This window comes from Littorina saxatilis, unplaced genomic scaffold (genome assembly GCF_037325665.1).
Source record: "Littorina saxatilis isolate snail1 unplaced genomic scaffold, US_GU_Lsax_2.0 scaffold_608, whole genome shotgun sequence".
Taxonomy (NCBI): domain Eukaryota; kingdom Metazoa; phylum Mollusca; class Gastropoda; order Littorinimorpha; family Littorinidae; genus Littorina; species Littorina saxatilis.
Window position 1 is genome coordinate 2,843 of NW_027127641.1, and position 72,089 is coordinate 74,931.

At 42.8% G+C, this 72,089-nt stretch overlaps 2 protein-coding genes, 1 long non-coding RNA gene and 1 other non-coding gene across 4 annotated transcripts; all 4 read left to right on the plus strand.

Moving 5' to 3' along the window:
- Positions 1–639: 639 nt before the first annotated feature.
- LOC138956049 (uncharacterized) lies at positions 640–2,212 on the plus strand (the record flags this gene model as incomplete). Its single annotated transcript, XM_070327510.1, has 1 exon — positions 640–2,212. A coding segment is annotated over one exon (491 nt), but the record flags the coding sequence as incomplete, so codon positions are not given.
- A 5,903-nt stretch (positions 2,213–8,115) lies between these two features.
- Trnaq-uug (transfer RNA glutamine (anticodon UUG)) lies at positions 8,116–8,187 on the plus strand. The gene has a single exon. It is a non-coding gene; the product is annotated as a tRNA-Gln (tRNA).
- A 9,404-nt stretch (positions 8,188–17,591) lies between these two features.
- LOC138956048 (cysteine-rich venom protein Mr30-like) lies at positions 17,592–60,265 on the plus strand. Its single transcript, XM_070327509.1, has 10 exons — positions 17,592–17,683; positions 18,421–18,461; positions 38,914–39,084; positions 41,163–41,247; positions 42,185–42,327; positions 47,076–47,167; positions 52,499–52,584; positions 55,632–55,730; positions 56,367–56,501; positions 60,102–60,265. Exons 1-10 carry the CDS (start codon positions 17,641–17,643, stop codon positions 60,116–60,118), a joined length of 912 nt encoding a protein of 303 aa, XP_070183610.1. The 5' UTR covers positions 17,592–17,640; the 3' UTR covers positions 60,119–60,265.
- On the plus strand, positions 20,327–23,240 carry LOC138956047 (uncharacterized). The gene is made up of 2 exons (XR_011452478.1): positions 20,327–21,053; positions 21,636–23,240. It is a non-coding gene; the product is annotated as an uncharacterized lncRNA (long non-coding RNA).
- Positions 60,266–72,089: the final 11,824 nt, after the last annotated feature.

The window sequence follows — 72,089 nt, forward strand, 5'->3', positions numbered from 1 at the left end:
ACAGAATTTAATGGCAAACTTGGAGCTCAGATGACACCAGATTGCACCATCTGGGTTCTTTGGAGAATTTTTTTCCGGGGGGGCATGCCCCCGGACCCCCCTAGTAAGGCTAGGCGCTTCGCGCCGTCGACTTGACGCTTCGCGTCTTCAGTTATACATTTTCCGCCTTTTTTACAATTTTCAATTCCCATGCCTGGTGTGTGTGTGTGTGCACATATGTGTGAGTGTGTGTGTGTGTGTGTGTGTGTGTGTGTGTGTGTGTGTGTAAGAGAGAGAGAGGGAGAGAGAGAGGGAGTGAGAGAGAGAGTGTGTGTGTGTGTGTGTGTGTGTGTGTGTGTGTGTGTGTGTGTGTGAATGTGTGTGTGCATTTTCACTGTGATCAAATAAAAGAGAAAGGCCAGTCACCACGCACATCCTCGGCTCGCATGCAATGTATTTATATAGCAAAGGGAATGCCTGTAATTAACACAGATCAATCACTTGGTCTTAAACGTGCACAAGACAAAAACTTTTATGCTGGGGGAGCGAGCCAGTCTGAAGAGTACTCGGGTCCAGCGCGAGCGTTTTTTATTCCAGCAACAGAGAGCTCAGTTGTAAGAAATACAGCAGGGAAGACTGAATGAAAAAAGAACCGCACAGTGTATAGTTATGTGAATGTTTGGGTGTCTTTTGTGAATTCAGGGGTTGCTGGCGGGAAACTACACAGTCATAAAGGGAGCGGAACCAACCCCCTGTGTCTGACCTTGACCCCACAGTTTGACGACGCGAAGGTACCGTCGCACTACGGCTACCTGTACGGCGCGGAGTATGAAACCATCCCTGGTCACCACGACCACGACGTGCCCTGCTCTGTGTACCTGGCATCTCAGTCCACCACCATCATGGTGCCCGGCACCCTCTCGTGTCCCTCGGGCTGGACCTCTCAGTACACCGGACATCTGGTTTCACAGTTGGCAGATCACTTCGCTACCGAGTACGTGTGCCTGGATGGCAGTCCTGAACACAGCCTCAATGACGAGAGCAACGAGAACGGCCTGCTGTTCTATTACGTGATCACTGTGTGCGGAAGTCTCCCTTGCGCTCCCTACATCAACAACAGAGTCGTCACCTGTGTCGTCTGCTCAAAGTAGAGACTCGTATCGAGCAGGAAAACAACATGAAACAGGGTCTGGTTTTGTCTGAGCAATATCCTTAACAGCTAACTCAAAATCCTCTTGATAAGAGATAACAAAAGAAAACAAGTCGCGTAAGGCGAAATTACTACATTTACTGCATTTTTTCACAGTGACCGTAGTCCGCCGCTCGTGCAAAAGGCAGTGAAATTAACGAGCCTGTTTAGCGCGGTAGTGGTTTCGCTGTGCTGCATAGCACGCTTTTCTGTACCTCTCTTCGTTTTAACTTTCTAAGCGTGTTTTTAATCCAAACATATCATATCTATATGGTTTTGGAATCAGGAACCAACAAGGAAAAAGATTGAATTGTTTTTAAATCGATTTCGGAAATTTTATTTTAATCATAATTTTTATATTTTTAATTTTCAGAGCTTGTTTTTAATCCAAATATAACATATTTATATGTTTTTGGAATCAGAAAATGATGAAAAATAAGATGCATGTAATTTTAGATCATTTTATAAAATAATAATTTTAATTACAATTTTCAGATTTTTAATGGCCAAAGTCTTCAATTAATTGTTAAGCCTCCAAGCTGAAATGCAATACCGAAGTCCGGCCTTTGTCGAAGATTGCTTGGCCAAAATTTCAATCAATTTGATTGAAAAATGAGGGTGTGACAGTGCCGCCTCAACCTTTTTACAAAAAGCCGGATATGACGTCATCAAAGACATTTATCGAAAAAAAGAAAACAATGTCCGGGGATATTATACCCAGAAACTCTCATGTAAAATTTCATAAAGATCGGTCCAGTAGTTTACTCTGAATCGCTCTACACACACACACACACACGCACAGACATACACACACACACACACACACACATACACCACGACCCTCGTCTCGATTCCCCCTCTATGTTAAAACATTTAGTCATAACTTGACTAAATGGAAAAAAATGGAAAAAAATAAAGATTTATCGATCTCTATGTGTATTTTCTTTTCTTGATAGCGCTTTTTGTGCCGAACTTGGAAAGTGAAAACCGTGACTCGATCATGTCTGATCTTCTGTTCTATGAGCCAATAAACAAATGCAGTCAGTGTCAGTGTTGTTCTGTTTGGAGCTTTTTTTGTAGAATTAGTCTTTTGTTGCTTGTCTGTTTGTAGAATTAGTCTTTTGTTGTTTCTTTTTTGTAGAATTTTTGTTTAAACTTGGGACAGATGAACTTTTCAACACTTTTCAAAATGTATTTGTGGTGTGTATTTCAAACTCTTGGAGAAATAGTATCAGCAATCGTTAGATGTGGCTGTGCTATCCACGGTTATCAGTCACAATGTCAAGAAATTAAGGAGGAATCATATTAGATCGAGGCTTAAGCCGATAACTGATTTGTTTTCGCCTTTTGTGTCAGTTGTGTGTGTATGCTCGCTAGCTGTTCCATGCAACCCCCGTCAGTAATAATTCAAAAGTATTTTCTGGGACACATTACTGGATGTAATTATGAAGCTTCGGCATGCTTTAACCTTATCTCATCGTTTGCCTTTTCGATATTATTTGCTAAGCTTTTCACTAAATTGTGTTTGGGGGAAAAACACTAAGCCAACAAGAGGTGAAGCCTTCAAGGCTCCCGTAAGAAATCAACAAACAGTAACATAACACAAACTCACTCACTCCGTAACACACACACACACAAACACACACACACACACACACACACACACACACACACACACACACACACACGCACATACACACACACAGTTAAAACTAACGCATCATATCAACTCCATGTATAATTTTCAAAAGAAGGCAAACAGATAAAATGACTAGGGTAATAGGTTAGGTACCTGCCATGTGGGCACTTTTTCCACTGCTGTCCTCAGTCCTATACTTTTCATCAAGACTTGTCACCATGCCGAGTAGATCTAAATTCGGAAGTCTTCATACATGTGGCTGAGGCATATATCTGACATAGCGTCGATCTTGTTGTAGGTTAACCTCCTTTCTGAAACAAATGGCAAAATGCGATTAGTTATGATGACTACAACCTACACAAATATAAACAGTGTTTTGAAACAGAATAGTCAGGTTATACAAGCCACTTTACCTATGCAGCATGGTATTAAACCCTACAATATGCGAAACATGTCGACTGCAGCAGCCTGGTTCTTAAAATAATTTTGACGGTCAACACAGCCAGAAATGCCAACAAAGACAAGAAAGCTGTTGCAAGGTAAGCTTACCAAACGTTGCATAGCGAATCATATGATAGTGCGTAAACAGCAAACAGTAGATCTACAATCAAAGAGAGGATCGAGTCTGGAATGAAACGCGATACAGATCTAGCATTCAAAAACTGTCTTTCGCGTTCAAGGAAGTTATTGCAAAGTACTTAAGACTTACTAAATTGTACAGACAAAACCATGACAGTGCATGTTTTGAATCTGAGGAAAAAAATCGTGATCATTTTGACTTTGAGAACAGATTCATTCCGTTTCCTTATATCTGCATGTTCAAGTAAATGGTGGACAGTTTTTTTCGGGCAGAGTAAACTTAACTTGAGACTCTACTGCAAGTCTTGAAATTCACATAAATCGAACCACGAGCAAAGACATCCAAACATTACAGGCACTTTAGATCAACTCATTTCACTAGAGGTGACTGCCTAGCACTGTGTTTGACATCCGTGTCTGCTGAAATAAAAAGAAATTAAAACAAAACGGATTAACAGTAGGTGACACGTTATCATAGTGGGAGACACTAGATCTGTCTCTGAACTTACCGGGATACGGCTGCAAGATCGACACTGACTGCTCTTTCGACAGCTCTTCCTCGCGTGGACATTGGAAACACGCTGTGCAGATCAAATTGTAGGAAATCTCCCTTTGGTATCTTCTTTATTTACTTTTCTGGAGCTTAGAAACCGAACAACATGAAATCGTCTTCCCCGGCGAATCGGCGAGGTGAGAACTGGACCACAATCCTTCGCGCGACCCCTGACCTGATCTTGACACCTGACCTGCCGTCTACATACCAAACACGACACAAACCAGTCAACTGCTTGTACCCCTTCAAAACCCCCCACCACCCGTTTTCTTTGGATACACGCTTTAGCTACACACATGCCGACACAATGTTGATCATTGCTTCAATAATTTGAAGATGGTGCTTGAAAATTAACCACGTGAAATGAGTATTTCGGTGTTTAGCCAAAAATGTTAAAGTTTCTACCACAGACATACACACATACATACGCACGCACGCACGCACAGACAGACACAGTTTACCATCGCATAGGCTACACTTACGTGAGCCAAAAACTGAATGCGACACCGACTTAAAACATTAATTCCCGTGTTATTTCATTCAAACTGTCTATGCTAGTACGGGCCGTTCACTTGAATCTCTAGATCAGCTTTCTTTGGCTGTTTCTTTTTCTCTGTTTCTCACTCTCTGTTTCTATAGATCTGTATCTCTCTTTGTCTTTTTCTCTCTGTCTATCACCCTCTGTCTCTCCATCTTTCTCTCTTTATGTCTGTCTGTATCTCTCGCTGTCTATTTCTCTCTGTCTCTCTCCTCTCTGTCTCTCCAGCTTTCTCTCTTTGTGTCTCTCTGTATCTCTCTCTCTCTCTCTCTCTCTCTCTCTCTGTCTCTCTCTCTCTCTCTCTCTTTCTCTCTGTCTCTCACTCTCTGCAGCTTTCTCTCTTTGTGTCTCTCTGTATCTCTTTCTGTCTGTATATCTCTGTCTCTTTCTCTCTGTCACTCATTCTGTCTTTCCAACCTTTTCTCTTTGTGTCTGTATGTATCACTCTCTGTCTGTATCTCTCTGTCTCACTCTGTCTCTCCAACTTTTTGTTTTTTTAATGAATCTCTCTCTCTCTCTCTCTGCCTCTCACTCTGTCTCTCCAACTTTCTCTCTTTGTGTCTGTCTGTCTGTATCTATCTCAGTCTCTCACTCTCTCTCCAACCTTCTATTTGTGTGTCTCTCTGTCTCTTTCTCTATGTCACTCACTATGTCTCTACAACTTTTTCTATTTGTGTGTCACTGTCTCTCTATCTCTGTCTCTCATTCTGTCTCCCAACCTGTCTCTCTTGGCGTCTCTCTGTGTCTCACTCTGTCTCTCAAACTTTCTCTCACTGTGTCTGTCTGTATCTCTCTCTGTCTATCCAACTGTTTCTGTTTGTGTCTGTCTGTATAGATCTCTCTCTCCCTCTGTCTCTTTGTCTCTGTCTATCACTCTATGTCTGTCTCTGTCTATCACTCTATGTCTGTCTCTGTCTATCACTCTATGTCTCTCCAGCTTTCTATCTTTGTGTTTGTCTGAGTATCTCTCTGTGTCTTTGTCTGTCTGTCTGTCTGTCTCGCTTGCTGGGATTGCCAACATCGAACACTGAGACAGAAGACGGACACAGGGAGCCGATTCTATTGGTTACGCGCAACATCACGGATAATGCACGTGAAGTGTTCTTGTAAATTTTAAGGGGCTTATTGTCCGTCAGGTCTTAATTGCCTATATTGGACATGAATTGGTTTATACGATTCGAGTTGTACGCCCTCACGGCTTTTTGATGTTTGCGTGGTATCAGCCATCTGCACTGATGGTAGAATGACCAAGATCTTTAACGTGCCATTGTGGTGACACGGGGGTGGGAGATGGATACCGTCTCTGGGTCGGCACATAAAGTTGACGCGTGTCCGTCCCGGCCCGGATTCGAACCAGCGACCTCTCGATCACAAGTCCAGTGCTCTACCACCTGAGCTACAGTGTGTGCCAGGGAACTCTCTCCGAAAAGCGCGCTGGGCGAGAACCACAGAATTGGTAGCAAAGTAACGTTCAACGATTTTGGTCCTTTCCTGTACTGGAATGCGATCCATTCCGGCTTTAAAAGAATTCTAAGATGCTTGTCTCAAATTCTATCTGAAACAGAAAAGAAAATATCACTTTACAGGAAAAATATTAACAAATTAAATGTGGACACTTTATATGGCCCACCCTGTAGATAGTGTTAAGCATGGATGTTACCATGGGAACTGATTGTAGATAGTGTTAAGCATGGATGTTACCATGGGAACTGATTGTAGATAGTGTTAAGCATGGATGTTACCATGGGAACTGATTGTAGATAGTGTTAAGCATGGATGTTACCATGGGAACTGATTGTAGATAGTGTTAAGCATGGTTGTTACCATGCGAACTGAAAGAGGAAACAGACTCGCATCAGTCTCGAATAGCGCTAAGTGCAGAAGAGATGATGAGCAATAATAACCAATCAAAGAGATGAAAAGCAATAATAACCAATCAAAGAGATGATAAGCAATAATAACCAATAAAAGAGATGATAAGCAATAATAACCAATCAAAGAGATAATAAGCAATAATAACCAATCAAAGAGATGATAAGCAATAATAACCAATCAAAGAGATTATAAGCAATAATAACCAATCAAAGAGATGATAAGCAATAATAACCAATCAAAGAGATGATGAGCAATAATAACCAATCAAAGAGATGATAAGCAATAATAACCAATCAAAGAGATGATAAGCAATAATAACCAATCAAAGAGATGATAAGCAATAATAACCAATCAAAGAGATGATAAGCAATAATAACCAATCAAAGAGATGATGAGCAATAATAACCAATCAAAGAGATGATAAGCAATAATAACCAATCAAAGAGATGATAAGCAATAATAACCAATCAAAGAGATGATGAGCAATAATAACCAATCAAAGAGATGATAAGCAATAATAACCAATCAAAGAGATGATAAGCAATAATAACCAATCAAAGAGATGATGAGCAATAATAACCAATCAAAGAGATGATAAGCAATAATAACCAATCAAAGAGATGATAAGCAATAATAACCAATCAAAGAGATGATAAGCAATAATAACCAATCAAAGAGATGATAAGCAATAATAACCAATCAAAGAGATGATAAGCAATAATAACCAATCAAAGAGATGATAAGCAATAATAACCAATCAAAGAGATGATAAGCAATAATAACCAATCAAAGAGATGATGAGCAATAATAACCAATCAAAGAGATGATAAGCAATAATAACCAATCAACAAACCCTGAGGGTTGTAAGGACTGATGAAAACAAAGCACCACCGGTCTTCAATGATGGCGAGTACTTTTCTGAATGAAGAATAATGTCATAGCCTTGAGACTTGTAACAGTTCTTTGAGCCCCTGGGGTTGGTTGAAGGTCTTGAACCTGAATACTCTCAGGCTGGCTTCCTCTTTGCAATTCAAGAGATGAAGGATTTGCACACGTTTCTAAATGGCAAAAGAAAGGAGCTGGTCCCACAAGACAACACATCGGTCCCCAAGCCCTTGTTTTCCAATGCTAAACATCAAGCTCAGCTTTTCTCCTTTTCATGCAGCCTTTAAAGTCTCAATTGTTTGTGCGAGGCGCTTGTTTTCAACTTCAAGCTCAGCTATTTTTCTTTTCAACTTGTCTTGGGGTGAGTGTGACACAGGGAGAAGGGGGTTCAGCTTCTTCTTCTTCTCTTCCGTATTGTACGTCTTCATCAAGGCCTTGCTTTTGCCTTTCTGCTGTAAAAAACAACAACAGCACAATCACACAAACAACCCTGCCAGCCTCTGTCTAACGGGTCTCTTTTTATGACTGTGACACTTGCGCCTGTGATATTGTTCATTCCAACGCCAAACAACTTTCTCGTTTTTGTAAATAATTTGTTAAAACATGGGTTTTTGTTTTTTGCTTCTGCATATAATGATCGTATTGTTTAATCCCCCCCAAAAAACAATGTGGCTTTGACATGAAATGTCAAAACGGTCCCAAGCCCGTGTAAACACAGAAGGAAGGTAAACACCTATATGCGACTCTTTAGACAGTCCAGTGAAATTGTTTTAATTTTCTGGCTGCCTATTGGGGTGTAAAGGTGAACAAAAACCCACTTGTTCTCATTGTGAGGTGTGTGACCAAATTCTGTTGGTTGGCGTGTAAATATAGTTGAAGGCTCCATGGTGTAAGGGTTAGCACTCTGGACTTTGAATCCAGCGATCCGAGTTCGAGTCTCGGTGGAATCTATTTTTTTTTTTTAATTTTTATACACGTGGGTTACCCAGATCTTAAAACCCCTACAATGTAACACAAGGCTACGTTTCCCCTTACAATGGGAGGTTCTGGTGAGGTTATGCCCCCTCTTTCTTTCGGCTGGTAACTGGCGCCATCTTGCGGCAAGATCACACGAGAAAGAAAAAAAACTTGCATTGGTCCCAAATAGCATATCGGTTTGGTAACAGTTCGTGTATAAGTCGTGCATTTTATACGGTAAACAGACAATGGTCAGTTCTAGTGAGGTTATGCCCCTTCTTTCTTTCGGCTGGTAACTGGCGTCACCTTGCGGCAAGATCACACGAGAAAGGAAAAAAACTTGCATTGGTCCCAAATAGCATATCGGTTTGGTAACAGTTCGTGTATAAGTCGTGCATTTTATACGGTAAACAGACAAAGGTCGATTCTGGTGAGGTTATGCCCCTTTTTTCTTTCGGCTGGTAACTGGCGCCACCTCGCGGCAAGATCACAGAAGTTGTCTCGCGTTATCACCGCAGAAGCGCTCATTACCTCTACATTAAACCCTCAAGACAAAACTGTAAGTGCATGAACACGGTGTCTTGGCGAACAGGGGAGCTAATCCTTACAAAACCGGGTGGGTTTTTGGGTCTAACCAATCAACAATAGAAAGGTGGAGGTAATCATCACACTAATGCTGGGGAGGGGCTTAGCGCTTAGCGAACAGGCACAGGCGCATGAAATAACATTATCCGAATGACGCGAATAAAACACACTCCCTCTTTATTACTACTAAACCACAGGCACCTAAACCCTACGACCTAATATTACATACACCTGCGCTTTTTTTCACGGAAAAGGGGAGAGGGGCCGTTTACTCCTACTACTAACAAGTCAAGTCAAGTCAATATTTATTTTTTTTAAACCTAGGGTTACATGAATAAAAAAAATAAAAATTGCAATAAACACGACAAAAAAGATATGTAATAATGAGACAACACTTCTAATTAACTGAAAATAAATCAAGCTTAATTCATAACAAAATAATTGTAATCATACATTTTTTTTACAGGAATGTAGGCCTATATGTTTCTGTGTTCGTTTTTGTTTAAATAAAAAAAACGTGATCAAATACATACACTGAAACCCTCCTTCTCAGACCTAGGAAAAGCAAGTCTGTGAACGGAGGGTGTCTTAAAATGGGGGTAAGTTGACACAGATGATGAACACAACAATCTGAGAAGACAGGGTCTGGAAAAGTGAAGGAGTCCTCTATGGGGCGTGGTGAGGGGGGGGGGGGGTGGTGGTGGTCCACCGTAATGGACATGATGAGGGGAGGGGGGGGTGTTCCACTGTAATGGACATGACGATGTAATGCTCTATTTATAGTGGTGAAACCCGTTTTAGAAAAGAACGAACACTGTTTGAGTTATAAGCCTGTGACTAAGGTGACCCTCACACTGTTACCAGACACCCCCCGGACTTATATTAAGCCTAGCCATAGACCATTTCATCCTGGACCGCCAACTAGCTCTCTCTCCGCTCTTTCTCTCTATTACGAGGTAGCGCCTCTCGCATTTAGGAACCTACGCTTACATGGCCTTTCAGAAATCAGGGGAATGTCATATCCGGTGTCGATTGTAAACATGGACGAAGTTGCCGAGGGAAGTTCTGAAAATGCTAAAATAAACTCAGCAAAAGTGCATATGGAACATGTTTTTCGATGAGTTTTGTTAAGTTTATTTTGGAGTTTTGGAAAATCCAGTTCATTGTCACCTCCCATTGGCACAAATAACTGGAGCGTGCTGTCTTCGAATCGCTGGCCTTTCAAACCGGACGTCACGCGCCCCTGAAAGTCGAGAGTCGTAACCTCGAAGGGTCACGTGACGAGTTGGCGGTCCAGGCTATTTGGTCTATGGCCTAGCGCAGAACCGCGCGAGGTGACATGCGACTCATTTTGTGGTGGAGGGTCACATTTAAAGCCACAGTCTTTCCCGTGAAAAGAGTTGTGCTCACTACCTCAGATCTACCAAGGCTTTTACGTAGGACAAGGCCACCTATCTGCCTGGACACGTACCAAAAATCAACATCCTCACTACTAACGGAGTTGAATATACGTTATTTGTATTTTTGACCAAAATTAATATGACATTTTACACAGATCGAGACAGTCAGTGTTCATCCGAGACTCCACTAGCGGTCGAGGTGAACAATGACTGTCAAGGTCTGTGTAAAATGTCTTATTCCCCCCTCTGCTTCTTTACCTCTGTAAACTTGTAGGGGTAGTTATTTTTCGATAATGACCCAGCAACCAAACAAATAACGACCCAGCAACAGCCTGAATCCTCGATAGTGCAATGGGTTGAGAGGTTGTTCTGTTTCGGTACTACTTTTTGCGACTGAAAAGTTCCGAACGCTCTAATGTACGAAGTATACATCTCTGGAGCAAACAATACAAACATACCGCATTTAAATTAACAACTACAGGCCTGAACACATGAATCTCCATATAAAATCCATGAGTTCGGTTGTTTTCTGAATCTAGATCAGACGTTCATCACAAGCAATTTCCCAAGGCAAGTAACTCATACTTTGTCTAGCGACAAGAGTAGTTCCCCTTCTTTTCACTCAGTTTCTTCGACAACAGACTGCAATCCGACGGTCAGTTTTCAACAATATTTCATTTAATAAACAGATCACACGCAACCAAATGCACACATCTCATCAATTTAAACAACATAAAGCGGTTTCATACACTATTTTCCCCAGAAAACTTAACTTCATACAGTTTTTAACGTTGGAACACGGGTGCAAAAGTTCGTCTGCTAGTCCCATTTGACGAAAGAACATTATCCGCATTAATCGATCGCCTGCGCAGGTTGACTGGTTGAGTGAATAGGATTCGATCAAACTTTCGCAAAAAACCTCCTCTTTTCTTTGAATAACTGAAGAAAGGAGGAATAAAGAGGTTACACACCTCGTCTCAGTGATTATCAAAAATAATGGTCTCAGTTCGCGGTCATGAAAAAGCTCGCTAAAGCTCGCATTTTTCATGATCCGCTAACTTCGACCATTATTTTTGATAATCACTGAGACTCGGCATGTAACCTCTACATATATTTTGGTCAAAAATACAAATAACATTTATGTATCAATTGATTCTGGTTAGAATTTAGTTTAGTTTTTATGACTGAACGCACACAAACATGCACTATTTTGAAGTCTCGGCTGGCCGCCTACATATGAAGTTCTGTCGGACTCTGACGTCACATGGCTCAAAGAGGGGAAATACAGTGTTCAATCGATACATTTAAAAAAAAAATTCGCAGATGTGTAGGTTACTATTGATTGCACTACCACAACGACCTTGACGATGTTCTCCACGAATCCCAAATCGCTCCACACACACACACACACACACACACACACACACACACACACACACACACACACACACACACACACACACACCACGACCCTCATCTCGATTCCCCCTCTACGTTAAAACAGTTAGTAAAAACTTGACGAAATGTCAAAACAATTAACAGTTTTGTCGACTGCTACAACGAAACGACATCCGTTACAGCTCTTGTTTAATAGGTCTCGCACCACCGTCGTCAGGGGAATAAATGAACTGGAGATCCGAATTTGTGTTTCCATTCAGACAACCGACGCAATTCATGCGATAAAAAAAATGTATAAAACTTTTTTTTCTCCATTCTGGTGGGAAATGATAATCAAATGAGCCAGAGCGTTACAAATAGATCCGTTTTTCCTCTCTGTCGCGTTTCATAGCTTCCCGGCTTGTGGGTTTATTGGTAGAAAGTTGTAGATTGGCGTTCGCGCTTGGAAAAAAGCCCTTTGACAAATTCTAATAGAAATTCCGTAGGCCTATTCTTTATTTCGTACACTTCTAAGTTCTTTCTTATCCCCACCCCTGCCCGTCTGTCCATTGTCGTGTTATTGCGTTTGGTATGTTCATCTGTAAAAATCCTCCCGAAAAAAAGAAGAAAAAAACCTCACCTGACTGATGGAGAGAGAAGGAGGCCGCGGGGGGAACGGTCACCAACAACAGACAGGTGAGAATTGCAGTCAACAGCACAGAACGTCCCGAAGTTTCCATCGTCTTGATAGGACACACACACTTGTCACTTGAGCGAACAGCCAAGCCCGGTGACTTTATCACAACGCGTTTCACGTGCCTCCGCTGTCACCTCTTCGCCTTCTCACAGAAAGTGCTATACCTCTCTTTTTAGCGGAATGGCAAAACTTGTTTTTGCTGTTGAAGTTTGCTGTGTTTTAAAAGGTGAGGTTTTGAAGATTAATTCAGTTTATTTCTAAAGTTTTCTAAGGCACTCGGCTGCCTTTTCGGATTTGATTTGATTTTCTCTCTCTCTCTCTCTCTCTCTCTCTCTCTCTCTCTCTCTCTCTCTCTCTCTCTCTCTCTCTCTCTCTCTCTCTCTCTCTCTCTCTCTGTAAATAGAAAGCTCCATGCATTCTGTTTGAAATTATTGTCTATATGCATAATTTGAATGTATACTCTCCCAAAAAGGAAACTTGACACAGGTAAACATTGATTTATTTTTCAAATATGTCGGAGGAAAGCACCAAAATTCAGGTTGAAGTTTGTCAGTTACTTGTTGCTAACCATTAAACCTCAAAAAGAACATTCTTAAACCAAGACTTTACTGGGTGGTCGCCCGTTTATTGAATTGCAAAAATATTGTCTGCACAAAAACCATGTGCATGGCGTCATGATGTTTCTTTTTTCAAGTTTCGCTTTTGGGAGAGGCACTCCCGGAATCTGCGTAGAGGTATTGTGAAACGTTCACGGAGCTGTCGCACCCTGATAAGCGATCCTGAGCCCGTGTGGTGACTCTAGGTCGGACTGACCTTGGTCTGTCCTGTACACTTTAAGTGGCATTTAAGCGGTTCCATAGTGCACATTCAGTTTGTTGAGACACACCAAAATGCCTTGCAACATCTTCATTAGCATTATGGCATTGGGCTTCAGTCAGTCGTGGCATTTTCCGCACCTAAATTGCAGGCGCACAGAGTGTCACAGAATTGCGGTTGATATGGCTTTCTCATCTCTACCACTTGAGGCTCAGACAGAGACAAAAACATCACGACGTGATTTTCGTGTAGACAAGATTTTTGCAATTCAATAAAAGGGCGACCACTCAGTAAAGTCTCGGTTCAATGATGTTCTTTTTATGGTTTAGTGGTTAGCAACAATGTAACTGACAAACTTCAAACTGAATGTTGGTGCTTTCCTCTAAATATTTGAAAAAAATCAATGTTCACTTGTGTCATGTTTCTTTTTTGGGAGAGTATATATTTGAGCGCATGACGAAGCGAGGACTGGTTCCTGCTGCTGTATGTCATTGCTTTAGCGGGAGGGACCTTTAACGCAGCCATCCCGACGTCTCAAGTTGAAAATGTTACTTAAACGTTCTGAAAACACTTGAAAAAATGCAAACACTTTTTTTTTGTCTAATGCATTTTGGTGAGACATATATGAACGCCGTAGTTTTTTCAGTTTAAACTGTGGATGTGACAATTAGCCGTGGGAAGTAAGTGGTTTCTCGCTGGGTTTCCATGACAACTTCAAAGGGAGGTATCTTACAAATGACCATGACGACATTTTAGACAAATAATGAAAGAAAAAAAATCACGTTAGAGATTTGCTTATCGTTTATTTTCATGCCATTAACTTGCCGCTGCTTTTCAGCGGGTTGGACTGAGACGTGTAGAGCTGTCAAATACACGCGGCTGTTACTATTTCTGGTAGTTCCTTATGTCATGACAATCATGTATCCATAGAACATGGGATTCTCCCTTCTTTGAGCCATGTGACGTCAGAGTCTGACATAAATTCATGTTAAGGCGATAGCCGACACTACGGAAGAGTGCATGTTTATAGTGTGCGTTCAATCTTTACAACAAATAATTGTACCTAAATCGATCAATACATAAATGTTACTTTTATTTTTGACCAAAACATTCTCCACATATTTTAACAGTCATTGTCGACCGCGGTCTCGGAGGAACACTGGCTGTCACAATCTGTGTAATATGTCATAGGGTTAAAATACAAATTAACAAACAAAGTACAAAAATAAAAATAAAAACCATTATATTTAAAGACACAAACCTTTTGAAGCGATCATACAACATTTAGTCAATTTGTCGTCATACAAATTTTTAACTGACCAAATTGGACAATTCTCCCAAGCCAAATGTGCATAGAATAAGACTTGCTTTGTTGACAAAGTTTCAATTAAGTAAAAGTGCAACGTCTTTGGCACAGTCGGCCACCAGCAAAGGTACTGCATACCACCAGCAAAGATACTGCATACCCCCAGCAAAGGTACTGCATACCACCAGCAAAGGTACTGCATACCACCAGCAAAGGGACTGCATACCACCAGCAAAGATACTGCATACCACCAGCAAAGGTACTGCATACCACCAGCAAAGGTACTGCATACCACCAGCAAAGGTACTGCATACCACCAGCAAAGGTACTGCATACCACCAGCAAAGGTACTGCATACCACCAGCAAAGGTACTGCATACCACCAGCAAAGGTACTGCATACCCCCAGCAAAGGGACTGCATACCACCAGCAAAGGTACTGCATACCACCAGCAAAGATACTGCATACCACCAGCAAAGATACTGCATACCACCAGCAAAGGTACTGCATACCACCAGCAAAGGTACTGCATACCACCAGCAAAGATACTGCATACCACCAGCAAAGATACTGCATACCACCAGCAAAGGTACTGCATACCACCAGCAAAGGTACTGCATACCACCAGCAAAGATACTGCATACCACCAGCAAAGGTACTGCATACCCCCAGCAAAGGTACTGCATACCCCCAGCAAAGGTACTGCATACCACCAGCAAAGATACTGCATACCCCTAGCAAAGGGACTGCATACCACCAGCAAAGGTACTGCATACCACCAGCAAAGGTACTGCATACCACCAGCAAAGGTACTGCATACCACCAGCAAAGGTACTGCATACCCCCAGCAAAGGTACTGCATACCACCAGCAAAGATACTGCATACCCCTAGCAAAGGGACTGCATACCACCAGCAAAGGTACTGCATACCACCAGCAAAGGTACTGCATACCACCAGCAAAGGTACTGCATACCACCAGCAAAGGTACTGCATACCACCAGCAAAGGGACTGCATACCACCAGCAAAGGTACTGCATACCACCAGCAAAGGTACTGCATACCACCAGCAAAGGTACTGCATACCACCAGCAAAGGTACTGCATACCACCAGCAAAGGTACTGCATACCACCAGCAAAGGGACTGCATACCACCAGCAAAGGTACTGCATACCACCAGCAAAGATACTGCATACCCCTAGCAAAGGGACTGCATACCACCAGCAAAGGTACTGCATACCACCAGCAAAGGTACTGCATACCACCAGCAAAGGTACTGCATACCACCAGCAAAGGTACTGCATACCACCAGCAAAGGGACTGCATACCACCAGCAAAGGTACTGCATACCACCAGCAAAGATACTGCATACCCCCAGCAAAGGGACTGCATACCACCAGCAAAGGTACTGCATACCACCAGCAAAGATACTGCATACCACCAGCAAAGGTACTGCATACCACCAGCAAAGGTACTGCATACCACCAGCAAAGGTACTGCATACCACCAGCAAAGGTACTGCATACCACCAGCAAAGATACTGCATACCCCCAGCAAAGGGACTGCATACCACCAGCAAAGGGACTGCATACCACCAGCAAAGGTACTGCATACCACCAGCAAAGGCCAAATCGACAATCTCCATTGACACACACACACACACAACCACACACACTAACGCACAAACGCACGCACGTATGCACGCGAACTCTCACACACACACACACACACACACACACGTAGACACACACACACACACACACACACACATAGACACACACACACACACACACACACACACACACACACACACACACGTACACACACACTTGCGTATGCAGTGCGTGGATGTATGTAGACTTTGCGTCAGATGAACCAGCTGTATACACTTGAACCATTGAGTAACGTCCATGTTCATGGCATCCTCCGGATTCCGAGCCCGACACAACCGTCGTACGAAGGCGAAGAAGAAGAACCATTGAGTCTGGGTACTCAACCTGGTTATAACAGCGTTAGATCAAAAATCGAAGAAATGGTCGACACACTTCATGTTAAAATTATTTTGTTCCGAATTGGTGGTGAACTTCCATCCCAAAATGTAGCTATAGGTTGGCGACAAAAAGTGTTCCTTGGTGTGTATCTGGACAAGAACACACCCAGGCGTGCAGCCATTGTTTTACTTGTACAATGTCGGCTGTCTCGAGCTGTGCACAATGTGACATTTTGGACAACAAAGCAAACCAGAGCGAAACCTAACTGGCCGGGCTATACATTGCCGGCGGCTACAATAACGTATACTATGTATATCAAAACGGAAAATAACAAGAAATTCCTCCGAGGTAGGAAAAACACCCCCGTTGGTCAAAGGGAAATAACCATTCTCACTGCCACCAACTGAGAAGGTTATTTCCCTTTGACCATTAATATGTCCCTCTATAAGTCCTTGTAGAATCTTAATCCACCAATAACTCCCTAACCGTGTGTTTGACTGGTCCCAATTTTTGTACGGACCGTCTCAGGAATGTATAGAACATGTTGACCAAGTTTGGTGACGATCGGTCCGTTCATTCTTGAGATCTATATGCGAACATACACACCCCTATACCGGGGGTGTAACAAAAACAAGAACAACAACAAGAACAACAACAACAACAACAACAACAACAACAACAACAACAACATAAAGGACAACAACGACACAGACAAAAAACCATGCTGAAACTTACCTTTCTCGTATTTCTTCAAAGCCCCAGTCCGTCTCAAATGGTTTACAGAACGATTTAAATCTCCACGCAAAAATAAATTCTTTGAAAATTGCTCGCTGTTTACCTAGGACACCCAGGATGTTCTCAAGCGGTGAGTGTTTAAACGGAAGGGTGTTTGAACTGTGTGTAAAAGCCGGACAGTGTCTGTGATGGTTTACGGGAGGCTGACTGTGCCTTTAATCAACTGCTATACTTTTTTGTAATCGCTGTATATGTTACAATTGTACAGCGCTTTGAGCAGGGTTCAACCCTGGATACATGCGCTAAATAAACATTATGCATTATCATTATTATTATTGTCATTTATATTCCTCATCCCCATGCACAAAGTGGCCCCCCTTGTGGTGAATTGCAATAAAAACCTGGAGAGCATGACAGCTGTCTGTGGGCGGCTTTCAACTTGCCGTGCATAAAAGGCCTTACCACGGTAGCATACAGCAGGATCGCGTCCCGACCCAGTGCCGACCGTTTGCCGAGGTGCCTGTTTCACTCAACCAGCAAGATGCAACCTGTTTCACATCTGGCGCTTTTGGTTCTCCTGCTTGGTGAGTGTCGACGATTTGCTGTAGTGCAGTTGTTCTATGACCGCTGAAAAGTCCTGCACGCTTGGATGGTTCATATTCTTGGCCATAAGGTTTGTTTTCCAGATTTATTAAAAAAAAAACATAGCAGAGAATGTTGTACAAATATGTTGGTAGCATGGTGAAACTTGTCTTTTGTTTTTCCAAGAACGAAGCAAGGTGGTGCGGATTTTACACAGTTTTTCGTTTCATGAAGTTTTTTCAAAAGTTGGCTCAGCACAGAGGTCGCTGTTCAGCCACGTCCCTCGCTCAGAAAACTTCATCGTCGTTGAAATCTCATCAGAACAGTTCGTTGAAGTTGTCGTTTTGTTGCAAAAGTTGTTCCACATGTATAGCCAATCACATTGCCTTACCTGTTGTCCTCATTTACATGATCTACACACGGGTGAGTGTCTGGTTTAGTTATGTTATGGGCGGTCTCTCCCAAGTATGGAGGATAAACACCGTTAGGAAACACACACCTTCATCCAGTCTTGATTTCATTCCTATCGATAAACATTTCGAAGGCGCAATACTCAACAGTATTTTTCTTTCAGCAAAAGAATATGACAATCGGATGATTGGTTTCTGTATGATATCAGCGAATTCATAACTGATTTGAGCTGTGCTTTTAATGCATGGACAGACTCACATGTCAAGAAAGGTGGTGTTTTCGTGTTCACTGGAACTTGATGTTGCTGTTTTTCTATTCCATCTTTCAGTTGCTGCCGGGGAGGTGATAGAGTCGGCTAACCCGTCAACGGTAAGTTTGCAAATGCGGTTTGAGATTTGCTAATGACGAATTGCAGTAAGGTATGGGACTTAGCGCATGGTGGCCGCAATTATTAGTCTCGGCTTTCCTCTTTGTTGGGGGACAACACACTTCTGCTTATAATGCTGCGTCGCCCAAAACAAATAACGGTTTTGGGTGTGACGAAAAAAAGAACAGGGCCGGAGTGCTATGTTAATTATGAGCAGTTTTTCCACACCCATTTAAAAAATATGACACTACCAGCATGTTCCCGCATATTGAGCCTTAATTTTTGTTTTGGCAAATCAACGTTGCAGTTCCGGAGCAAATGATCAAAATTACTTTGCGAATTTGCGTTCAAACGTGTTTTTCCCATAATATAACGAAAAGCAGACATCTTCATTTACTTCCAAGGGAGAAATCGTTGGTCATAAAGTCTTGCAGGACCCAAACATACTTCTGCACGCTTTCTCTTCTTTTCATATTCGCAAAAATAAAGTGTCATTGGTTGTCTTAACCTGTCAAGTCAGTCAAAACGACCGCAGAACACAGAACTGGAAAATGACACTGATTGAAATACGAAAGATCTCCGATGACGAAAGTATAAATGACGTCATCTGGTCACACCTATCTCGAGAACTAAGCGTCGACAAACACTGTACAAAAGGAAGACGTGGAACTTGCGAAGAAAATGCGAAAAAGTGTTTGTGGGTTATCGTCCCTAGTCACATGCTGGCGGCGAAAACAAAATGGCGGATCGCGTAGGTACCGATCGCGTGCGTGGTGGTGGTAAATTGTGCTCGGCTTTTTGTTGCAAGAACGCCCGTTGCAAACAGAGCTGCTTCGGGAAAACTTTCCACAAGTTCCCTAAAGAAGAAAAAAGGTGGGTTGTGCAGTGATTATTTCATCAGGTTTACCTTCTTCAGAATGAGAATGAATGCAATGGCTCGAGTCAACTCACTCAGTAGACTACAGCGTCAGCGAGTACTTACGACTGTGAGTGTGAGTCAGCAGTCAGTACAAAACAACAGTTTACACTTGATGACAAACTACCCGTGGGCATATTTGCCGAAACCTTTATCAAACCTTGCTTACGGGAAAACTACAGTACAAAGGTACATCACTCATCCGTTTTGCGTTCAGGCAGAGCGTTTAGATTTAGACTGAAGATCTGATTTAGCTTTTTTTGTCTTTCCTTTTTGCTTAGTTTAACAATAACATTGTTGTTTTTATTGTCAAACTAGGTGCAGAATATGGATGCAATTCACAAGGCGAGAGGACTTTGAAAAGCTGCAGCCAGCTGATGTTCAAGGTCTCAAGCTTTGTACTGATCACTTTGAGGCCAACCAGTAAAACAATCCTGCAGAGAGGATCACTTGTGTGGAATGCTGTCCCGACATTGTTTGCAGTGCCCAATCCACCACCGAAGGTTATTTATTTATTGGTTTTAGGTTTTTGCAAATCAAAGAAGCACACTAATAAATGCAGGTTGAGTAAGGCCAAAAAAAAATAGGTGTGGTTACGGTAACATAGCCAAAAAAAATAGGGTAGGTAGGTAGGCAATCACTTTTTTTTTTAAACTTTTTTTTCTAATGTGTACAAATTAAACCTACTTGACAGGGAAATAAGTGTGCGACACGGGCGCTTTCGCTTTCATTGCGTTTTTTGCACTCCTTTTTTATTTATTTTTTTTTGTTTTTGGACAAATGTAATAAAAAGTTATAGGATCGGCCCCTAAAAATAGGGTAGGTCGGGTTACCGTAACCACACCTATTTTTTTTTTTTAGGCCTAATGACAAGTTTGAGGCTGATGTAAGAATTGAAAAAAAACAGCATTGTTCCCATCAAATAATGCCTGTTTGCATTTATCGCAAAATAATGATAAGGCCAACAAAAAAAAGTTACTTATTTTGGATTGACGTCTTGATTATGATGATATGATGAACTTATTTTGCCAAAAAACAGCCCCAAATGGCAAAAAAAGTATAGGGTCGGCGTCAACAACAAAAAAGTTGTATGTTTCTGGTCACCTGACCCTACCTATGTTTTCCCGATGACCCTAGACTTTTGTTTTTGCATTTTCAAAAATAAAAGGGGTATTCGAAAATCACTTGTTTTCCTGTTTTTCAACAAAATAAGTTAAAAAGATGGTTTAAAAAAAAAAGTTTAGAAAAAAAATCTCCACCTTTAGTCATGTTAGGCCACAAAAAAAGTCTGTTAAAGGTAACATAGGCCCCCCCAAAATAGCGTCGGTAGGTCGGCTTTTTATTTTTGTATTTTAGCCATCTGAATATTTTAATTTTATTTTTTAATGCCCCAAAAAAGTCTAGGGCCGGTGGGAAAAAAATAGGGTCGGTCCGGATATCGTAAACAGATTATTTTTTGTTTTGCCTTACCAGAAACATACACTTTTTTGTGTGGCCTAAGACCAATGCCATGAAATTGGGAGAATTGTTTCATTGGGACTGGGTGTTGGTTGTGAGTTTGTCAGTTAAAGAGCTGTGCATTTGCAGGTTGCTAGTGGGAGGAAGCCACCATCGCAAAGGGTAGCTACAAATGAAGCCAGCACCGACCTGTCGCCTGATGCTCAAATTGTTCAACCAGGTAAGAGATTTTTAACCATGAAGAACACCCTGACATCAAAAAATGTTTAAACCCATCCATTACATAGTTGATAATTGCTGTATAGGATGACGGGCGCTGTGGCGGGGTGGTAAGACGTCGGTCTATTAACTCGGAAGGTCGAGGGTTCGAATCCCGGTCGCGGCCGCCTGGTGGGTTAAGTGTGGAGATGTTTCCGATCTCCCAGGTCAACTTATGTGCAGACCTGCTAGTGACTTATCCCCCTTCATGTGTACACGCAAGCACAAGACCAAGTACGCACGAAAAAGATCCTGTAATCCATGTCAGAGTTCGGTGGGTTTTAGAAACACAAAAATACCCCGCATGCTTCCTCCGAAAGCGGCGTATGGCTGCCTAAATGGCGGGGTAAAAACGGTCATACACGTAAAATTCCACTTGTGCAAAAAAATGAGTGCGTGTTAAAGTTTCAGCCCACGAACGCAGAAGAAGAAGAAGAAGAAGAAGCTGTATAGGGCGGATGCATGGATGGATGAAATTGTACCTGTAGTTCCCACACGTAAAGATGTTATTTTATGTGTTTTGTGTGTGTGTTTTCTTTTTTAGATGACATTCAGGCGATCCTGGAGGACATAGGATGTAAAGCATCAAAGTCGTCATCCTCCCCATCCCCTCGTGAAGCGGAACTTTGGCAGAAGGTCAACAAACTGAGGAGCAAGGTTTTCCGATTAGAAAAGAAAACGATGGAACCCCGTGTAAAACGAGCGAGTAAATTAGCCAAGCCTCCCAAGAAAGACTTTGTAATAGAACAGTTGTCTCATATATTATCAGGCGAGGCGAGCTATTTTGCCATTTATGCCTGTTACATATTTACCGGTTATCTGCTGCTGTGTCCAATCCTGGCAGAGACGGGAACGCATGTTACCAAGGAGCCGAAGGAGAGTCAATGAGATGAGAGAATGTGATTAACAATTGCCAACTCTCTCCGTACAAAGAGGGTCCAAAGTTGTATCAAAATATAGATGGTCGGCAATTCAAAATAAAAAAAGACAATAGACAAAACATGTACTTCGGCTCATAGAGCCTTCTTTAATTTTTGACTCATTAAGTCCATGCTCCGAGAGTCCTTTTTTTAATTTTGAATTGCCTACCATCTATATTTTTATACATTTTCAAAAAGATTCAACAGTCACCTTCCGTTATTCTTGAACTTGGCTATCCCAGCCTTACCTCAACATTCGATATTCCTGTGATATTTTTGACGTAAAATCAATTTTTACTGTAAAACTCTTCGGCAAGAGGATTGGTCCAAGCAGACAAATAATAAACTTGTTAAGATTTTTCCTGATATTTCCGATCAATTGCCTATGGTTTTATTTAGCTAAAAGATTCAAACGTCACACCTATGACTCATGGCTATTTTTAAGGGGGGAGTAGCATCCCTGGTGTGTTGTTTGTGATGTACCTTTTAGTCTGTTTACAGTAACATAGGCACACAAAAAGAGGGTCGGTAGGTCGGCTTTTCTTAATTTTTTTTTTATAACCATCTTTTTAAATTATTTTGCAAAAAAACAGGAACAAAATTGATTTTTTTTCTTTTTCTTTTTCTCCAAATGCCAAAAAAAAGTCTAGGTTTGGCGGGGGAAAAATAGGGTTGGTCGGGATACCGTAAACAGACTATTTTGCTTTGTTTTGCCTAAGCAATGACTAACAAACTTTCTTTAGGGTCTGACATTGTATATACTATACAATTTTTGGGGTATTAACTAAATACATGTATACAGTTTTTGATTCCTTTTATACTTTTTCACAAATTAGCTCCCCTCCCCCCCCTTTTCTTTTTGTAGTCTGCCCTGGGGGCGGGAGGTCTCCCAATTTCGGTTTCTAGGGTCACCTTATGCTTCCATATGAGCTGAGAACTTAATTTAAAATGGGCCTCGATTTTTTTTATTTGTATTTTGTAATTGTGCCTTTGTCCAGTCACATGATTTCACTTTGTACTTAAAAACTTGGCACTGTCATCATTTATTGCTATTTATTGTTCAGTTGTTCAGTATTTATTGCTATTGGGCATCAGTTGTTCAGTTGCCCTGTTTCGAATGAGCCATGCATGCATTATGGATGTGTTTAGCGAATTGGGATACCTAAAGCAATGTAAAAGAAACAATGTGAAGCAAACATATAGCACCAAATAAAATAACCGAATCAGAATGGAAACTTCTTCGGTGTGTGTGTGTGTGTGTGTGTGTGTGTGTGTGTGTGTGTGTGTGTGTGTGTGTTTGCTGTTTTAAATACCGAAAATGTGAAAATAAAGCAAGTCACAGCATGAGAAAGATCGACTGTACTAGTCATGACAAAGCAGGAGACAGCCTGGGCCCGTATGCATGAACTAGAAGTAAGAAACACTGGAAGTAGAGGCCTCTTTTCGAAGTGGGAACTCCCGAAGTCAACTTTCTAACTGTTCACAATGCATGAACTGACTTGAACGCCAAAGTAGTGACAGCGAGAGTATTAAGGTCAAGGTCGGGGAAATTGGGGGAATCCCTACTAATACGCATGCGCACGTTTCTATCAACATTTCAGTCAACGAAAATGGCAAGGCACGTGTGCCGCTCAAAAAGAAAGTAGACACAGAGGGGCGTTCTGCGCCTTTTTCAGATGGTGAAATTGCTGTACTCTTGACAGAAGTGTTTTACGAAAGAACGGTTATTCTGTCCAAATTTCAGAACAGTCTAACTGTTAAACATAAAGATACTGACACTATGACACAAGTGACACTGACGGCACACATAAACACACACACACACCACACACTGCACACACACGCGCGCGCTCGCGCGCACACATATACACATACACACGCACCCATACACGCACGCACACAGTCACAAACAAATAACCACACACTCACTCTCTCTCACTTTCTCTCATTCTCTCTCAATCTACACTCATACACACACTGAAACTATGATGACACAAGTGACACGTCACACACACACACACACACACACACACACACACACACACACACACACATACACACACACACACACTCACGCACACACACACACACACACATACTCACCGTAGTGACACACATATACACACGCGCGTACAGTTGAAAGTCAAGACATGATATGATTTTTTCAAAGCATAAGAAGGTTTCTTTTGCAAATGAATAAAATTAACACAGGCAAAACCCGGTTTTTGCAGCCGGAATGCAATTGCGGAGGCTTAAAAAGGAAAAGATTAATAAAAAATATATAGCTCCCGGCGGAACTTGAACCCGGAGCAAATGAACGAGAGTCCGGAACCGTTACCACTGCACTATGTTACTCGTGTAGAATAGAGGCACGATGAAAAAAGGCATTCTGAGTTATTCAGTCGTGCTGGTTTGAAAGCTCGCCACCTTCGCCGAATGACTCGAGCACGTTTTTTTCGGTCAGTAACTGATCGAACTGTCGCTTTTGAGTCACTCTGTTTTAAGCATTTCACCTAAATTAAACAAGAATGTCACAGTCCGTGTCTATGGTGCAAGGTAGGAGACCGTCTCATTGTAGCCAAGTTACGACAGTTGCTCGATTGACACATTTCACGTCTTCGATATTGTGTCTGAGATAATTTCCCAATGAGCTGCCTTTAAAAACGGAATGTCCTGCAATTGTAGTATGCGCTGGAGGTTTCTTTTGGATGGGTAAGGACCCTTGAGATGCGATATCGTCGTATAATTATGTCAAGCGAGAGGCCCTTGACATTGGAAGTGGGAACTTCGAAAGCAAAGTTGCCAGCTACTCGGGATGCACGAGCTAAATTGAACGCCGAAGTAGTGGCTTCGAGAGTTCTGAGGTCAAGGTCGAGAAAATTGGGGGAATCCCAATTAGTGCGCATGCGTTTGTAAACGGTAGGCTTGGTGACCAGAAGAAACAAATCTCATCGCGAGTTCGTAAATGGGCAAACGTTGATCGCGCTGTAGCTTTTACTATAATTGTTGTTTTTAACTGGTTGAACGAAAGCTGTGATAATTGTCCTTAAATAGAATGACTGTCTATAATAATGATTTCGTTGACCAGAATGTTGGGGACAATAAAAAAAGGTTGTTTATGTGGTAGCGAAGTCGGTTAACTTAAAACTCTTTTTGTAGTGTTTTTTGAATGATTGTGTATCGGTAAAACTGCTGGACAAAAATAGTTTGGTCAGAGCGAATGTTTGTGTTACTGGTAAATTTAAAAAGGCAGAACTCCATTTTTTGGGAATCAAGATATAAGGTGTAGTGAAAAGAAGATAAGTTCAGCGAATTTCATATTATTTGAGAAAATGTGTGTCCGAATTTTTAAAACAGAAAAATTGTTGTACTTAGGTGTTTGTAAATTACGTTTGTCCTCGTTAATTGTGAAGAGGATGTATGTTTATATAAAGTTCAAAGTCAACATTGGATTTTTGTAGCCTACGTGCGTGTGTGCATGTGTATTAGACATAATACATAGACATAGAACACTTTATTATCTCAATTACGATAAACTCGGGTGTGGTGAATCACAATAAACAGCATAAAACGTAAGAACATGAATAAAATATCAAGGCGCAAATATAGTCAGCTCATCATAGTGTGGGGAGTGGGTACACACACACACACACACACACACACACACACACACACACACACACACACACACACACACACACACACACACACACCGTTGAATACACACATAACGTCGAACACACACACACACACACACACACACACACACTCACACACCGTCGAACACACACACACCGTCGAACACACACATAACATCGAAAAAACACACATACACATACACACACACAAACACACACACAAACACACACAAACACACACACACAAACACACACACACAAACACACACACACAAACACACACACACACACACACACACACGGCACGCGCGAACACGCAAACAAACGTATGAAGGAACAGACGCACAATTATACCCGCACGCACGCACACACAGGCAGACAGGCACTCGCACAAATACATACACACACACACACACACACACTCACACATGCACACAAATAACACACACACACACACACACACACACACACACTCACACATGCACACAACGACGCCCATTTTCATAGAAACACAGTAACCCCCTCGTATAAGCGGGAATGAAAGAGTGGTGGCCAATGACCCAGAACAAACAAAAGTCAAAGCTGGCAACTCAGGTTTGTATTCAGGGAAATTTGCACGAAATGCATGCAGAAGATACGACTTTTCCCTCTATTTTCTCTCTTTGGGAGCGTCAGCTCGGTTTGACATGAAAAACTGAAAAAAAGCCCTGCCTTTTTGCACTGAGAAACTGTGGAAGTAGCGTGTTTACTACTGGGTCTGGCTGTAGTACATTTACCCTCATTTACTTCCTCGTTAGCTTCCAAAGTAAACTCTTTTTTCGTCCCATGCATGCGAAAGTGAGGATGTACTTCCGATGTCACTCAAAACTTTAGAAGTAGTCGCAAAATACCCTGAGTTACTTCCTCGCTTTGCTTCGAGGTAAACCCTTTTTCCGGCCCATGCATACGAAAGTGAGGCAAGTACTTCCGATGTCACTCAAAACTTCGGGAGTTGTCGCGAACTTCCCCCATAAGCATACGGGCCCTGGTCAGCATGTAGAAAAGGGGAATAACTCGTATTTAGCCATTCTCATTTCTAAGCATGCCCAATGAGGAAGTTATCCTTCTTCCCATTGTAGTTTCTTTGGCGTCGATCAGAACCAGCGCCCTTCTATTATTAGAAAATACGAGGAATAAAATAAAACACTTTTAGACAAGAATAGAGAAAAGTGTCGTCACAGTCGCGCCAAATGTATCATTACGTCATGTTTTTAAACAAAGAGACGAAATCGCTCTTGATTGTACCACAGCTGAAAGTGATTGTAAATCTGTCACTGTCTCTGCTGGGAAAAAATAGGAAAAGGTAAAATTTAAGAGACAGTGTTGCTGTCTGGCATCTGCCTCGCGAGCCCGAGAAAAATGTCCCTCTTTCTTTTTGCTGCCAACCCCTTTGCGCGGAGGTGCTCTCAGACACCTTGTTCGTAGGCTGAACATTTGTTTCCTACGCGGTGTGGCATGTCAGAATTGTGTGTGAGAACGTTTTACCGAGGATTAACTTTCGCAAAGTGAGTAGCTGCAGCTAGGTTACGGCGAACACGGTTTCTGTGTGCTGATCAGTCCTGCGAAGCATTTCATAGTAGTAGGTCACAGATTCCATATGTTTTGTCCACGTGTTTTTAACCGGAAGTTCACTGTCCCCCAACAAACCTTCACCTTCAGGGGCGGATCAGTTCATTTTATGGGGGGGGGGGGGGGGGTCCAAAAGTATATTGTGAAGATATGGGTGTGAAGGCGCAAAGCGCCGATCCGACGGCGCAAAGCGCCTAGCTTGCTAGGGGGGTCCGGGGGCATGCCCCCCAGGAAAATTTTGAATAAAAGCATGCAAAATGGTGCAATCTGGTGCATTCTGAGTCTTTGCTGTCACTCAGCACTAAGCACCCCCCCAAAAAAAAAAAATTAAGGGCTGGGGAGGGGGGTCCGGAAACCCCAGAACCCCCCCCCCCTCGTCCGCCCCTGCCCTTGGGTCTGTTAATTATGCTGGGTCATGGGGTCCTGCAAGGGACTGGGTGGCCGAGTGGTAACGCACTTGCGCTCGGAAGCGAGAGGTTGCGTGTTCAGGCCTGGGTCAGGCCGCAATTTTCTCCCCCCTTTCCTAACCTAGGTGGTGGGTTCAAGTGCTAGTCTTTCGGATGAGACGAAAAACCGAGGTCCCTTCGTGTACACTACATTGGGGTGTGCACGTTAAAGATCCCACGATTGACAAAAGGGTCTTTCCTGGCAAAATTGTATAGGCATAGATAAAAATGTCCATCAAATACCCGTGGGACTTGGAATAAAGTAAAAAAAAAATTCCATCTCACACGGCATTAAGTCTCAGGAAACATGAATACACGCATGCAGGAAAAAAAATATGGGTAGCGCCGTATGTATGGCAGCTCGCTTTCCCCGGGGAGAAAGCAGCCCGAATTTCCATGAGGGTAACCTCACTGGACTGTAAATCTTATCCATCCAATCCAATCCAAGTCGTCAATTTACAAACAAAAGGAGTCTCTCAGGATTACCACTGTGAGTTAAATTAGAACACGGGAATAATGTTTGTGTAAATCATCATGTAAACCACCACATGCCTGTCGAGGCTTTTACGTGAGAAAAGAGCATCATTCCATTTACACACACACTTACCGATATCTGCGAACATGATTTCGGAAATAATTCCTATTGCACTCAATCAGTTTTCTTTTCTTTATTTGGTGTTTAACGTCGTTTTCAACCGTTCAAGGTTATATCGCGACGGGGAAAGGGGGGAGATGGGATAGAGCCACTTGTTAATTGTTTCTTGTTCACAAAAGCACTAATCAAAAAATTGCTCCAGGGGCTTGCAACGTAGTATGACCTTACTGGGAGATTATGCAAGTTTCCAGTACAAAGGACTTAACATTTCTTACATACTGCTTGACTAAAATCTTTACAAACATTGACTATATTCTATACAAGAAACACTTAACAAGGGTAAAAGGAGAAACAAAATCCGTTAGTCGCCTCTTACGACATGCTGGGGAGCATCGGGTAAATTCTTCCCCCTAACCCGCGGGGGGTACTCAATCAGTGCAGTGGAACCCCCTTTCAAGACCTCAAATAATGGGTCTGAAAATTGAGATAGGTTTACAGAGGTTATGAACAGAGAGAAAGGAGGGAGTATTCAATTGGGATGGGGGGGGGGGGGGGTGTCTTAAAAGGGGGGTATCACTGTAGCCAGATTTGACTTTTAATCTGTGTTCAAGTCGAGGATGCTCATCACGTGTGCAAATGTCTGGACAGACGTATTGTGTTGATCATGGTCGTTTAGTTTGTCGTCACGCTCATAAGAAAAATACCTATCTCAGTGTAAGGCATTTCTGTAGTGAAACTACAGGGGAAGCTACTGGAAGGGTATCTGTCATGTGTTAGAGAGTAAAAACTCTAAGACCATCGCATATCGGAAACCATCCGTCGGGATATAACCTTCGTGGTTGAAAACGACGTTAAACACCAAATAAAGAAAGATGGGAAACCATTGCCACGGTAACGTAAGCAAAACTGACGATCTCGTTTCGTGAGTTATAGGAACTTTTTCTTTGTGATACATGCAGGAAGACTTGTCTTGAGAATGTGAAGGTATGCAAAAGCTCCTTGTGGGATGTTTTGCAGTTTGTTTTGATGATTGAAACTGTTGCTTTCAGCTCTTTATCTTACGTTTATCCAGCTGTCACCGCTCGACATAGGCAGTTTGCAACTTATTACTAAAATAAGATAGGCAGATTGTTTAGAAACCAAAGAAATGTTTTTGCGTTTTTCTCCAAACATCAAAAAATGATAAACAAGTATAAGTTACAGCTCTCGACGGGGTGAAAGAATATAATGACGTCACTCTCGGCAGAGCCTCGAGTGACGTCATCATATTCATTGACCCAGTCTCGACAAAAAATATCACGCGATACCATGGATGGACGGAGCTGTAAAGTTTATTATATATGGCATGACCAAAGTAAGGAGAATTTGTCATGGGATGTGGAAACAAAGCATGGGAAATTTACCATGGGCAGAATAATCAACGCAAGCCTAGAAGTTGTAGAACTATATTTTGTTTCAGTCTTGGCAAGGCCAGTTTTGGCCGGAAAAGACATCATGAATTCATTCACCCTGCCGAGACAAAATACCGATTCCATGGATGAAAACGTATATATCCCGTGACGCATCAAAGCTAAATTTTGTTTTGAAATGTTTTCACAACGTACAGATAATTCATAACGGCATAATCGTCATCATAAGAAAGGAAAAATTGTCGCTCATACTGTCACAAAAAGACGTCATGACAAAGTTACACGCATAAAAAAAAGAGACTTTGACGTCATTTACTTTTGTTCGGACTTTTCCGTCTGTTCCTAGCTTGTCAGTGAAGACTTGACGTGAGTAAGCTTACCCAAAAACGTCTTTTAGTTCTCTGTTTACATTGCAGCTGTGAAATAATCAGTCTTGTGTCTCGGTCGTGTAGGTACAGAGTTTGCTACTGCAATCGTTGTGTTCGTGTACTGTTGATGACGGCTTCGTAAGACAGATCAGCGAATCTATGATTCTATCGTGTGGAAGACATTTCTGTACAAAGCACCGAACCCAACAGGAGGCTGTATTGATGCGTTTGCAATTTTCTGAAGAAATAAACTGCATGTAGTTAATTTCATCCGTATAATGCTTGTCGAAACGAGCCATAAGGCTTTAGAATAAAAGATTTTACGCATTGCTTAGCAATCTGTTCACAGATGAGGTAGCAGTTTGTAGGTTGAATCTATGAATCGGCCAGAGATAGATCTGCATTTCTGGTACGACCTTCCAGATTATCAACAGCGGGTTCATGGTCGGAATCAAGAGGTCAAATTTGCGTGGCTCCCAATCATTTCATAAAAGATTTCATTTTTCTTGTTTCTGCGGCTGCGCAAGTTATTTTGCCTAGGTCATGGCCGAACTTTAGACCTGCGGAGAAATATCGCCGGATATTTTCTCACTATAAAAACAGAGACAAAGAAGGGAAGTCATGCTATATAGGCAATTATCGTATGAGCGTGACGTTGTGTTATTATGTGGACAGTGCACGGAAGAGTACCAGGTTTTGTGTAAGGCCAAAAAAAAAATAGGTGTGGTTACGGTAACATAGCCAAAAAATATAGGGTAGGAAGGTAGGCAATCACTTTTTTTTTTAAACTTTTCTTTCTAATGTGTACAAATTAAACCTACTTGACAGGGAAATAAGTGTGCGACTCGGGCGATTTCGCTTTCATTGCGTTTTCTGCACTCGTTTTTTTTTTTGTTTTTTTTGTTGACAAATGTAATAAAAAGTTATAGGGTCGGCCCCTAAAAATAGGGTAGGTCGGGTTACCGTAACCACACCTAATTTTTTTTTAGGCCTAAGTTATAATTGCGACAGTGCACGGGACAGTACCAGGGTTAGTTTGTGTTATAATGTGGACAGTGCACGGGACAGTACCAGGGTTAGTTTGTGTTGTAATGTGGACAGTACACGGAAGAGTACCAGGGTTAGTTTGTGTTATAATGTGGACAGTGCACGGAAGAGTACCAGGGTTAGTTTGTGTTATAATGTCAACAGTGCACGGAAGAGTACCAGGGTTAGTTTGTGTTATAATGTAGACAGTGCACGGAAGAGTACCAGGGTTAGTTTGTGTTGTAATGTGGACAGTGAACGGGATAGTACCAGGGTTAGTTTGTGTTATAATGTGGACAGTACACGGAAGAGTACCAGGGTTAGTTTGTGTTATAATGTGGACAGTGCACGGAAGAGTACCAGGGTTAGTTTGTGTTATAATGTGGACAGTGCACGGAAGAGTACCAGGGTTAGTTTGTGTTATAATGTGGACAGTGCACGGAAGAGTACCAGGGTTAGTTTGTGTTATAATGTGGACAGTGCACAAAAGAGTACCAGGGTTAGTTTGTGTTATAATGTGGACAGTGCAAGAAGAGTACCAGGGTTAGTTTGTGTTATAATGTCAACAGTACACGGAAGAGTACCAGGGTTAGTTTGTGTTATAATGTGGACAGTGCACGGAAGAGTACCAGGGTTAGTTTGTGTTATAATGTGGACAGTGCACAAAAGAGTACCATGGTTAGTTTGTGTTATAATGTGGACAGTGCACGGAAGAGTACCAGGGTAAGTTTGTGTTATAATGTCAACAGTACATGGGATAGTACCAGGGTTAGTTTGTGTTATAATGTGGACAGTACACGGAAGAGTACCAGGGTTAGTTTGTGTTATAATGTGGACAGTGCACGGAAGAGTACCAGGGTTAGTTTGTGGTGTAATGTGGACAGTGCACAAAAGAGTACCAGGGTTAGTTTGTGTCATAATGTTGACAGTGCACGGAAGAGTACCAGGGTTAGATTGTGTTGTAATGTGGACAGTACACGGAAGAGTACCAGGGTTAGTTTGTGTTATAATGTGGACAGTGCACGGAAGAGTACCAGGGTTAGTCTGTGTTATAATGTGGACAGTGCACGGAAGAGTACCAAGGTTAGTTTGTGTTATAATGTGGACAGTGCACGGGATAGTACCAGGGTTAGTTTGTGTTGTAATGTGGACAGTGCACGGAAGACTACCAGGGTTAGTTTGTGTTATAATGTGGACAGTGCACGGAAGAGTACCAGGGTAAGTTTGTGTTGTAATGTGGACAGTACACGGGATAGTACCGGGGTTAGTTTGTGTTATAATGTGGATAGTGCATGGAAGAGTACCAGGGTTAGTTTGTGTTATAATGTGGACAGTGAACGGAAGAGTACCAGGGTTAGTTTGTGTTATAATATGGACAGTGCACGGGATAGTACCAGGGTTAGTTTGTGTTGTAATGTGGACAGTGCACGGAAGGGTACCAGGGTTAGTTTGTGTTGTAATGTGGACAGTACACGGAAGGGTACCACGGTTAGTTTGTGTTATAATGTGGACAGTGCACGGAAGAGTACCAGGGTTAGTTTGTGTTATAATGTCAACAGTGCACGGAAGAGTACCAGGGTTAGTTTGTGTTATAATGTAGACAGTGCACGGGATAGTACCGGGGTTAGTTTGTGTTATAATGTGGACAGTGCACGGGATAGTACCAGGGTTAGTTTGTGTTATAATGTGGACAGTACACGGAAGAGTACCAGGGTTAGTTTGTGTTATAATGTGGACAGTGCACGGGATAGTACCAGGGTTAGTTTGTGTTATAATGTGGACAGTGCACGGAAGAGTACCAGGGTTAGTTTGTGTTATAATGTGGACAGTGCACGGAAGAGTACCAGGGTTAGTTTGTGTTATAATGTGGACAGTGCACAAAAGAGTACCAGGGTTAGTTTGTGTTATTATGTGGACAGTGCACGGAAGAGTACCAGGGTTAGTTTGTGTTATAATGTCAACAGTACACGGAAGAGTACCAGGGTTAGTTTGTGTTATAATGTGGACAGTGCACGGAAGAGTACCAGGGTTAGTTTGTGTTATAATGTGGACAGTGCACAAAAGAGTACCATGGTTAGTTTGTGTTATAATGTGGACAGTGCACGGAAGAGTACCAGGGTTAGTTTGTGTTATAATGTCAACAGTACACGGGATAGTACCAGGGTTAGTTTGTGTTATAATGTGGACAGTACACGGAAGAGTACCAGGGTTAGTTTGTGTTATAATGTGGACAGTGCACGGAAGAGTACCAGGGTTAGTTTGTGGTGTAATGTGGACAGTGCACAAAAGAGTACCAGGGTTAGTTTGTGTCATAATGTTGACAGTGCACGGAAGAGTACCAGGGTTAGTTTGTGTTGCAATGTGGACAGTACACGGAAGAGTACCAGGGTTAGTTTGTGTTATAATGTGGACAGTGCACGGAAGAGTACCAGGGTTAGTTTGTGTTATAATGTGGACAGTGTACGGAAGAGTACCAGGGTTAGTTTGTGTTATAATGTGGACAGTGCACGGAAGAGTACCAAGGTTAGTTTGTGTTATAATGTGGACAGTGCACGGGATAGTACCAGGGTTAGTTTGTGTTGTAATGTGGACAGCACACGGAAGAGTACCAGGGTTAGTTTGTGTTATAATGTGGACAGTGCACGGAAGAGTACCAGGGTTAGTTTGTGTTGTAATGTCAACAGTACACGGGATAGTACCGGGGTTAGTTTGTGTTATAATGTGGACAGTGCACGGAAGAGTACCAGGGTTAGTTTGTGTTATAATGTGGACAGTGAACGGAAGAGTACCAGGGTTAGTTTGTGTTATAATGTGGACAGTGCACGGAAGAGTACCAGGGTTAGTTTGTGTTATAATGTGGACAGTGCACGGGATAGTACCAGGGTTAGTTTGTGTTATAATGTGGACAGTACACGGAAGAGTACCAGGGTTAGTTTGTGTTATAATGTGGACAGTGCACGGGATAGTACCAGGGTTAGTTTGTGTTGTAATGTGGACAGTGCACGGAAGGGTACCAGGGTTAGTTTGTGTTGTAATGTGGACAGTGCACGGAAGACTACCAGGGTTAGTTTGTGTTATAATGTGGACAGTGCACGGAAGAGTACCAGGGTTAGTTTGTGTTATAATGTCAACAGTGCACGGAAGAGTACCAGGGTTAGTTTGTGTTATAATGTAGACAGTGCACGGAAGAGTACCAGGGTTAGTTTGTGTTGTAATGTGGACAGTGCACGGGATAGTACCAGGGTTAGTTTGTGTTATAATGTGGACAGTACACGGAAGAGTACCAGGGTTAGTTTGTGTTATAATGTGAACAGTGCACGGAAGAGTACCAGGGTTAGTTTGTGTTATAATGTGGACAGTGCACGGAAGAGTACCAGGGTTAGTTTGTGTTATAATGTGGACAGTGCACGGAAGAGTACCAGGGTTAGTTTGTGTTATAATGTGGACAGTGCACAAAAGAGTACCAGGGTTAGTTTGTGTTATTATGTGGACAGTGCACGGAAGAGTACCAGGGTTAGTTTGTGTTATAATGTCAACAGTACACGGAAGAGTACCAGGGTTAGTTTGTGTTATAATGTGGACAGTGCACGGAAGAGTACCAGGGTAAGTTTGTGTTATAATGTGGACAGTGCACAAAAGAGTACCATGGTTAGTTTGTGTTATAATGTGGACAGTGCACGGAAGAGTACCAGGGTTAGTTTGTGTTATAATGTCAACAGTACACGGGATAGTACCAGGGTTAGTTTGTGTTGTAATGTGGACAGTACACGGAAGAGTACCAGGGTTAGTTTGTGTTATAATGTGGACAGTGCACGGAAGAGTACCAGGGTTAGTTTGTGGTGTAATGTGGACAGTGCACAAAAGAGTACCAGGGTTAGTTTGTGTCATAATGTTGACAGTGCACGGAAGAGTACCAGGGTTAGATTGTGTTGTAATGTGGACAGTACACGGAAGAGTACCAGGGTTAGTTTGTGTTATAATGTGGACAGTGCACGGAAGAGTACCAGGGTTAGTTTGTGTTATAATGTCAACAGTGCACGGAAGAGTACCAGGGTTAGTTTGTGTTATAATGTGGACAGTGCACGGAAGAGTACCAAGGTTAGTTTGTGTTATAATGTGGACAGTGCACGGGATAGTACCAGGGTTAGTTTGTGTTGTAATGTGGACAGCACACGGAAGAGTACCAGGGTTAGTTTGTGTTATAATGTGGACAGTGCACGGAAGAGTACCAGGGTTAGTTTGTGTTGTAATGTCAACAGTACACGGGATAGTACCGGGGTTAGTTTGTGTTATAATGTGGACAGTGCACGGAAGAGTACCAGGGTTAGTTTGTGTTGTAATGTGGACAGTGCACGGAAGAGTACCAGGGTTAGTTTGTGTTATAATGTGGACAGTGCACGGAAGAGTACCAGGGTTAGTTTGTGTTATAATGTGGACAGTGCACGGGATAGTACCAGGGTTAGTTTGTGTTGTAATGTGGACAGTGCACGGAAGACTACCAGGGTTAGTTTGTGTTATAATATGGACAGTGCACGGGATAGTACCAGGGTTAGTTTGTGTTGTAATGTGGACAGTGCACGGAAGGGTACCAGGGTTAGTTTGTGTTGTAATGTGGACAGTGCACGGAAGAGTACCAGGGTTAGTTTGTGTTATAATGTGGACAGTGCACGGAAGAGTACCAGGGTTAGTTTGTGTTATAATGTCAACAGTGCACGGAAGAGTACCAGGGTTAGTTTGTGTTATAATGTAGACAGTGCACGGAAGAGTACCAGGGTTAGTTTGTGTTGTAATGTGGACAGTGCACGGGATAGTACCAGGGTTAGTTTGTGTTGTAATGTGGACAGTACACGGAAGAGTACCAGGGTTAGTTTGTGTTATAATGTGGACAGTGCACGGAAGAGTACCAGGGTTAGTTTGTGTTATAATGTGGACAGTGCACGGAAGAGTACCAGGGTTAGTTTGTGTTGTAATGTGGACAGTGCACGGAAGAGTACCAGGGTTAGTTTGTGTTATAATGTGGACAGTGCACAAAAGAGTACCAGGGTTAGTTTGTGTTATTATGTGGACAGTGCACGGAAGAGTACCAGGGTTAGTTTGTGTTATAATGTCAACAGTGCACGGAAGAGTACCAGGGTTAGTTTGTGTTATAATGTGGACAGTGCACGGAAGAGTACCAGGGTAAGTTTGTGTTATAATGTGGACAGTGCACAAAAGAGTACCATGGTTAGTTTGTGTTATAATGTGGACAGTGCACAGAAGAGTACCAGGGTTAGTTTGTGTTATAATGTCAACAGTACACGGGATAGTACCAGGGTTAGTTTGTGTTATAATGTGGACAGTACACGGAAGAGTACCAGGGTTAGTTTGTGTTATAATGTGGACAGTGCACGGAAGAGTACCAGGGTTAGTTTGTGGTGTAATGTGGACAGTGCACAAAAGAGTACCAGGGTTAGTTTGTGTCATAATGTTGACAGTGCACGGAAGAGTACCAGGGTTAGTTTGTGTTGCAATGTGGACAGTACACGGAAGAGTACCAGGGTTAGTTTGTGTTATGATGTGGACAGTGCACGGAAGAGTACCAGGGTTAGTTTGTGTTATAATGTGGACAGTGCACGGAAGAGTACCAGGGTTAGTTTGTGTTATAATGTGGACAGTGCACGGAAGAGTACCAAGGTTAGTTTGTGTTATAATGTGGACAGTGCACGGGATAGTACCAGGGTTAGTTTGTGTTGTAATGTGGACAGTACACGGAAGGGTACCAGGGTTAGTTTGTGTTATAATGTGGACAGTGCACGGAAGAGTACCAGGGTTAGTTTGTGTTATAATGTCAACAGTACACGGGATAGTACCGGGGTTAGTTTGTGTTATAATGTGGACAGTGCACGGAAGAGTACCAGGGTTAGTTTGTGTTGTAATGTGGACAGTGCACGGAAGAGTACCAGGGTTAGTTTGTGTTATAATGTGGACAGTGCACGGAAGAGTACCAAGGTTAGTTTGTGTTATAATGTGGACAGTGCACGGGATAGTACCAGGGTTAGATTGTGTTGTAATGTGGACAGTACACGGAAGAGTACCAGGGTTAGTTTGTGTTATAATGTGGACAGTGCACGGAAGAGTACCAGGGTTAGTTTGTGTTATAATGTGGACAGTGCACGGAAGAGTACCAGGGTTAGTTTGTGTTATAATGTGGACAGTGCACGGAAGTGTACCAGGGTTAGTTTGTGTTATAATGTGGACAGTGCACGGAAGAGTACCAGGGTTAGTTTGTGTTATAATGTGGACAGTGCACGGAAGCGTGCCAGGGTTAGTTTGTGTTATAATGTGGACAGTGCACGGAAGAGTACCAGGGTTAGTTTGTGTTATAATGTGGACAGTGCACGGAAGAGTACCAGGGTTAGTTTGTGTTATAATGTGGACAGTGCACGGAAGAGTACCAAGGTTAGTTTGTGTTATAATGTGGACAGTGCACGGGATAGTACCAGGGTTAGTTTGTGTTGTAATGTGGACAGTACACGGAAGAGTACCAGGGTTAGTTTGTGTTATAATGTGGACAGTGAACGGAAGAGTACCAGGGTTAGTTTGTGTTGTAATGTGGACAGTGCACGGAAGAGTACCAGGGTTAGTTTGTGTTATAATGTGGACAGTGCACGGAAGTGTACCAGGGTTAGTTTGTGTTATAATGTGGACAGTGCACGGAAGAGAACCAGGGTTAGTTTGTGTTATAATGTGGACAGTGCACGGAAGCGTGCCAGGGTTAGTTTGTGTTATAATGTGGACAGTGCACGGAAGAGTACCAGGGTTAGTTTGTGTTGTAATGTGGACAGTGCACGGAAGACTACCAGGGTTAGTTTGTGTTATAATGTGGACAGTGCACGGAAGAGTACCAGGGTTGGTTTGTGTTATAATGTGGACAGTACACGGAAGAGTACCAGGGTTAGTTTGTGTTATAATGTGGACAGTGCACGGGACAGTACCAGGGTTAGTTTGTGTTATAATGTGGACGGTGGACGGTGCACGGAAGAGTACCAGGGTTAGTTTGTGTTATAATGTGGACTGTGCACGGAAGAATACCAGGGTTAGTTTGTGTTATAATGTGGACAGTGCACGGAAGAGTACCAGGGTTAGTTTGTGTTGTAATGTGGACAGTGCACGGAAGAGTACCAGTGTTAGTTTGTGTTATAATGTGGACAGTGCACGGAAGAGTACCAGGGTTAGTTTGTGTTATAATGTGGACAGTGCACGGGATAGTACCAGGGTTAGTTTGTGTTATAATGTGGAAGGTGCACGGAAGAGTACCAGGGTTAGTTTGTGTTATAATGTGGACAGTGCACGGAAGAGTACCAGGGTTAGTTTGTGTTATAATGTGGACAGTGCACGGAATAGTACTATGGTTAGTTTGTGTTATAATGTCAACAGTGCACGGAAGAGTACCAGGGTTAGTTTGTGTTATAATGTGGACAGTGCACGGAAGAGTACCAGGGTTAGTTTGTGTTATAATGTGGACAGTGCACGGGATAGTACCAGGGTTAGTTTGTGTTATAATGTGGACGGTGCACGGAAGAGTACCAGGGTTAGTTTGTGTTATAATGTGGACGGTGCACGGAAGAGTACCAGGGTTAGTTTGTGTTATAATGTGGACAGTGCACGGAAAAGTACCAGGGTTAGTTTGTGTTATAATGTGGACAGTACACGGGATGGTAGTTTGTGTTATAATGTGGACAGTGCACAAAAGAGTACCAGGGTTAGTTTGTGTTATAATGTGGACAGTACACGGGATAGTACCAGGGTTAGTTTGTGTTATAATGTGGACAGTGCACAGAAGAGTACCAAGGATACACGGAACATCTTCACACCATGTGTCTGACCGACCATCTTGGGGCTGTAGATGTCCCCTTTACCCAAGCTGAGAAGGACGCCGCGGTGAACTTTCATAATGAGATCAGAGCTAACGTCACTCCCACTGCCTCCAATATGCAAAAAATGGTGAGTTGTTAGAGCTAGCCGTGCGATGTTTGTCATGTCCAAACTGACACTGCCTGGTTAGTGTTCATAGCATGTTGTTAGAGATAGCAGTGCGAACTCCCAACATACAGCAAAGACGTCAATCATTGTCAGTGTTCATAGCATGTTCTTAGAGATAGCAGTGCGATTTCCAACATCCAGCAAAGACGTCAATCATTGTTGGTGTTCATAGCATGTTGTTTTTTTTTTTTTTTTTTTTTTTTTTTTTTGGTTCTTAGAGATAGCAGTGCGATTTCCAACATCCAGCAAAGACGTCAATCATTGTTGGTGTCCATAGCATGTTGTTAGAGATAGCAGTGCGATTTCCAACATCCAGCAAAGACGTCAATCATTGTCAGTGTTCATAGCATGTTCTTAGAGATAGCAGTGCGAACTCCCAACATCCAGCAAAGACGTCAATCATTGTCAGTGTTCATAGCATGTTCTTAGAGATAGCAGTGCGATTTCCAACATCCAGCAAAGACGTCAATCATTGTTGGTGTTCATAGCATGTTGTTAGAGATAGCAGTGCGATTTCCAACATCCAGCAAAGACGTCAATCATTGTCAGTGTTCATAGCATGTTCTTAGAGATAGCAGTGCGATTTCCAACATCCAGCAAAGACGTCAATCATTGTCAGTGTTCATAGCATGTTCTTAGAGATAGCAGTGCGAACTCCCAACATCCAGCAAAGACGTCAATCATTGTTGGTGTCCATAGCATGTTGTTAGAGATAGCAGTGCGATTTCCAACATCCAGCAAAGACGTCAATCATTGTCAGTGTTCATAGCATGTTGTTAGAGATAGCAGTGCGATTTCCAACATCCAGCAAAGACGTCAATCATTGTTGGTGTTCATAGCATGTTCTTTTTTTTTTTTTTTTTTTTTTTTTTTTTTTGGTTCTTAGAGATAGCAGTGCGATTTCCAACATCCAGCAAAGACGTCAATCATTGTTGGTGTTCATAGCATGTTGTTAGAGATAGCAGTGCGATTTCCAACATCCAGCAAAGACGTCAATCATTGTCAGTGTTCATAGCATGTTCTTAGAGATAGCAGTGCGAACTCCCAACATCCAGCAAAGACGTCAATCATTGTCAGTGTTCATAGCATGTTCTTAGAGATAGCAGTGCGATTTCCAACATCCAGCAAAGACGTCAATCATTGTTGGTGTTCATAGCATGTTGTTAGAGATAGCAGTGCGAACTCCCAACATCCAGCAAAGACGTCAATCATTGTCAGTGTTCATAGCATGTTCTTAGAGATAGCAGTGCGATTTCCAACATCCAGCAAAGACGTCAATCATTGTCAGTGTTCATAGCATGTTCTTAGAGATAGCAGTGCGAACTCCCAACATCCAGCAAAGACGTCAATCATTGTCAGTGTTCATAGCATGTTGTTAGAGATAGCAGTGCGATTTCCAACATCCAGCAAAGACGTCAATCATTGTTGGTGTCCATAGCATGTTGTTAGAGATAGCAGTGCGATTTCCAACATCCAGCAAAGACGTCAATCATTGTCAGTGTTCATAGCATGTTCTTAGAGATAGCAGTGCGATTTCCAACATCCAGCAAAGACGTCAATCATTGTTGGTGTCCATAGCATGTTGTTAGAGATAGCAGTGCGATTTCCAACATCCAGCAAAGACGTCAATCATTGTTGGTGTCCATAGCATGTTGTTAGAGATAGCAGTGCGATTTCCAACATCCAGCAAAGACGTCAATCATTGTCAGTGTTCATAGCATGTTCTTAGAGATAGCAGTGCGATTTCCAACATCCAGCAAAGACGTCAATCATTGTTGGTGTTCATAGTTTGTGCAAGATCTAGCTTTGCGAACTCAAACAATGTTTATGTGTACGTTCACTTAGTAGTTCAATGTGTATGTGAGCGTTCACTTGGTAGTTCAATGTTTATGTGAGCGTTCACTTGGCAGTTAAATGTTTATGTGGACGTTCACTTGGCAGTTCAATGTTTATGTGAGCGTTCACTTGGCTGTCCAATGTTTATGTGGACGTTCACTTGGCAGTTCAATGTTTATGTGAACGTTCACTTGGCTGTTCAGGTATGGGATGACAACCTGGCCAAGGTTGCCGCCAAGTGGGCCAGGCAGTGTCAGTTTGGACATGACAAAAACCGCTCGCAACCAGGTAAATGGCAGCATGTTTGTCTGAGTGGGACCGCTTGCCCGTATGACAGTCTCTCCGTGTATGTATATATATTATGTGTGTGTGTGTGTGTGTGTGTGTGTGTGTGTGTGTGTGTGTGTGTGTGTGTGTGTATATGTGTGTGTGTGTGTGTGTGTGTGTGTGTGTGTGTGTGTGTGTGTGTGTGTGTGTGTGTGTGTGTCTGTGCATGTGCGCAGTTATAAAAAACGCAATTTTGATTATTCCAAGTAATATTCCTTGGCGGTTTTTTTCTTCTTTCGATATGTGCCTTTATGCTTCTACGATAGACACGTATTGGGAAGGTGTTGGGGGTTGTTATTGGATAGTTTTGCACAGCGCTATTTCGGCGATCAGGCCCTGTTGCTACAACAGTTTCACGATAGGGAATATATATTATTTTGAACAACAAACTTCACCCGATTCTGATTCCATCACCGTGGCTAAAGTACATGCATACCAGGCCCGCTTGGACTCGTCTGCTTTATACTGCTTAAATATCGGGTCCTCTTGCTACGCTGTTCCTTTATACTTGTCTCGTCAAAATATCGGGTCCTCTTGCTACGCTGTTCCTTTATACTTGTCTTGTTTCCTGCTACGCTGTTCCTTTATACTTGTCTTGTTTCCTGCTACGCTGTTCCTTTATACTTGTCTTGTTTCCTGCTACGCTGCTCCTTTATACTTGTCTCGTCAAAATATCGGGCTCTCTTGCTACGCTGATCTTTTATACTTGTCTGGCCAAATATCGGGCTCTCATCCTATGCTGTTCCTTTATACTTGTCTCGTTTACTGCTACGATGTTCCTTTATACTTGTCTCGTCAAAATATCGGGCTCTCTTGCTATGCTGATTCTTTATACTGGTCTCGTCAAAATATTGAACCCTCTTGCTACCCCGTTACTCTTTACCGCTGTGTCCAACAGAACTGAACAAGTACGGCTTGCCTGTGGAACAAAACATGGGGGCAGGACATAGCTCGCTTACAGGTGCTATCAACCTCTGGTACCAAGAACTTCCGCTCTGGGTTTTTGGCAAATGGACAGGGGCGACTGGACACTACATTGCGGTCAGTCACTTAAGACAGTACAGACACAACACTCAGCGTAGGCACTTGGGGAAATGGGCACTACATTCAGCTTATGTACTTAGAGAAGTGGGCACTACATTCAGCTTAGTCACTTAAAGCAGTGGACATTACAGTCAGGTCAGTCACTTAGGGCAGTGAACACTACACTCAGCTTAGGCACTTAGAGAAGTGGACACTACATTCGGCTTAGGCACTTAGGGTAGTGAACACTACATTCAGCTTAGGCAATTAGAGAAGCGGACACTGCATTCGGTTTAGTCACTTAGAGAAGTGGACACTACATTCAGCTTAGCCACTTAGGGTAGTGGACACTACACTCGGCTTTGGCACTTAGAGCAGTGGACACTACATTCGGGTCAGTCACTTAGGGCAGTGGACACTGCATTCAGCTTAGTCAATTAGAGAAGTGGACACTACATTCAGCTTAGTCACTTAGGGTAGTGGACACTACTCTCAGCTTAGGCACTTTGGGCAGTGGACACTACATTCAGCTTAGTAACTTAGGGTAGTGGACACTACATTCAGCTTAGTAACTTAGGGTAGTGGACACTACATTCAGGTCAGTCACTTAGGGCAGTAGACACTACATTCAGGTCAGTCACTTAGGGTAGTGGACACTACATTCAGGTCAGTCACTTAGGGTAGTGGACACTACTCTCAGCTTAGGCACTTTGGGCAGTGGACACTACATTCAGCTTAGTAACTTAGGGTAGTGGACACTACATTCAGGTCAGTCACTTAGGGCAGTAGACACTACATTCAGGTCAGTCACTAAGGGCAGTAGTCACTACATTCAACTCAGTCACTTAGAGCAGTGGATACTACATTCAGATCAGTCACTTGGAGCAGTAGACACTACATTCAGCTTAGTCGGTTAGAGCAGTAGACACTACATTCAGGTCCGTCACTTAGAGCAGTGGACATTACATTCAGGTCAGTCACTTAGAGCAGTAGACACTATTTTCAGGTCAGTCACTTGGAGCAGTGGACACTACATTCAGGTCATTCACTTTGGTCAGTGGACACTACATTCAGGTCAGTCACTTCGAGCAGTGCACACTATATTCAGGTCAGTCACTTAAGGCAGTAGACACTATATTCAGGTCAGTCACTAAGAACAGTAGACACTATATTCAGGTCAGTCACTAAGGGTAGTGGACACTATATTCAGGTCAGTCACTTAGGGCAGTAGACACTACATTCAGGTCAGTCACTTAGGGCAGTAGACACTACATTCAGATTAGTCGGTTAGAGCAGTAGACACTACATTCAGGTCAGTCACTTAGAGCAGTAGACACTACATTCAGCTCAGTTACTTAGGGCAGTAGACACTATGTTCAGATCAGTCACTTAGAGCAGTGGACACTACATTCACTTAAGTTACTTATGGCAGTAGACACTTCATTCAGGCCAGTCACTTAGGACAGTGGACACTACATTCAGGTCAGTCACTTAGAGCAGTGGACACTACATTCAGCTAAGTCAATTAGAGCAGTAGACACTATTTTCAGGTCAGTCACTTGGAGCAGTGGACACTACATTCAGCTCAGTTACTTAGGGCAGTAGACACTATGTTCAGATCAGTCACTTAGAGCAGTGGACACTACATTCAGGTCAGTCACTTAGAGCAGTGGACACTACATTCAGCTCAGTCACTTAGGGCAGTGGACACTACATTCAGATTAGTCGGTTAGAGCAGTAGACACTACATTCAGGTCAGTCACTTAGAGCAGTGGACACTACATTCAGCTCAGTCACTTAGAGCAGTGGACACTACATTCAGCTCAGTCACTAAGGGTAGTGGACACTACATTCAGGTCAGTCACTAAGGGTAGTGGACACTATATTCAGGTCAGTCACTTAGGGCAGTAGACACTACATTCAGATTAGTCGGTTAGAGCAGTAGACACTACATTCAGGTCAGTCACTTAGAGCAGTGGACACTACATTCAGCTCAGTCACTTAGAGCAGTGGACACTACATTCAGCTCAGTCACTTAGGGCAGTGGACACTACATTCAGCTTAGTCGGTTAGAGCAGTGGACACTACATTCAGGTCAGTCACTTAGGGCAGTGGACATTACATTCAGCTTAGTCACTTAGGGCAGTGGAAACTACATTCATCTTAGTCGGTTAGAGCAGTGGACACTACACTGAGGTCAGTCACTAAGGGCAGTGGACACTACAACGCTACCGTTGTTTTGGAATATATTAGCAGCATTTACACAGAAACGCCGTTCTGTGACTGCCTTAGAATTACAGTTTCAACCATTTACACCGAGCATACAAAATTTAGGATATTTTTCTAGGTGTTTAGAAGAAGTGTATTTAGGTCAGAAACATATATTGATTTGAAATACACATTTTTGGTTAGTATTTTTTTGTCACTTGCTAACCGGAAATAGCATGTTGTGGCAACAACTCTTGAGATGGCAGATGGTTTGATCTGTATTATTAAGGTGGGCTTGTCCGCCTACTGTTATGCTTTTGGTAGCATAACTGGCGAGTTTGATGAACAAGAAGACTGATTTTTTTATTTTACATCAAGACAAATGTGTAGCTGATATCAATGTGCAGACAGTTTTTATGTGCGCATGAACATTTGTTGTACATACTGCTTTAAGTAGACCTACCCTAACGTAGGCGAACTTGCCCCAAGTCGGGGTAAGTCCGCCTACAGGGTGGGGCAAGTCCGCCGCTCTCATCCCATAGTATGTACAAGACTAGTAGTGGGCAAGCTTTAGTGGGAAAGCTTTTTTAATTCCCTTCAATATTCAGGTTCAAAAATGCCAATGACAAAATACGAAAGAATGTAACACAAAATTACGTTAGGGGAGACCGGGGCTAGTCCGCCTACTTTTATGCTTTTGGTAGCATAACTGGCGAGTTTGATGAACTAGAAGACTGATTTTTTATTTTACATCAAGACAAATGTGTAGCTGATATCAATGTGCAGACAGTTTTTATGTTCGCATGAACATGTGTTGTACATACTGCTCACGGCGGACATGCCCCATGACAAATAGGCGGACTTGCCCCCGCACGGGCAGGCAACTCTAGTGCCAGATAGCGAGCACAACATGGGAAGGAAGAAGCAAAACTTTCGTCAGAACTCGACCTTAATTAACGCACTTTCACTCGACACCAAGACTAAGTATGTGTTCTCAGAGGTAATGCATCAAAACCTAAGTCAACTCCAATGCATTCATGTTACAAAAAATGAAGAAAAACACTTTTTGTGATCTGTACTCACGATATATGGGCGCGCAACCTTTGAACTTCTGCAGGATATGGCGGGAAGAAGGGACACCACTCTCACATGGTGTGAATGACTAAAAGGTGGCAAACGTAAGAATAAACAGACAAAGACGGATGTGCCCCGGGGGCGGACTAGCCCCGGTCTCCCCTACCACTCAGCGAATCAGTTTTTGCCATACCATTTTATTTCCGACTTGGTTAGCAAGTGACAAAAAATACAAACCCAAAACGTGTATTTTGCTATAGTGACTCCGTTGGTGAAACAGAGTTGTGCTCACTTCAAGTGACAGAAGATCGTGAATCTGTACTCAGGAGGAAACCAGATAGACACGCGTTCGACAAACACTACTGATAATTAAAGCTCATTCATTAAATGTTGTTAAAAACTGTCGTCACTCTCATAAGATATTGCCTGTGTCATTTTTTTATGTTTTGAGAAAAACGCAAAAAAACTTTCTTTGGTTTCTGAACAATCTGCCTATCTCATTTTAGTTATACGTTGCAGACTGCTTATCTCGAGCGGTGACAGCTGATATACGTGAGATAAAGAGCTGACAGCAACATTTTCAATCAGCAAAACTGCATAACAACCCACAAAGAGCGTTTGCATACTTACACATTCTCAAAACAAGTCTTCCTGTATCACAAAGAAAAAGTGCCCAACTCAGGAAACGAGATCGGCAGTTTTGCTTACGTTACCGTGGCAATAGTTTCTGATGGTCTGAGAGTTTGTACTCTCTAACACATGATAGATACCCTTCCAGCAGCTTCCTCTGTAGTTTCACTACAGAAATGCCAAACACTGAGATAGGTATTTTTCTAATGAGCGTGACGCTGTATTGTTTTGAAAAAAAAGGTTGCTTCACTTTTGGGGTTTAGTTAATTTACAACGTTAATTACGACAAAACCATATTTATTAATTAGAAAATATGTCGGATACATACATGTCCAATTATGGACTCTTTTTTGAAAACTAATAAAGTGGGATGACACTTTAATTGACGCATTTGTGTTGGTTGCAAGCTGGAACTGCGGCTGGCACAGTGCAACTTCAACTTTTATCAAAACGCAAAACTAATATATTTAATTAAGTTGTCCAAAACCAGAGAGGGAGAACCCAATAAACAACAGCCCAACCCCACCCCCGATTTCATGTATTGATTTTTTTTAACTTGACAATTTATACATAGTTTCTAATTAATGGACTCCTTTGTTTAAATGCAATTTTAGTCAAACACAGCAAAAATATTTATTTTCGGATTCAGGAAGTTATAAGGAAATCCATAATATCACTTTTATTTTATATTCATTTGTCAACAAAAAAAGAGAGTATAAAGAAAAATTGGCAAACAAGAATGCCATTTGTATACAGAAATATTTAGGGTACCAAGCTAAAATGCAATTTCATATTCCGAAGCAAAGCATTGCAATTTACTGAGCCTGCTGTTGAGAGTGATGTTGATATTGCAGGAGATCTACCACGCTTCGTCCCGCATCGGGTGTGGTCACGCCAAGTGCAACGACATTTTCGGCAATTACTGGATTTGCAATTACTTCGCCGGGTAAGTAGTTCTATTCTTCGTTTTCCGAGTTTCAATGCTGTAACGAACACGAGCACCCCCAGGCACACGTGGTCGTTTTCTCGTGCACGGTGTCAGTATGGTCTAAGGGAAATAACCAATGTCTTGCTAATGGGATTGCTTCCCTTGCTTCTCTCTCTATCATGTCGGCTTGCAAATAAACCCATACCATCGACAGGTGAGTTGTGAGTTCGATATGGTGTCAGAAGTGGGGTTCTAACGGCAAGCAGGATTGACCAATCATGGCCGCTTGCAAATAAACCCATGCCATCGAACACGTGAGTTGTGAGTTCGATAGATGGTCAATGTTCGGGTGATGCATGCTGGGTCCATGAAACACCGAACTATGACAGGAATCGAACGATCATTTCCGCCTGCACTTATTGATATTGTGCTAACCAGCCCACAGTATGCTTACTAATCCGACAGGTGTCTAGTAACCAGCCCACAGAATGCTATTTAACCCGACAGGTGTCTAATAACCAGCCCAAAGAATGCTTACTAACCTGACAGGTATCTAATAACCAGCCCACAGAATGCTAACTAACCCGACAGGTGTCTAATAACCAGCCCACAGAATGCTAATTAACCCGACAGGTGTCTAATAACCAGCCCACAGTATGCTAACTAACACGACAGGTGTCTAATAACCAACCAACAGTATGCTAACTAACCCGACAGGTATCTAATAACCAGCCCACAGAATGCTAACTAACACGACAGGTGTCTAATAACCAACCAACAGTATGCTAACTAACCCGACAGGTGTCTAATAACCAACCAACAGTATGCTAACTAACCCGACAGGTATCTAATAACCAGCCCACAGTATGCTAACTAACCCGACAGGTGTCTAGTAACCAGCCCACAGAATGCTAATTAACCCGGCAGGTGTCTAGTAACCAGCCCACAGAATGCTAATTAACCCGGCAGGTGTCTAGTAACCAGCCCACAGTATGCTAATTAACCCGACGGGTGTCTAGTAACCAGCCCACAGTATGCTTACTAACCCGACAGGTGTCTAGTAACCAGCCCACAGAATGCTAATCAACCCGGCAGGTGTCAAGTAACCAGTCCACAGAATGCTAATTAACCCGGCAGGTGTCTTGTAACCAGCCCACAGAATGCTAATTAACCCGACAGGTGTCTAGTAACCAGCCCACAGAATATGCTAACCCGCCAGGTGTCTTGTAACCAGCCCACAGAATGCTAACTAACCCGCCAGGTGTCTTGTAACCAGCCCACAATATGCTAACTAACCCGACGGGTACCTAGTAACTAGCCCACAGTATGCTAACTAACACGACAGGTGTCTTGTAACCAGCCCACAATGAATATGCTAACTAACCCGACGGGTACCTAGTAACTAGCCCACAGTATGCTAACTAACACGACAGGTGTCTTGTAACCAGCCCACAATGAATATGCTAACTAACCCGACGGGTACCTAGTAACCAGCCCACAGTATGCTAATTAACCCGACAGTTGTCTAGTAACCATCCCACAATATGTTAACTAGCCCGACAGGTGTCTTGTAACCAGCCCACAACATGTTAACTAGCCCGACAGGTGTCTTGTAACCAGCCCACAACATGTTAACTAGCCCGACAGGTGTCTTGTAACCAGCCCACAATATGTTAACTAGTTCGACAGGTGTCCAGTAACCGGTCAACAGTGTGCAAACTAATCCAACATGTGTCTAATGACCAGCCAACAGTATGCTAACTAACACAACATGTGTCTAATAACCAGCCAACAGTATGCTAACTAACACAACATGTGTCTAATAACCAGCCAACAGTATGCTAACTAACCCAACATGTGTCTAATGACCAGCCAACAGTATGCTAACTAACACAACATGTGTCTAATAACCAGCCAACAGTATGCAAACTAATCCAACATGTGTCTAATGACCAGCCAACAGTATGCTAACTAACACAACATGTGTCTAATAACCAGCCAACAGTATGCTAACTAACCCGACAGGTCTATTGTAACCAGCCCACACTGTGCTTATCAACCCGACAGATGTCTAGTAACCAGCCAACAGTATGCCATCTAACCCGACAGGTGTCTAATAACCAACCAACAGTATACTAACCCGACAGGTGTCTTGTAACCAGCCCCCAGTGTGCTAACCCGACAGGTGTCTGGTAACCAGCCAACAGTATGCTAACCCGACAGGTGTCTTGTAACCAGCCCACAGTATGCTAACCCGACAGGTGTCTTGTAACCAGCCAACAGTATGCTAACCCGACAGGTGTCTTGTAACCAGCCCACAGTATGCTAACCCGACAGGTGTCTTGTAACCAGCCAACAGTATGCTAACCCGACAGGTGTCTTGTAACCAGCCCACAGTGTGCTAACCCGACAGGTGTCTAGTAACCAGCCAACAGTATGCTAACCCGACAGGTGTTTTGTAACCAGCCCACAGTGTGCTAACCCGACAGGTGTCTTGTAACCAGCCCACAGTATGCTAACCATACAGGTGTCTAGTAGCCAGACCACAATATGCTAACTAATCCGACAGGTGTCTTGAACCAGCCCACAGTATGCTAACTAACCCGACAGGTGTCTTGTAACCAGCCAGCAGTATTTTAACTAACCCGACAGGTGTCTAATAACAAGCCAACAGTTTGCTAACACGACAGGTGTCTAGTAACCAACCCACAATATGTTAATTAACCCGACAGGTGTCTTTTAACCAGCCCACAGTATGTTAACTAACCCGACAGGTGTCTGATAACCAGCCAACAGTATGCTAACACGACAGGTGTCTAGTAACCAGCCAACAGTATGCTAACCCGACAGGTGTCGTGTAACCAGCCCACAGTATGCTAACCCGACAGGTGTCTTGTAACCAGCCAACAGTATGCTAACCCGACAGGTGTCTTGTAACCAGCCCACAGTGTGCTAACCCGACAGGTGTCTAGTAACCAGCCAACAGTATGCTAACCCGACAGGTGTTTTGTAACCAGCCCACAGTGTGCTAACCCGACAGGTGTCTTGTAACCAGCCCACAGTATGCTAACCATACAGGTGTCTAGTAGCCAGACCACAATATGCTAACTAATCCGACAGGTGTCTTGAACCAGCCCACAGTATGCTAACTAACCCGACAGGTGTCTTGTAACCAGCCAGCAGTATTTTAACTAACCCGACAGGTGTCTAATAACAAGCCAACAGTTTGCTAACACGACAGGTGTCTAGTAACTAACCCACAATATGTTAATTAACCCGACAGGTGTCTTTTAACCAGCCCACAGTATGTTAACTAACCCGACAGGTGTCTGATAACCAGCCAACAGTATGCTAACACGACAGGTGTCTAGTAACCAGCCAACAGTATGCTAACCCGACAGGTGTCGTGTAACCAGCCCACAGTATGTTAACCCGACAGGTGTCTAGTAACCAGCCCAAAATTATGCTAACCCCGACACGTGTTTAGTAACCAGGCCAATATACGAACTTGCTTGACAGGTGTGTAGTAAGGACTGGGTTGCCGAGTGGTAACGCACTTGCGCTCGGAAGCGAGAGGTTGCGAGTTCAACCCTGGGTCAGGGCGTTAGCAATTACTTCCCCCCTTTCCTAACCTAGGTGGTGGGTTCAAGTGCTAGTCTTTCGGATGAGACGAAAAACCGAGGTCCCTTCGTGTACACTACATTGGGGTGTGCACGTTAAAGATCCCACGATTGACAAAAGGGTCTTTCCTGGCAAGGTTGTATAGGCATTGATAAAAATGTCCACCAAAATACCCGTGTGACTTGGAATAATAGGCCGTGAAAAGTAGGATATGCGCCGAAATGGCTGCGATCTGCTGGCCGATGTGAATGCGTGATGTATTGTTTAAAAAAAAATCCATCTTACACGGCATAAATCAATCCCTGCGCCTTGAAAATGTGCGCGATATAAATTGCATAAAAATAATGTTTTAAAAATTAAAAAAAATCTCTGCGCCTAGAACTGTACCCACGGAATACGCGCGATATAAGCCTCATATTGATTGATTGATTGATAGTAACCAGCCCTAACCATGATGTCATGAAGTGGATTATAGTGTGAATAAAGGAGTTACTTTTATATGTACGTGTTCTGCCCTATCCAATTACACTGACTCTTCACTCTTCACACTACACACTTCAAACACAGAATTTGGGAGGATACAAGCTTATTAATTCCTCAACAAATTCAACACAATTCTTCACTTCAAATACATCAATACGAATCAACTTCTCGAACACACAGTTCACACAATCTTATAGCATTCACTCAATGCAGGTAAATACATAGTATAAAGCTACTTTCTTAAAGATAGATAAACGCACAAGATAAGGTGCTGACAGACACTCACGAGTTCGTATCACTGCTCACTGCATGTCGTCATTTACACATCCTTGTGTCGCTGAATCCCGTAGATGATGAATTCCCAGAAACTCTCCTTATAGATGCCAACACACACCTTTCACGTTTCTCCCCGAGAAACACTTCCGCCATTAGCGAAAAGAACCGTCGTCTCTACGACCGGTAACGATGAAGACTCCTCCGTCTAGCCATCTGCGCCGATGTGGTCCCTTGCTCTCCACCATCGCTCCGCGTTCTTCCGTGTAAGGTCCGTCCCTCGTACACGCCATGGAATTTAACCCAAGTCTTAATACAACATTCTCTTAAACCATCTCTTCTTCCAAAACATTCATGTATCATCTCATACATTCTCGTTCATTCTACATTCACATTCCGTCCACATTCAATATCCAAGTTATACTTAATCTATGAATAACACTGCCATACATAGCATCACCGTCTTAAACATAACATAAATGCGTAACATTTATGTTCAAGAAACTTTCCCAACAAAAATCCTGATACAATCACAACAAGAATTCTCTTGAAACTTCACACTAGAATTTAGTGCACTTTGTATACACTAACCTTTATATTCCAGCTATGTATTCAAACTTCACTAATATACAACATAGAAAATCAGTTACCTTAAGAGACCCGTCTCTTGAAAGAGTGTTTGTCCCCAACAAACTTGACACACGCTATAGACACCTTGCTCGGTCGAGCCTCTACAGCGTTGTGACGTTATTAAACCAAAACCGGCTACATTTCTCATGCTCGTAAACACAACTCATCTCAAACTAGGGTTTTCTTGTGCAACACACGAAACCCGTGATATCGCTTCAAACGTGTCCTAACATATCCCAATTCAATCTTTAGGGAGGTTAAAATCACGACGTTGTTTCACATCACAAATATCATACCCACATTTTTGTGACACATGCCTAACTCTACATGTGTGTGTTGCAGTGCGTACTCAAACGTTGATCCCTATGAACAAGGTGCGTCCTGCAGCAAGTGCCCGAATTCATGTGACGCGTCTGGAAAACTCTGTGGCAAGTTCTTATTTGGCTCCCTCCTTTCCTCGTGTGTGGAATGGCTGTCACGTCACTAATGGCAAATATGACATAACAACCACAACAAGCTGAATGAAACAGAGTACTTGTGTGGAGTAACTTCGACGCGTGTGCGCGCGTGTGGGCGTGTGTGTGTGTGTGACTTGTGGCGAGGAAGCTTTGAGTGTATACTGCTAGTTTTAGTGAATGTATTTTTAGATCTATGCTGTCCAGTGTTGTTTTTAAATTAATGTTGTTGATCAGTTTGTATAAATGATGCGTGTGTTGGTGTATATGGCTGGATTGAACTGTTTCTTAACCGCAATGTCATCACAAATTCCCAACCTTGGGCAATTAAAGATTCTGTATTCTTTATTCTGTATGTATTGAGATGCAAAACTTGATATGTAACCCTAGAGATGTGAGTTTGATCGAGATGTAAAACTTGAGACAAGGCTTGAGATGTAAGACTAGACAACGTAAGACTTAAAACCCGGGGATATAGCTCAGTTGGTAGCGCGCTGGATTTGTATTCAGTTGGCCGCTGTCAGCGTGAGTTCGATCCCAGGTTCGGCGGAAATTTATTTCACAGAGTCAACTTTGTGTGCAGACTCTCTTCTCTTCCGAACCTCCCCCCGTGTACACTACATTGAGTGTGCATGTTAAAGATCCCACGATTGACAAAAGGGTCTTTCCTGGCAAAATTGCTTAGGCACAGTTAATAATTGTCTACCTATACCCGTGTGACTTGGAATAATAGGCCGTGAAAGGTAAATATGCGCCGAAATGGCTGCAATCTACTGGCCGTATAAAATTTCATCTCACACGGCATCACTGCAGAGCGCCTAGAACTGTACCCACGGAATATGCGCGATATAAGACTCATTGATTGATTGATTGATTGATTGAAAGGGCAGCTGTCGGGTTGTGGCTCTCAAAATCTGTTCCTTAGAATGAGTTATCATGTAACTGAAACCATACTTAAAAGTTACTTGGTGATTTTGACAGCTTGATAACACAAGTCCGAAGACTTTAGACATGCTACAATGTCTTTAATCGAAGAAAGTTTGCATTCTTGGCCGAGTCAATGCAGCCCGCTCGAAAATTACTTCCCTTGGACGCGTGACGTCAGCCGCGGAATCGGCCGGGTTGAACGGTGCTCTCTTTATGCCGTGTAATGGGCGCAATCGGGTTGTCTAGTCAAGCCCTCAAGCATACTTCACGAGTAGGTGAAGAGAAACTTAGGATGGGGTGACTTCTCCCAGGCCAAAATTTCGCAGTAAAAAACGGAGTTCATAACATGTCTTCTGTCCCCCTCCTGCTTTTGTTCCACTTGAACCCTGTTTTTGTTCAACTTATTGGCAGATATTGTCACGCGTCGAGGAACACAAACACACACACACAAACACACTCACACACAGACACACACAGACACACACACACACACACACACACACACACACACACACTCACACGTGTTATCACACATATAAACACACACACACATACGTGTTACACACACACACACACACACACACACACACACACACACACACACACACACACACACACACACACACACACACGATAACCATCACAAACACAGTTTGACAAATTCATCTTTGATTTTTTGCGGCCGAACCCCCCTCCCCCATTTTCCACTCTAGATCCACTGTTTCATCTTTGTCTCCGTCTCTCTTCCCTTTATCTTATCTCGTCTATCTACTTGAGTGAGTAACTGAAGATGTATTATCATCATCTCTTTCCTAGATTTTCCCACCGACAGAGTTGGCTTTTGTCTTGAATTCAGTACCTCACACGTACACGGTAATTGGTGTGACACCTCAAGCGGACCTTCTTCATAAGTGTACAGTGTCTGCTGACAAGGGACACGAGGGTCTGTGGTTGAGCAACTTTATGGTTTAACCGGGTGGACTGGAGGAGTAGCAACAGCATGTGAACCACTTTAGAAATGACTTGAAAAGGTTGCAGTCGGTCAGATCAAAGAAGAGAAAATGTGAACGTGGGTCTTGAGAAGATATTACCATCCTAATACTTTACTTTGTGCAAGAATCAATCACGCGTGCAGCATTATAGATGTCCAGCTGTAGTCTACATTGTACTGTAAACTTCACAGCGGCCTTATCGGCTTCCTCGAGTGACGTCACAGCAAGGCTAACGCTGCCGCGTCTTTCTTGTGCTGACAGAGTTGTCGGTCGCGGATTTTGAGTCGTTTCGGCCTGCCAACTGCTTCGTTTTTTTACGGATTGTGAGAACTAGCAGAAAGTTTCACGCATTTTAATGGTTTCAAACTAATGATGAAAGTGTCTTCTTCTGGACCAAATCAACAGTCTTTAGTTGAATCAACTCGGAAAACTCTTAAACGCGTTTTTGCACGCGACTCCGCGCATTTTTGAGACCAGGCAACCCGACAGCTGCCCTTTAAGATGAAAGACTTTATGTGGCAGATTTGAGATGAAAGGCTTGTGATGTAATGATCTGAGACACAAGACAGGAGACATAAGCTTCAATACGACTCTGCCATGTGAGAGCACCGTACATGACACAAGACATACATGGCACCAGACTGATGACTTAAGACTGCATAACTACCTCAGACTGGAGACACAACATACGACTGGTGACACTGACTGGACACATTAGACCGGACACAGAAGAATGGAGACATATAACTGGAAACGCAAGCCTGGTGACTTCTTAATTGCATCTACAGAAGTAAAGTACTCTTTATTCAGTGTACAGCTAGTTGTCCCCATTTTTTCTTCGAATCCATTGTCTTTGCATCATCATTCTTCGCATTATGATGAAGATGACGACGACGACGACAATGACAATGATGATGAGGATGAGGCTGAGGACGACGACGACGATGAGGATGATGACGACGACGACGAGTAGTAGTAGGATGATGATGATGATGATGATGATGATGATGATGATGATGATGATGATGATGAGGAGGAGGATGATGAGGAGGATGATGATGATGATGATGATGTCTTTTACTTCCTGAACGCATGTGACAGACTGTGGCGGTAAGTTCTGTACGAACGGTGGAACACTGGACCTCAACACCTGCAAGTGCCAGTGCCCGCGCCTCTGGACCGGTGACGAGTGTGAAGCACGTGAGTGTAGCTTACTCCACACATAGCACACAGGACATCAGTAAGACACGGTGACGAGTGTGAAACACGTGAGTGTAGCTTACTCCACACATAGCACACAGGACATCAGTAAGACACGGTGACGAGTGTGAAACACGTGAGTGTAGCTTACTCCAAACATAGCACACAGGACATCAGTAAGACACGGTGACGAGTGTGAAACACGTGAGTGTAGCTTACTTCACACATAGCGCACAGGACATCAGTAAGACACGGTGACGAGTGTGAAACACGTGAGTGTAGCTTACTTCACACATAGCACACAGGACATCAGTAAGACACGGTGACGAATGTGAAACACGTGAGTGTAGCTTACTTCACACATAGCACACATGACATCAGTAAGACACGGTGACGAATGTGAAACACGTGAGTGTAGCTTACTTCACACATAGCACACATGACATCAGTAAGACACGGTGACGAGTGTGAAACACGTGAGTGTAGCTTACTTCACACATAGCACACAGGACATCATGATGATGATGATGATGATGAAATTTTTCCCATGTTTGTGTAAAATAAAAATGGACATTAAATTTTTCTTATCTGATGATGATGATGATGATGATGATGATGATGATGATGATGATGCAGTTGACTGCCCAAAGAAACGGGACTTCGAGGAATATTGTACCTACAGTACGTTTACCCCGGAAACGTTTTGCCCTACTGCAACAGTCAACGACGCGTACGCCAAAGTATGCCCCATCCGTTGCGGCATTTGCCCAGGTAGGTTTTATCTTGACCTTTCCGACAGTTGCTTGTTTGTTGTTGCTGGATGTACACCAGTGTTTGTTGTGTTTGTTCCCCCCGCGGGTTAGGGGGAGTCCCATGTTGGTTGGGACGAGAAAGAATTTACCCGATGCTCCCCAGCATGTCGTAAGTGGCGAATAACGGATTCTGTTTCTCCTTTAACCCTTGTTAAGTGGTTCTTGTATAGAATATAGTCAATGTTTGTAAAGATTTTAGTCAAGCAGAATGTAAGAAATGGTAAGTCCTTTGTACTGGAAACTTGCATTCTCCCAGTAAGGTAATATATTGTACTACGTTGCAAGCCCCTGGAACAATTTTTTGATTAGTGCTTTTGTGAACAACAAACAATTGACAAGTGGCTCTATCCCATCTCCCCCCCTTTCCCCTATCCCATCTCCCCCCTTTCCCCGTCGCGATATAACCTTCGTGGTTAAACCCCCCTTATTGTCATCTCACCCTTGTTGTTAAACCCCCCTTATTGTCATCTCACCCTTGTTGTTAAACCCCCCTTATTGTCATCTCACCCTTGTTGTTAAACCCCCATTATTGTCATCTCACCCTTGTTGTTAAACCCCCATTATTGTCATCCCACCCTTGTTGTTAAACCCCCCTTATTGTCATCCCACCCTTGTTGTTAAACCCCCCTTATTGTCATCTCACCCTTGTTGTTAAACCCCCCTTATTGTCATCTCACCCTTGTTGTTAAACCCCCATTATTGTCATCTCACCCTTGTTGTTAAACCCCCATTATTGTCATCTCACCCTTGTTGTTAAACCCCCCTTATTGTCATTTCACCCTTGTTGTTAAACCCCCATTATTGTCATCCCACCCTTGTTGTCATCCCACCCTTGTTGTTAAACCCCCCTTATTGTCATCCCACCCTTGTTGTTAAACCCCCCTTATTGTCATCTCGCCCTTGTTGTTAAACCCCCCTTATTGTCATCTCACCCTTGTTGTTAAACCCCCCTTATTGTCATCTCACCCTTGTTGTTAAACCCCCCTTATTGTCATCTCACCCTTGTTGTTAAACCCCCCTTATTGTCATCCCACCCTTGTTGTTAAACCCCCCTTAATGTCATCCCGCCCTTGTTGTTAAACCCCTCTTATTGTCATTCCACCCTTGTTGTTAAACCCCCCTTATTGTCATCCCACCCTTGTTGTTAAACCCCCCTTATTGTCATCCCACCCTTGTTGTTAAACCCCCTTATTGTCATCCCACCCTTGTTGTTAAACCCCCTTATTGTCATCCCACCCTTGTTGTTAAACCCCCATTATTGTCATCTCACCCTTGTTGTTAAACCCCACTTATTGTCATCCCACCCTTGTTGTTAAACCCCCTTATTGTCATCCCACCCTTGTTGTTAAACCCCCATTATTGTCATCTCACCCTTGTTGTTAAACCCCACTTATTGTCATCTCACCCTTGTTGTTAAACCCCCCTTATTGTCATCCCACCCTTGTTGTTAAACCCCCCTTATTGTCATCCCACCCTTGTTGTTAAACCCCCCTTATTGTCATCTCACCCTTGTTGTTAAACCCCCATTATTGTCATCTCACCCTTGTTGTTAAACCCCCATTATTGTCATCTCACCCTTGTTGTCATCTCACCCTTGTTGTTAAACCCCCATTATTGTCATCTCACCCTTGTTGTTAAACCCCCCCTTATTGTCATCTCACCCTTGTTGTTAAACCCCCCTTATTGTCATCCCACCCTTGTTGTTAAACCCCCCTTATTGTCATCCCACCCTTGTTGTTAAACCCCTCTTATTGTCATCCCGCCCTTGTTGTTAAACCCCCCTTATTGTCATCCCACCCTTGTTGTTAAACCCCTCTTATTGTCATCCCACCCTTTTTGTTAAACCCCTCTTATTGTCATCCCACCCTTGTTGTTAAACCCCCCTTAATGTCATCGCACCCTTGTTGTTAAACCCCTCTTATTGTCATCCCACCCTTGTTGTTAAACCCCCTTATTGTCATCCCACCCTTGTTGTTGGGGCGGGGATATAGCTCAGTTGGTAGCGCGCTGGATTTGTATTCAGTTGGCCGCTGTCAGCGTGAGTTCGATCCCAGTTTCGGCGGAAATTTATTTCACAGAGTCAACGTTGTGTGCAGACTCTCTTCGGTGTCCGAAACCCCCACCCCCCCCCCCCCCCCACCCCCCTCGTGTACACTACTTTGGGTGTGAACGTTAAAGATCCCACGATTGACAAAAGGGTCTTTCCTGGCAAAATTGCCTAGGCACAGTTAATAATTGTCTACCTATACCCGTGTGACTTGGAATAATAGGCCGCGAAAGGTAAATATGCGCCAAAATGGCTGCAATCTACTGGCCCTATAAATTTTCATCTCCCACGGCATCACTGCAGAGCGCCTAGAACTGTACCCACGGAATATGCGCGATATAAGCTTCATTGATTGATTGTTAAACCCCCCTTATTGTCATCCCACCCTTCTTGTTAAACCCCCCTTATTGTCATCCCACCCTTGTTGTTAAACCCCTCTTATTGTCATCCCACCCTTGTTGTTAAACCCCACTTATTGTCATCCCACCTTTGTTGTTAAACCCCCCTTATTGTCATCCCACCCTTGTTGTTAACCCCCCTTATTGTCATCCCACCCTTGTTGATAAACCCCCCTTATTGTCATCCCACCCTTGTTGTTAAACCCCGCTTATTGTCATCCTACCCTTGTTGTTAAACCACCCTTATTGTCATGTCATCCTTGTTGTGAAACCCCCCTTATTGTCATCCCACCCTTGTTGTTAAACCACCCTTATTGTCATCCCACCCTTGTTGTTAAACCCCCCTTGTTGTCATCCCACCCTTGATGTCATCTCACCCTTATTGTCATCCCACTCTTGTTGTTAAACCACCCTTATTGTCATCCCACCCTTGTTGTTTAACCCCCCTTGTTGTCATCCCACCCTTGTTGTCATCTCACCCTTATTGTCATCCTACTCTTGTTGTTAAACCACCCTTATTGTCATCTTACCTTTGTTGTTAAACCCCCCTTTTTGTTATCCCACTCTTGTTGTTAAACCCCCCTTATTGTCATCTTACCATTGTTGTTAAACCCCCATTTTTGTCATCTCACCCTTGTTGTTAAACCCCTCTTATTGTCATCTTACCCTTGTTGTTAAACCCCCCTTTTTGTCATCTCACCCTTGTTGTTAAACCCCCCTTATTGTCATCTTACCATTGTTGTTAAACCCCCCGTTTTGTCATTTCACCCTTGTTGTTAAACCCCTCTTATTCTCATCCCACCCTTGTTGTTAAACCCCCCTTATTGTCATCCCACCCTTGTTGTTAAACCCCCCTTGTTGTCATCCCACCCTTGTTGTTAAACCCCCTTATTGTCATCCCACCCTTGTTGTTAAACCCCCCTTATTGTCATCTTACCATTGTTGTTAAACCCCCCTTTTTGTCATCCCACCCTTGATGTTAAACCCCCCTTATTGTCATCCCACCCTTGTTGTTAAACCACCCCTGTGATGGATCGGAATCTTAACAAATAAAATGTCCGTCTTCCGATTACCCTGCGCTCACGCCTGTATTTATTCAGTGATCATGTTCCAGGAGACCAGACGGGATAGCGGGGACCCTGCCAGACGTCAAGTGCATGCTCATGAACAAGGGAGGGAAGTGGTTGGACTTTTCCTGCAGCAAGAAAAAGAAAACATACGTCTGCGAGGTTGAAAAATAGGGATAAAATCATGTACAGAATTCTGTACAGCAAACACTACCCGAAACCCCACCTAAACGGCGTGTACGACCTTGAGAGCTTCAGTCAACATTTGGATTCTGCAGTGGTAACATCCGGTTTGCTCTCTCAGAGCTAAGCATATTTGTCAAGAAAGATCGAGCAGAAAAAATAAACGACTTGGCAGGGATTCGAACTCAAGGCTTCGGAATGTCGGGGCCGATGTGTTAACCGCAAGGCCACTTCACCAGTGTTGTCTGAGATTTAAAAAAAAAGATAATCTTATATCATTCTACGCTTGAATTACCATTCATGCGTTGCAAAAACGTAAAAATTGCCATTAAAAATTGCCTTTATTTGCAAACATGTTTCACGGAATCGCAGTACATGTTTACACCGCCATGCTACACCACATTCGCGCCATGCAAATAGCTGCGATATCTCTATTTAAAACATGCAAGAAAAATGACAAGAACAGTAATTGAATCTCTCCAAAGCTCTGTGCAGTTGAAAACAGACATCTGAGAAATAGTTATACATGTATTCACGTCTGAACAATGGGCGGTTAGAGGTATAAATCATGCTGCTTCAAGAATAACATAACATGAATTCATATCAATGTTTTTCCTTCTTTTTCTCAATTGGCGCAGTAGCCTAGTGGTTAGGTCATGAGGCACGAAGTCTCGAGTTCGAGAGTTCGAATCTGCGCCGGGGCGTTTATTTTTTCTCATTGATCTCTCTTGAAGATAAAATATGATCAGTTTTGAGAGAGCAAACCGGATGTTATCCCTGCAAAATTCAAGCGTTGACTGAAGCTCTCAAGGTCATACACGCCGTATAGGTGGGGTTTCGGGTAGCGTTTGCTCTACAGAATTCTGTACATGATTGTATCCCTATTTTTCAACCTCGTAGCCCCGGAAAGTCATAAATAGACCACAGATTTAAGTATCGAAAGTTTCAAATTCACGTCGAAAATGTTGCTGCTGTTTTCAGTGTTAGTTGCTTTTTGGTTTTTTTTCAGTGTTGTCTCTGGGATTAACAAGAGAGACAGAAAATGCGTGTGCTTCATTAGATGTGATTTCTCAGTGTCTGTTATCCCTGATAAAATACAAATACAGAATTTGTGTGTTGTGAAGTTTCCAATTAAATTGGCTGAGAAAGAAAATGAAGTGTTCGTTTACCCGATTTGCTCTCTCTCTCTCTTTCTCTCTCTCTCTTTCTCTCTCTCTCTCTCTCTCTCTATCTCTATCTCTATTCTCTCTCTCTATCTCTCTCTCTCTCTCTCTCTCTCTCTCTCTCTCTTCCTCTCTCTCTCTCTCACTCATACTCAGTCGAACACACTCACACATAGATACACACGCACGCATACACACACGCACACACATTTTGGAATACAACTAGATGTCCGACGGGTTTGTCTCGATCACGTTTAGGGTCGGCGCTTGTTGAATACGTTTTAGCGGGTAATGAGACCAAAAAAAGTGTACATTTCAATAACCACTTTAAATATTGCCTTCGTACTTCCGGTGATTAGTGCTAACACATGTCAAATACACACGGAATCTTAAGTCTTTTGAGACAGAAGTTATGCTGCTATGTGACATGCCAGAAAGAGTTTTAAAAATAAAGATGCATCCTATCAGACTGAACAGAATTAAATTAAAATTTAGCAGGCATTTAGAGACGTAGACACGATGGTCACACTCAGACAGGTTAATCACATGAGGTTATTTTCGCTGGTCCTCGCACTCCGAAGTCTATGATATTTTCCAGTGACACGTTGTCCTGCTAGCAAGCAGCTCCGCGTGCTTGGGCATGAACGGTCACCAAGATAACCATTATCTCTCATATACTGGCTGTGTTAAAGCTATTAAGCTATTGACAAGTGGCTCTATCCCATCTCCCCCCCTTTCCCCTATCCCATCTCCCCCCTTTCCCCGTCGCGATATAACCTTCGTGGTTAAACCCCCCTTATTGTCATCTCACCCTTGTTGTTAAACCCCCCTTATTGTCATCTCACCCTTGTTGTTAAACCCCCCTTATTGTCATCTCACCCTTGTTGTTAAACCCCCATTATTGTCATCTCACCCTTGTTGTTAAACCCCCATTATTGTCATCCCACCCTTGTTGTTAAACCCCCCTTATTGTCATCTCACCCTTGTTGTTAAACCCCCATTATTGTCATCTCACCCTTGTTGTTAAACCCCCATTATTGTCATCTCACCCTTGTTGTTACACCCCCATTATTGTCATCTCACCCTTGTTGTTAAACCCCCCTTATTGTCATCTCACCCTTGTTGTTAAACCCCCATTATTGTCATCTCACCCTTGTTGTTAAACCCCCATTATTGTCATCTCACCCTTGTTGTTAAACCCCCATTATTGTCATCCCACCCTTGTTGTCATCCCACCCTTGTTGTTAAACCCCCCTTATTGTCATCCCACCCTTGTTGTTAAACCCCCCTTATTGTCATCTCGCCCTTGTTGTTAAACCCCCCTTATTGTCATCTCACCCTTGTTGTTAAACCCCCATTATTGTCATCTCACCCTTGTTGTTAAACCCCCCTTATTGTCATCTCACCCTTGTTGTTAAACCCCCCTTATTGTCATCCCACCCTTGTTGTTAAACCCCCCTTAATGTCATCCCGCCCTTGTTGTTAAACCCCTCTTATTGTCATTCCACCCTTGTTGTTAAACCCCCCTTATTGTCATCCCACCCTTGTTGTTAAACCCCCCTTATTGTCATCCCACCCTTGTTGTGAAACCCCCTTATTGTCATCCCACCCTTGTTGTTAAACCCCCCTTATTGTCATCCCACCCTTGTTGTTAAACCCCCCTTATTGTCATCTCACCCTTGTTGTTAAACCCCCATTATTGTCATCTCACCCTTGTTGTTAAACCCCCCTTATTGTCATCCCACCCTTGTTGTTAAACCCCCCTTATTGTCATCCCACCCTTGTTGTTAAACCCCCATTATTGTCATCTCACCCTTGTTGTTAAACCCCCATTATTGTCATCTCACCCTTGTTGTTAAACCCCCCTTATTGTCATCTCACCCTTGTTGTTAAACCCCCCTTATTGTCATCCCACCCTTGTTGTTAAACCCCCCTTAATGTCATCCCGCCCTTGTTGTTAAACCCCTCTTATTGTCATTCCACCCTTGTTGTTAAACCCCCCTTATTGTCATCCCACCCTTGTTGTTAAACCCCCCTTATTGTCATCCCACCCTTGTTGTGAAACCCCCTTATTGTCATCCCACCCTTGTTGTTAAACCCCCCTTATTGTCATCCCACCCTTGTTGTTAAACCCCCCTTATTGTCATCTCACCCTTGTTGTTAAACCCCCATTATTGTCATCTCACCCTTGTTGTTAAACCCCCCTTATTGTCATCCCACCCTTGTTGTTAAACCCCCCTTATTGTCATCCCACCCTTGTTGTTAAACCCCCCTTATTGTCATCTCACCCTTGTTGTTAAACCCCCATTATTGTCATCTCACCCTTGTTGTTAAACCCCCATTATTGTCATCTCACCCTTGTTGTTAAACCCCCATTATTGTCATCTCACCCTTGTTGTCATCTCACCCTTGTTGTTAAACCCCCCTTATTGTCATCTCACCCTTGTTGTTAAACCCCCCCTTATTGTCATCTCACCCTTGTTGTTAAACCCCCCTTATTGTCATCCCACCCTTGTTGTTAAACCCCCCTTATTGTCATCCCACCCTTGTTGTTAAACCCCCCTTAATGTCATCCCGCCCTTGTTGTTAAACCCCCCTTAATGTCATCGCACCCTTGTTGTTAAACCCCTCTTATTGTCATCCCACCCTTTTTGTTAAACCCCTCTTATTGTCATCCCACCCTTGTTGTTAAACCCCCCTTAATGTCATCGCACCCTTGTTGTTAAACCCCCATTATTGTCATCCCACCCTTGTTGTTAAACCCCCCTTATTGTCATCCCACCCTTGTTGTTGGGGCGGGGATATAGCTCAGTTGGTAGCGCGCTGGATTTGTATTCAGTTGGCCGCTGTCAGCGTGAGTTCGATCCCGGTTTCGGCGGAAATTTATTTCACAGAGTCAACGTTGTGTGCAGACTCTCTTCGGTGTCCGAACCCCCCCCCCCCCCCCCCACCCCCCTCGTGTACACTACATTGGGTGTGAACGTTAAAGATCCCACGATTGACAAAAGGGTCTTTCCTGGCAAAATTGCCTAGGCACAGTTAATAATTGTCTACCTATACCCGTGTGACTTGGAATAATAGGCCGCGAAAGGTAAATATGCGCCAAAATGGCTGCAATCTACTGGCCCTATAAATTTTCATCTCCCACGGCATCACTGCAGAGCGCCTAGAACTGTACCCACGGAATATGCGCGATATAAGCTTCATAGATTGATTGTTAAACCCCCCTTATTGTCATCCCACCCTTCTTGTTAAACCCCCCTTGTTGTCATCCCACCCTTGATGTTAAACCCCCCTTATTGTCATCCCACCCTTGTTGTTAAACCCCTCTTATTGTCATCCCACCCTTGTTGTTAAACCCCACTTATTGTCATCCCACCTTTGTTGTTAAACCCCCCTTATTGTCATCCCACCCTTGTTGTTAAACCCCCCTTATTGTCATCCCACCCTTGTTGTTAAACCCCCCTTATTGTCATCCCACCCTTGTTGTTAAACCCCGCTTATTGTCATCCTACCCTTGTTGTTAAACCACCCTTATTGTCATGTCATCCTTGTTGTGAAACCCCCCTTATTGTCATCCCACCCTTGTTGTTAAACCCCTCTTATTGTCATCCCACCCTTGTTGTTAAACCCCCCTTGTTGTCATCCCACCCTTGATGTCATCTCACCCTTATTGTCATCCCACTCTTGTTGTTAAACCACCCTTATTGTCATCCCACCCTTGTTGTTTAACCCCCCTTGTTGTCATCCCACCCTTGTTGTCATCTCACCCTTATTGTCATCCTACTCTTGTTGTTAAACCACCCTTATTGTCATCTTACCTTTGTTGTTAAACCCCCCTTTTTGTTATCCCACTCTTGTTGTTAAACCCCCCTTATTGTCATCTTACCATTGTTGTTAAACCCCCATTATTGTCATCTCACCCTTGTTGTTAAACCCCCATTATTGTCATCTTACCCTTGTTGTTAAATCCCCCTTTTTGTCATCTCACCCTTGTTGTTAAACCCCTCTTATTGTCATCTTACCCTTGTTGTTAAATCCCCCTTTTTGTCATCTCACCCTTGTTGTTAAACCCCCCTTATTGTCATCTTACCATTGTTGTTAAACCCCCCGTTTTGTCATTTCACCCTTGTTGTTAAACCCCTCTTATTCTCATCCCACCCTTGTTGTTAAACCCCCCTTATTGTCATCCCACCCTTGTTGTTAAACCCCCCTTTTTGTCATCCCACCCTTGTTGTTAAACCCCCTTATTGTCATCCCACCCTTGTTGTTAAACCCCCCTTATTGTCATCTTACCATTGTTGTTAAACCCCCATTTTTGTCATCTCACCCTTGTTGTTAAACCCCTCTTATTGTCATCTTACCCTTGTTGTTAAACCACCCCTGTGATGGATCGGAATCTTAACAAATAAAATGTCCGTCTTCCGATTACCCTGCGCTCACGCCTGTATTTATTCAGTGATCATGTTCCAGGAGACCAGACGGGATAGCGGGGACCCTGCCAGACGTCAAGTGCATGCTCATGAACAAGGGAGGGAAGTGGTTGGACTTTTCCTGCAGCAAGAAAAAGAAAACATACGTCTGCGAGGTTGAAAAATAGGGATAAAATCATGTACAGAATTCTGTACAGCAAACACTACCCGAAACCCCACCTAAACGGCGTGTACGACCTTGAGAGCTTCAGTCAACATTTGGATTCTGCAGTGGTAACATCCGGTTTGCTCTCTCAGAGCTAAGCATATTTGTCAAGAAAGATCGAGCAGAAAAAATAAACGACTTGGCAGGGATTCGAACTCAAGGCTTCGGAATGTCGGGGCCGATGTGTTAACCGCAAGGCCACTTCACCAGTGTTGTCTGAGATTTAAAAAAAAAGATAATCTTATATCATTCTACGCTTGAATTACCATTCATGCGTTGCAAAAACGTAAAAATTGCCATTAAAAATTGCCTTTATTTGCAAACATGTTTCACGGAATCGCAGTACATGTTTACACCGCCATGCTACACCACATTCGCGCCATGCAAATAGCTGCGATATCTCTATTTAAAACATGCAAGAAAAATGACAAGAACAGTAATTGAATCTCTCCAAAGCTCTGTGCAGTTGAAAACAGACATCTGAGAAATAGTTATACATGTATTCACGTCTGAACAATGGGCGGTTAGAGGTATAAATCATGCTGCTTCAAGAATAACATAACATGAATTCATATCAATGTTTTTCCTTCTTTTTCTCAATTGGCGCAGTAGCCTAGTGGTTAGGTCATGAGGCACGAAGTCTCGAGTTCGAGAGTTCGAATCTGCGCCGGGGCGTTTATTTTTTCTCATTGATCTCTCTTGAAGATAAAATATGATCAGTTTTGAGAGAGCAAACCGGATGTTATCCCTGCAAAATTCAAGCGTTGACTGAAGCTCTCAAGGTCATACACGCCGTATAGGTGGGGTTTCGGGTAGCGTTTGCTCTACAGAATTCTGTACATGATTGTATCCCTATTTTTCAACCTCGTAGCCCCGGAAAGTCATAAATAGACCACAGATTTAAGTATCGAAAGTTTCAAATTCACGTCGAAAATGTTGCTGCTGTTTTCAGTGTTAGTTGCTTTTTGGTTTTTTTTTCAGTGTTGTCTCTGGGATTAACAAGAGAGACAGAAAATGCGTGTGCTTCATTAGATGTGATTTCTCAGTGTCTGTTATCCCTGATAAAATACAAATACAGAATTTGTGTGTTGTGAAGTTTCCAATTAAATTGGCTGAGAAAGAAAATGAAGTGTTCGTTTACCCGATTTGCTCTCTCTCTCTCTTTCTCTCTCTCTCTCTTTCTCTCTCTCTCTCTCTCTCTCTCTCTTCTCTCTCTCTCTCTCTCTCTCTCTCTCTCTCTCTCTCTCTTTCTCTCTCTCTCTCTCACTCATACTCAGTCGAACACACTCACACATAGATACACACGCACGCATACACACACGCACACACATTTTGGAATACAACTAGATGTCCGACGGGTTTGTCTCGATCACGTTTAGGGTCGGCGCTTGTTGAATACGTTTTAGCGGGTAATGAGACCAAAAAAAGTGTACATTTCAATAACCACTTTAAATATTGCCTTCGTACTTCCGGTGATTAGTGCTAACACATGTCGACAAATACACACGGAATTTTACGTCATTTGAGACATTGGTTATGCTGCTATGTGACATGTCAGAAATAGTTTTAAAAATAAAGATGCATCCTATCAGACTGAACAGAATTAAATTAAAATTTAGCAGGCATTTAGAGACGTAGACACGATGGTCACACTCAGACAGGTTAATCACATGAGGTTATTTTCGCTGGTCCTCGCACTCCGAAGTCTATGATATTTTCCAGTGACACGTTGTCCTGCTAGCAAGCAGCTCCGCGTGCTTGGGCATGAACGGTCACCAAGATAACCATTATCTCTCATATACTGGCTGTGTTAAAGCTATTAAGGTCAATGACAGAAAAACCATGTACTTCCTCACTGCAGCCCTGGGAAGCTTTTTAATCCTGTCGGCACAACTTCTTGTTTAGAGTACACTATGCACTATGTCTTTGTATCAGAGAGTTGTAATGTTAATTTGTAAGGACGTCCTTTCCTGAAACAAATGAAGAGTTGGATTACAACGCTGCAGTGTTCTCTGCCCTGGGTCGTAGCTTGCTACCCGTCGTAAATAAACAGTAGATCTGAGGGTACTGTGTTCATTTGGAAATCTACCATCAGCTTATCTGTCTTTTGCACTGCAGACACTAAGCAATAGCTAGGTACCTGCCATGTGGCCACTTTTTCCACTGCTGTCCTCAGTCCTATACTTTTCATCAAGACTTGTCACCATGCCGAGTGGATCTAAATTCGGAAGCCGTCATGTGGCTGAGGCATATCTGACATATTGTCAATCTTGTTGTAGCGTATCCTCCTTTCTGAAACATTAGTTGTGATGACTACAACCTACACAAATATAAACAGTGTTTTGATACTGAATAGTCGTGTTATACAAGCCACTTTACCTATGCAGCATGGGAAACCTACAATATGCGAAACATGTCAACTGACTGCAGCAGCCTGGTTCTTAAAATAGGTCTGACGGTCAACACAGTCAACAATCTATTCACAGTCCATTTTGAGGAGCAACTGAGGTACTCTCTGATGGTCTTGTTTGAGTGATAATGATTAACTCAGGAGGAAGAAACCAACAGAGGAAAAAAGAAACCATTAACATTAACCGCAGAAAAATACAGAATCACATGTACCATTATGAAGAACAAAATTCCGCAGCAAGCTTTTTTTGGACGACTGTCGTCTCAAAACTCGCATTCTACCTGCTGTCGAAAAGAAGCTAATCTTACGTTGTGCTGCCTTGAAAGAAAATGCCAACAAAGACAAGGAAGCTGTTGCAAGTTAACTGGAATTAAACGCGATACAGATCTAGGTAGATAAACTGTCTTTCAAATTCAAGGAAGTTGTTTCAAGGTACCAACTTTTACAGACAGAACCATGACAGAGCATGTTTTGAAACTGAGGCAAAATCGTAATCATTTTGACTTTGAGAACAGATTCATTCCGTTTCCTTATATCTGCATGTTCAAGTAAATGGTGGACAGTTTTATACGGGCAGAGTAAACTTGAGACTCTACTGCAAGTCTTGAAATTTAAATAAATCGAACCAAGAACAAAGACATCCAAACATTACAGGCACTTTAGATTAACTCATATCACTAGAGTTGACTGCCTAGCACTGTGTTTGATAGCCGTGTCTGCTGAAATAAAAAGAAATTAAAAACATAAACGGATTATCAGTAGGCGAGACGTTATAAGAGTGGGAGACACTATATCTGTCTGTACCTACCGGGGACACGACTGCCAGATCGACACTGCGCTTTCGACAGCTCTTCCTCGCGCAGACACTGGGAAAACGCTGTGCAGATCAAACTGTAGGAAATCTCCTTTGGTATCTTCTGTATCTATTTTTCTGGAGCTAAGAAACCGAACAATGTGAAATCGTCTTCCCCGAATCGGCGAATGCAGAGGTGAGAACTGAATAGTGAATCTATACCACAATCCTTAACGCGACCTGACCTAATCTTGACCCCTGACCTGGTCTACATACCACACACGACACAAACCAGTCACCTGCTTTTACCCCCTCAAAACCACCCACCACCCGTTTTCTTTGGATACACAATTTAACTACACACATGCCGACAAAATGTTGATCATTACTTCAATAGTTTGAAGATGGTGCTTGAAAAATAACCAGGTAAAATGAGTATTTCGGTGTTTAGTCAAATGTTAAAGTTTCTACCACAGACATACATACATACATACATACATACATACATACATTTATACATACATACATACATACCTACATACCTACATACATACATACATACATACATACATACAGACGAACGCACGCACAGACAAAGTTTACGATCGCATAGGCTACACTTACGTGAGCCAAAAATAGGACCCTCCACCACAGAATGAGTCGGATGTCACCTTTGCATGATTTTTATATTTTTACATTTTCGTAAAGAGTTTGTTATGCTCTATCCAGTGGTAAAAACCGTTTTAGAAAAGAGCGAAAATGTTTCTAGTTATAAGCCTGGGACTAAGGTGACCCTCACACTGGTGCCAGACACCCCCGGGACGTATATTAATTAGGCCTAGCGCAGAACCGCGCAAGGTGACATCCGACTCATTTCGTGGTGGAGGATCACAAATATTAAATCCGCAGTTTGTGTAAATGGTCAGATGTCATCCTGGTTCCCTATACAGAGGGGGTGCAGACAGGGTGACCTGATGTCAGCTCATCTGCTCGTATTATGCGTTCACATTCTTGCAAGTATGATAAGACAGAATGTAACCTTTCAAGGTATTTTGATAAGGCCAAAAAAAAAAAATAGGTCTGTTTACGGTAACCCGACCGACCCTAGTTTTTTCGCGCGACCCTAGACTTTTTTTTGGCATTTGGGAAAAAAAGAAAAAAGTCTTGTTTTTTTTGGCAAAATAACGTAAAAATATGGTTTTTTGGAGAAAAAAAAAAAACATAAAAATTCTCGACCTACCGACCCTATTTGTTTGGCCTATGTTACCGTAAACAGACTTCTTTTTTTGTGTGTGGCCTAAACGGAACCAAACATACGATATGCAGACCATACTCACCGATACAGGAACAGCACTTTTTGTTTAAAGTGTTTCAAGCAAATGTTCTCAGTAATGTCTGTGCCAATTTCCATAGCAATTCGATCATTTGTTTTTGAGAAAAGCTTTTCACAGACGGACAGACACACGTGCACAGCCACACATACATCGGGAGACAAACCTCGCTCTCCACTCTTGTTTTTACATTTAGTCAAGTTTTGACTAAATGTTTTAACATAGAGGGGGGAACCGAGACGAGGGTCGTGGTGTGTGTGTGGGTGTGTGTGTGTGTGTGTGTGTGTGTGTGTGTGTGTGTGTGTCTGTGTGTGTGTGTGTGTGTGTGTGTGTGTAGAGCGATTCAGAGTAAACTACTTGACCGATCTTTATGAAATTTTTTATGACAGTTCCTGGGTATGATATCCCCAGACGTTTTTTTTTTCATTTTTTCGGTAAATGTCTTTGGTGACGTCATATCCGGCATTTTGTAAAAGTTGAGGCGGCACTGTCACACCCTCATTTTTCAATAAAATTGATTGAAATTTTGGCCAAGCAATCTTCGACGAAAGCCAGACTTTGGTATTGCATTTCAGCTTGAGGGTTAAACAAACAAATTATATACAAACAGATTTTACTCCCCTGAACAAATGCATAATACATCCAATCAAATCATCACCTGCAACGAAGTTTTGTGTGGTTGATTTCATCGACTGGCAAAGATGGTCACCCATCCATGTTATTCCAGTTACGCTATATTATGGACGTGCACAATTATATCCCTTAAAAACCGCAAATTCATCAAATAAACGAGCAACAAAAAATATAACAGCGAATTATACTGATGAATGTTTTAACGATTCTTGGGTTCGGCATTTGATTTCAAGCCTACCGTGTTCTTTCCTGACAGTCAACAGATCAGTTCCATTTTTAGTTATAACTTGGTGTTGGTGTTGGTGGTGTTGTTGGTGTTGTTGGTGTTGTTGGTGTTGTTGTTGTTGATGTTGTTGTTGTTTTTGTTGATGTTGTTGTTGGTGTTGTTGTTACGCAATCGAGCTTCGCGACTGACCAGAACCAGGTAAAATTGTGTATTTGATAATCGGTCATTTGTGCCTGTTCAAAATGGATACCTCATCTCGTGTGAATACGTAAACAGGTTCTACTGTTCCGACACTGAATGCGATAAAACCAGATACTGTTTGCAATAATTGTGTTGTTTATTTTTCCTTGAGACTCCCTTAAAATTACCCTTCAGTAAAACCACATTGTGGAACATGAAGAGTGGGTCCAAGGGAGACAATTTGACGCTATATCTTTAAAACACTTAATTGAATTTCTCCAAGAATAAAAAAAAAGGATTAAAAGAAATAGACTGACAAATTGTGGCCACCAAAGTCCCGCCTCAGGTTTTATGTAAACATTAAAATGATGTCATGAAATAGAACTATCTAGACACTAAGATGAAGGAAACATGTTTCAAGCCCCCCTCCCCAGATTGTATGTATTTTTCTTGTTGTTGCTTTTTTCGTGTGGGTGTT

Excerpts from the sequence above, each read along its gene's own strand:
- LOC138956048 (XM_070327509.1), top strand. The coding sequence starts at position 17,641 with ATGCAACCTGTTTCACATCTGGCGCTTTTGGTTCTCCTGCTTG. Across the intron at positions 17,684-18,420 it reads GCTTTTGGTTCTCCTGCTTG|TTGCTGCCGGGGAGGTGATA; the intron begins GTGAGTGTCGAC and ends TCCATCTTTCAG. Across the intron at positions 55,731-56,366 it reads CGGTGACGAGTGTGAAGCAC|TTGACTGCCCAAAGAAACGG; the intron begins GTGAGTGTAGCT and ends ATGATGATGCAG.